The sequence below is a fragment of the Suricata suricatta genome, chromosome 17 (genome assembly GCF_006229205.1).
Source record: "Suricata suricatta isolate VVHF042 chromosome 17, meerkat_22Aug2017_6uvM2_HiC, whole genome shotgun sequence".
NCBI lineage: Eukaryota > Metazoa > Chordata > Mammalia > Carnivora > Herpestidae > Suricata > Suricata suricatta.
Window position 1 is genome coordinate 53,552,646 of NC_043716.1, and position 61,234 is coordinate 53,613,879.

The following is a 61,234-nucleotide window of genomic DNA, read 5'->3' on the forward strand; positions in this document are numbered from 1 at the left end:
TTCTTTGGTTGAGACATCTCAACTTTGAGTGATTTGAGTTGCAGAATGACTTGGCTCCTGGTAAGAAGGAGGCTTGTTAAATGTAGAGGCAGCATTTGGAATGATTAAAGCAAAAATTTTTTTAACGGTTATTTATTTTTGACAGAGAGAGAAAGAGAGTGTGAGCAGGGTGGGGCAGAGAGAGAGGGAGACACAGAATCTGAAGCAGGCTCCAGGCTCTGAGCTGTTAGCACAGAGCCCAACACGGGGCTCGAACTCACGGACCATGAGATCATGACTTGAGCTGAAGTCAGATGCTTAACCGCCTAAGCCACCCAGGCGCCCCTGTTTAATCTCTTTTAACTGGAGTAATTTATTTGTCTTCTATGACGGACACGTTTGAAGTATATAATCCATTTGCTCTGCAGAATGACCCTCCATTCGGAAGTCTGATACTTTTTCATGATTAGACTCAGGTTGTGTACTTTTTGTAGAAATAGCACAGAACAACATGTCTGTCTGAGTGCCTCAGATCCAGGCGGTCCACAAATGTCGTACTTGCTAAGTTCCTTTACTGTGAAGTAGATCACTTTTCTCTTTGTAATTAATAGGTAATCTTTGGGCAGATCTGTTGACACCAGGTAAATATCCTGTTCCTCATCAGACTTTTACTCAGTACATGTAACATCCATTGATGATTCTTCTCTGAATACATTTTTACTCTGGTGATCGCAGAACTTTTAAAGACATAGTACACAATCCTTTTATTTTGGCTTTTGTAAAATTCACTTTGTGGAGGTTGCCTTTAAAATTTGTAATAATCCCCATGTGATAGGATCTTTTGAGGCCATAGTACAAATAACATGGTGCAATTTGAGTTTTAATGTTGAAGACTCACTGTGTAATATAAGCTAACAAAGAATTGCAACTTTACGGGCGCCTGGGTGGCTCAGTTGCTTAGGTGTCCCACTTCAGCTCAGGTCATGATCTCACAGTTTGTGAGTTCGAGCCCCTCGTCGGACTCTGTGCTAACAGCTTGGAGCCTGGAGCCTGCTTCAGATTCTGTCTCCATCTCTCTGCCCCTCCCCTTCTCGCACCCTGTCTCTGTCTCTCTCAAATATCAGAAATAAAACATATAAAATTTTTTTTTAAGAATCATAACTTTAAAAATATGTATGCATCACTTCGGGGTTGGTAAACAAGCCCAGGCACCAGGACAGTGGGGCGCCTGAGACAGCATAGGAGCGCCCCACCCCTTCCCACATACCTTGTTCCGAAGATCTCTCCCATCTGGCTGTTCCTGACTCTTATCTTTCCATAAACCAGTTACCCCTTCCAAGTGTAGAGTAGTAAATATATACAATCAAGATTCTTATCTCCTACAGAGAAATCCAAAGTCGATAAAGGCTGTAATGATCTTGGTTACATGTGTTACTTCTCTGACCTTCAGTCCTACTGCAGAAATCTTAGCAACTGCTTCAGAAAAAATGAAAGAAGCAGTCACACTGAGTTACCATCCTTCCTGTATGGTTTTTTCTAAGTTGTCCGTTATTTAAAAAAATAAATAAAAAAGGGGTGCCTGGGTGGCTCAGTTGGTTAAGCCTCCGACTTGGGCTCAGGTCATGATCTCACGTTTGTGAGTTGGAAGACAGCTCAGAGCCTGGAGCCTGCTTCTGATTCTGTGTGTCTCCCTCTCTCTTCCCCTCCCCGCTCATGCTCTGTCTCTGTCTGTCTCAAAAATAAATAAAACATTAAAAAATTTTTTTAATTAAAAAAAAAGAAGAGGTAGAATATTTTTCATGTTCATAGCATGGATTTTTCTCCCGGAAGTAGATATTTTGTCTTGGGCAATGGAAAGGGCAAGGTTCGAAGTACAGGTTATCCCAGTACTCAGACTTCTAAAAACATTATCTGAAATCCAGCTGAGCCATAAGAAAAGCCAGTCCTGACATACCTACTCTGAAACTCTCTTAAATGTCTGACGATAACACAGATAATGATTTGGTGAAACCGCTAAGCTTTGTAAATGAACAGATATGTCTTTTTTTTAATTTTTTAAAATGTTTATTTATTTTTGAGACAGAGGGAGACAGTGCGAACAAGGGAGGGGCAGAGAGAGGAGACACAGAATCTGAAACAGGCTCCAGGCTCTGAGCTGTCAGCACAGAACCCGATGCGGAGCTCAAACCCACGAAATGTGAGATCATGACCTGAGCCGAAGTCAGAAGCTTAACCGACTGAGCCACCCAGGCGCCCCCAGACATGTCTTAATAAACACATAGCAACTTTTGTTTGAAAAAAAAAAATCAGTGAGGTTAAAATTTGCAAAAGCCTCTGCCCCTTTCCCGTCAATTCCACTGTATGAAAATTTCAAAAATAGTAAATTTAATGATGTAGTTACTTATAGCTTAGTTTATAGTAGATGTGGTGTCTGAGAGCAGAAAAATTACTTTTTACAAAAGATTCTAAGTTTTCACCTTCTTGCTAGATTGGACAGAATTGTCCCCATTATTCCAAAAGAGAAACCACCACATTTTAGGGGTTTTTGGTTTGTTTTTTTGGTTCTTTCTCGTGCCAACGATGATTAGGGGGCTCTCTCATTTCTGGGGACAGGAGCGGCTCTGCTCCCCGGTCATAGTGATGATAGAGAACGTCTTCATTTAGGGCAAAATAGAACGCGGCCTTGGCCAGTTGCCCTCGTGCTGCCCTTGTGCACACATGGTCTCGAAATGACCTTTGAACACTGACTCACAACACTCCGATGATCCTGAAACCAATTGTGCAAGTTTCTTGGTAACATTAAACTTATGCCCTAAAGCTGTGTCCTCCTGTTCTTGCAGCAATCTAACTTGGCATGGTTTCCGTGTTTCTATGTCCATTGGCGCAGCCTGTCAAATAGTTGAAGCCTGTCACTTTCAGGATTTCTTTGTCAGTGATCCGCATGATCCTCATGTCATTGAACTCTGGAGTGTTCTTTCATGCTCACATACACAAATGTACATACTAGACGTAAACGCTTGCTCCTTACTTTTTTTCCTGATGGTATATCCTGGAGATCTTGCAATGAGAATGCATATAATGCATCATCCTAAGAAAGCTGCTGAATGTCCACTGCGTCATTGTTACATCATTTATATAACTGGTCTTCTCTTTCTCTTTTTTAATTTGTTGTGTGTGTGTGTGTGTGTGTTGTGTGTGTTTATTTATTTTTGAGAGCCAGAGAACGGGTGGGAAGGGGGCAGAGAGAGAGGGAGACACAGAGAGAGCGAGGGAGTCACAGAATCTGAAGCAGACTCCAGGCTCCGAGCTGTCATCACAGAGCCTGACGCGGGGCTCGAATTCACAAACCGCGAGATCATGACCTGAGCTGAAATCAGACACTTAACTGACTGAGCCACCCAGGCGCCCTTCTCTTTCTCTTTTTAAAATTACTCACCAAAACTTGTAACCCTAATCTAACCGTGAAAGAAAGCATCAGACGAAACCCAAACTGAAGGTCATTATACAAAATACCTGACCAGTATACCTTAAAATTCTCAAGGTCAAAAGGCAAGGAAAGTCTGAGAGACGATCACAACCCGGAGGAGTCTCAAGAGACCTAACAACTGAATGTAACACCGCATTCCCCAGGGGCTGTGGAACAGAAAAGGGACATTAGGGGAAAAACTAAGGAAAACCAAATAAAGCGTGCTGTTGAGTTGTTAATAACATATTGATACAGGCTCATTAATGGTGGCGAATGTCATACTAATAGGAGATGTTAATTGTAGGGAAAATTGGGTATGCTGTGCCCAGGTTTTCTTTTCTTTCCTTTTTTTTTAGGTAGGCTCCACCACCAGCGCTAAGCCCAGTGCGGAGCTTGAACTCAAGACCCTGAGATCCAGAAGTGAGCTGATACCAAGAGTCAGACACCTAACCGACGGAGCCACCCAGGTGTCCCAACAGGTTTGTTTTAATATAAATCTAAAACTATTCTAAAATAAAAAGGTGATTTAAAAAAATGAAGGCTCCCTTTATGTACACCTATGGGAGAATGTCAAAATATATCAGGTAAAAAAAAAATCAAGATACAGAACAGAAGGTATACTATAGAGAGGAAATAAATCCACTTATATTTACTTTGATTTGCATAACAAAACACTGGCAGGACACATAAGAAATGAGTAGAAGTAGTTTGCTTTCAGGGCCCGGTGGCAGACTTCAGCACAGGCCAGATCCAACTCACTGCATGTTTTTATTTTTATTTTTATTTAAAAAAATTTTTTTAATGTTTTTATTTTTGAGAGAGAGAGAAACAGAGCATGAGTGGGGGAGGGGCAGAGAGAGAGGGAGACACAGAATCTGAAGCAGCTCCTGGCTCTGAGCTAGAGAGAGAGACAGAGACAAAGTGTGGGCAGGGGAGGGACAGAAAGAGAGAGAGAGAGAGGGAGGCACAGAATCTGAAGCAGGCTCCAGGCTCTGAGCTGTCAGCACAGAGCCCAACACAGGGCTCAAACCCACGAACTGTGTGATCATGACCTGCGCTGAAGTCAGCAGCTCAACCGACTGAGCCACTCAGGCGCCCCGAAATATTTTTTTTATGTATTAAACCGCCACCCACTGGGGCTAGCCTTTCCCCTGCTGCTGGTCTCAGGAATCTGCTAGTTTCAGTCTTGTGTTCTGCTTGGTTTGTCAGGAATCTTCAAAAATCCATCTCCGCCTTTTGAGATGCTGCCCAAACCTGGGACCTACTACTTCCCCTGGGAAGTCAGTGGCGGCCAAGTTCCCGACGGGGGCACCCTGAGAACATTCGGAAGGTGAGAACGGGTTTTGCACGGGGTGAGGGAATGTTTCAATTCCCCACCCCCCCTCCACAGACAGAAAAAAAAATAGTTTTATTATAATTTTGTCTAGTTATTTTTTGAAGTTTTTAGAAGTTTCATTTATTTAAGTAATCTCTACCCCTCATGTGTGCCTCAGACTCATGACTTCAATATCAAGGGTTTCATGCTCATCTGAGCCGGCCAGGCACCCCTGTGTTTAGTTATTTTGTTTTTTAAATCTTTTAACGTTTGTTTGTTTATTTATTTAGAGAGAGGGAGAGCCAGCAGGGAAGGGGCAGAGAGAAAGGGAGATGGAATCTGAAGCAGGCTCCAGGCTCTGAACAGTCAGCACGGAGCCTGATGCGGGGCTTGAACCCATAAGCCATGAGATCATGGCCCGAGCCAAAGTCAGACACTCAATGTACCAAACCACCCAGGCACCCCTAAATGCTAAAAATCTAATATATTTTCATCATAAAAAAATGTAGACAGCTCATAAAAGAAAGCAAGCAAAAACTGGTGTAATCTCACTGTCTGGACCGCCACTGCTAACGTTTTGGTGATTACTTTACACATATTCATGTCTCTGCACGTATGTGAATACGAGAATCCCAGGCAGGCTCCACACCGTCAGTGCAGAGCCTGATGCGGGGCTCAAGTTCATAGACCAGGAGCTCACGGCCTGAGCCACCCAGGCGCCCCAAGTTTCTAACTCTTGATTTCGGCTCACATCATGATCTCAAGGCTCATGAGTTTGAGCCCTGCATTGGGCCCAGCACTGCCTGTGGAGCCTGCTTGGGATTCTCTCCTCTCTCTCTTTTTCTCTCTACCCCTCCCTTTCTTTCTCGCGCTCTCTCAAAAATAAACTATAAAAAGTTTTAAAGAAGATCACTAAAACCAAATGTCGACGAGGGCGTGGAGCAGCTAGAGCGGCATACGCTCCTGGTAGGACTGTTTTGGAAAACAGTTTCGCGGTTTCTTTAAAAGCTAGACAGGGGCTCCTACGTGGTTCAGTTGGTTGAGCCTCTGACTGTTTGATTTCAGCTCAGGTCATGATCCCTGGTCATGGGATGGAGTGCCATGGTGGGCTTCACGCTGAGTGTGAAGCCTGCTGGAGATTCTCCCCCTTTGTTCCTCGCCCCTGCCCCCGTCTCTCTCTCCCCCTTCTCGCTCTTTCTTTAAAATAAAAAAAAAGATTTAAAAGGTAAACATACATCTAATGGGGTATCTGGCTGACTTAGTCCATAGAGCATGAAACTCTTATGATCTCAGGGTTATGAGTTCAAGACCTACATTGGGTATAAGAAATTACTTAAATTAGGGGCCCCCGGGTGGCTCAGTCGGTTGAGCGTCCGACTTCGGCTCATGTCATGATCTCACGGTTCGTGGGTTTGAGTCCCGTGTTTGGCTCTGCGCAGACAGATAGCTCAGAGCCTGGAGCCTGCTTCAAACTGTGTGTCTCTTTCTCTCTCTGCTCTTCCCTTGTTCATGCTCTGTCCCTCTCTGTCTCTCAAAAATAAATAAAATGTAAAACAAACCCTAGAAATTACTTAAATGAAAAAAATTATATATATGTATAAGTTGTGTATACACACACACACACACACACACACATACATTTGTGTGATCCTGCCATTCCATTCCTAGGCATGTACTCAAGAGAAATGAAAGCGTGTCTTCACCAAGACTTGTGCGCAATATTTTATTTAAAAATTTTTAATGATTTATTTATTTTTGAGAATGAGGGACAGAGCATGAGCAGGGGAGGGGCAGAGAGGGAGGGAGACACCGAATCCGAAGCAGGTTCCAGGCTCTGAGCTGTCAGCACAGAGCCCAACGCAGGGCTCGAACTCACAGACCATGAGATCATGACCTGAGCCAAAGTCGGAAGCTTAACCGACTGAGCCCCCCGGCGCCCCTTGTGCCCAGTTATTTATAGCAGCTTTCTTTGTAATAGCCAGAAACTAGAAGCATCCCAGATATCCATTTGAATGAATCAATCATGATGTGTCTACCCGATGGAATGTTACTCAGAAGTAAAATGGAATGAACTACTGTAACATGCACTGATGCAGATGCATCTCAAAATAAATATGCTGAAGTAAGGAAACCAGGCCCCCCCAAAAGTTCCATGTCGTATGGCTCCTTTTATCTAAAAGTCTAGAAAATGCAAAGTAATCTACAGTGGAAAGAAAGAGACCAGTCGGCTGCAAGAGTTGCAGGCCTGCCTGGGTGTGGCATGCAGGAGGGTTACCAAAGGGCAAGAGAGAACTTTCCAGCATGATGCAAATAACGTGCTCATGTCTCAGTTCTCCAGCGTATACGATGTCAGATGTCTGATTATGCCCCGTGCCTCTGTGTCATTAATTGTGCTTCAGTTATACAGAGTGTTCAGAGGGCAAAAGACTTGAAGAAACACTTCCTAAAAGAAGATAAACATAACAGCTAGCAGTTGTACAAGAAAGTAAAACAATTTTGCATGACAATTAAAAAATCTATTGATCTATCTATATACTCAAAAGGACAATAAGCACATGAAAGGATGGTCAACATCATTAATCACCAGGGAAATGCAAATTAAAACCACAAAGATATGGTATTTTCATGCCCAGTATGATGACTAAAATTAAAAAGACCATACACACCAAGGGGCACCCCGGTGGCTCAGTCGGTTAAGCGTCCAACTTTGGCTCAGGTCACGATCTCGCAGTTCGTGGGTTTGAGCCCCGCATTGAGCTCTGAGCTGATGCGGGGCTCGAACCCACAAACTGCAAGATTATGACTTGAGCCAAAGTAGGACACTTAAGCAACTGAGCCACCCAGGTCCCCCTACACTTTTTTTTTAAGAGAGAGCAAAAGCGCGTGTAAGTGGGAGAAGGGCAGAGGGTAAGGGGGAGAGAGGGTGTGTCTTAAACAGATTCCACGACCCTGTGACCATGAGCTGAGCTGATATCCAGGGTTGGACACCTAACCTAGCCACCCGGGCGCCGCAAACAAAAATTATTTTTTATTAATTTCAACGGAGTTCGACCGAGCAACAAAAGGAGTAAACCACTGATTTACCCAACAGCATAAATGAGTCTCAAAACCATCATGCTGACTGACAGAAGCTAGTCGCAAAAGAACACATTTTGTTGTGGTTCTGCTTATGTGAGGTGCCTGAGTGGAAAAGCTCGTCTGGAGAGACCAAAGGCAGATTAGTGGGTTCCCCGGGATGGGGATGTGGACACTGACTTCAGAGCGGCACAGGGGAACTTTTGGGGATGATAGACACGTGCCAAATCTCTTTTTTGTTAGAGGATTTTTTTAATGTTTATTTTTGAGACAGAGCGCACAAGCGGGTGAGGGGCAGAGAGAGAGGGAGACAGAATCTGAAGCAGGCTCCGTTGTCAGCCCAAAGCCTGATGAGGGGCCCGAACCCACAAACGGTGAGATCATGACCAGAGCCAAACTCGGACCTCAACTGACTGAGCCGCCCAGGCGCCCTGAAATGTGGCGAATCTTAACTGGGGGTGTGGTCACGTGAGTGCATACTTTTGTCAACGCTCATTAAACAGGTGCCTTTTTATGCACAGACTTGATAATCTTTTTTTTTAATTTTTTTAATGTTTTATTTATTTTTGATACAGAGAGAGACAGAGCATGAGAGGGGGAGGGGCAGAGAGAGAAGGAGACACAGAACCGGAAGCAGGCTCCAGGCTCTGAGCTAGCTGTCAGCACAGAGCCCGACGCGGGGCTCGAACCCACGAACGTGAGATCATGACCTGAGCTGAAGTCAGAGGCTTAACCGACTGAGCCACCCAGGCGCCCCCAGACTTGATATCTTAACAACGTAGACTGAAAACAGTTTTTCTGACTTGTTGCTGCCCTTTTTATTTCTCTGGCCGGAGTCCCCTGGACTCATTGGACTCCTGGAACCTTTTGAGCTTTCTGTTTGTTCTGTGTGTGGATGCAAACGATCACGGTTTTCCTGACCTGCAGATTGTGCCTGTATGATCCGGCCCAGTCCCGAGTCACCTTGAGGGCCCAGCACGGACCTGACGAGCACCAGGTCCTGGTCTGCACCAAGCTGGTGGAGCCGTTCCGAGCCCAGCTGGACTCCATGTACCTGGTCCTGGGGGAGCTCGAGCGTCAGGGTAAGCCTCACACGCCCCTTTCACTGTGGTTCCTGAGTGCGACTGTCGTCAGTTAGTCCGGCGCCTGGCTTCTGACCCCATCGGAGTCCCTCACTGGGGTTCACCTTCCTTCCCAACCCGCCCACAAGTTCAGGGACTTGTGGGAAACGGATGTGATCCGACCCAGTGGACCTGCTCTAGGGAAGTGAGCGAGGAGAGAGTCCATCAATCTCTGAAGGCTTACCACGTGCTAGGCCTGGTACTCGGCGGTTTGCTGAAATGTTTGTGAATCTGCCCACCGGGCCTTCCCCTGAGTCTTACGGCTGCTGGTTCACGGATGAGCAAACCAAGGCTCAGAGAGGATGGGGCAGGAGTCACGGCCAGGAAGTCGGCGTCAGAGGAATAGAAGGGAAGGAATATGAGCAACCGGGGAGAATCCCTCGGGCATCGAGAGTTGAAGGTTGCTCTTTTTTTTTTTTAATGTTTATTTTTGAAAGCAGGGGCGAGGGGGAGAGAGAGAGCGAGCGCGAGAGCGAGCCCTTACAAGAGCAGGGGAGGGGCAGAGAGAGGGAGACAGACACTTGGATGGGTTCTTTGCTTCGCGCTCTGGCCATCCCTGTGCTTTCTTCCGTTATGCAGTTGACATCATACTACGTAACGTCGTATTGGGTTATTTTGGCTGCATGTGCATTATAAACATTTCCCAGTGTTTTTGAAATCTGTGTAGACATAGTGTTTAAGAGCTATATAATATTTTATAGATTAGATGTGTATCTTGATTCACACGACCGCTCACATGAATATCGTTTCCATTTTTTCTCTTATACTGTATGTTGACTGGTTAAGAAATTATAGTATATTCAGTCAGTGGGATAATATGCAGCCATTAAAAAATGGTGTTGTAGGGGTGCCTGAGTGGCTCAGTCAGTTAAGCACCTGACCTCAACTCAGGCCATGATCTCAGTTTGTGAGTCTGAGCCCCATATCCTCCTGGAACCTGCTTCAGATTCTGTGTCTCCCTCTCTCTGCCTCTCCCCCAATCACACTCTTTCTCTCTCAAAAATGAATCAATGTTAAATTTTTTTAAATGGTGTTGTGAATCTTTATCAGTTGACCTGAAGAGAAGTTCATAATATCGCACTAAGAAAAAGCAGTTTACAAAACAGTATGTAAGATCCCATGTTTTAAGAAAGATTTTATTTTTAACCAATCTCTGTATCCAACATGAGGCTCGAACTTACAACCCCGAGATCAAGAGTCACCTGCTCTACCACTGAGCCCGCCAGGCACCCCTAATATACATTTTTTGTATACATAGAAGTTTGAAAGATTCTTCCCCAAAATGTTAACAGTAGTTATTTCTGCGTGGTGGGATTGTGGGATTCTTTGTATTTTTATTAGCATTTTACAATGAAAATGTATTGCTTCTTTTAAATCTTTCTTTAAAACTGTTTTCAATTGATTATTTTGAGAGAGAGAGAGAGAGAGAGAGAGAGAGCGAGCGAGAGAGAGCACAAGCATGAGCGTGAGTAGGGGAAAGGCAGAGAAAGGGAGGGAGAAAATCCCAAGCAGGTTCTGTGATATCAGAGCAGAGCCTGACACAGGGCTCAAACCCATGAAGTGCGAGATCAAGACCTGAGCTGAAATCAAGAGTTGGGGGCGCCTGGGTGGCTTAGTTTGTTAAACTTCCAACTTCAGCTCAGGTCATGCCCTCACAGTTTGTGAGTTCGAGCCCCTACGTTGGGCTCTGTGCTGACAGCTCAGAGCCTGGAGCCTGCTTCAGATTCTATGTCCCTCTCTTTGCCCCTCCCCTGCTCATACCATCTCTCTCTCTCTCTCAAAAATAAATAAATATTTTTTTTTAAGTAAAAAAAAAAAGGTCGAAGCTTAACTGACTGAGCCACCCAGGTACTCCAAAAAATGTATGTTTTTAGAGCCAGGGGGGTAAAAATGTTTTTTAACAAATATGTCGATGTTGAGGTATATTAAAAACTCTATAGTTAATATCCTTTGGCACTAATCTTTGTCCATTTTCTGATTATTTCTTCAGGATAATTTCCTGAAGATATAGAGTAGATAGAATAGAATTGCTCTATCAAAGGAGACAAACATAGATGTTTCTTGCTTTCCACCACCAACTTCCTTTCAAAAAGTCCTGGTGGATTTTAGCTCTGGCTGAAACGCACTAGAAGAAATGTTATTAAATGGCATTCGCTGTAATCATCTTTGATTTCATAATAGTTCATCTTTATCCAGGCTTAATCCTTTGAGCTCACAGAGCCCCTGCCCTGCTGTTAATTTGAGAGAGGCATCAGGAGGGGCTTGCGAACGGAAACAAAGGGCTCTTGCACAAATGATTTCCACACGGCGGCCCCAGGTCACCTGAGGTTTCTCCTGTACCCCGGCCCTGCAGTGAATCCTGGGAGCTCTCAGGAGCCCGCCGCCCAGGGTCTGGGGTGCTGAGGCCTGATCGCAAATACAGAGAGGGGTTGAAACTTAGGCCGGCCGGCCAGGATGAGGGCAGGACCTGGCGTGGATCTTTAGAATCACTTGTGGGAAGAACAATGGAAAAAAGCTTCTGTAAGTTCAACCTGTGTGATTTTTTTTTTAATTTTAATTTTTTTAAATTTTTTTTAATGTTTTATTTATTTTTGATACAGAGAGAGACAGAGCATGAGAGGGGGAGGGGCAGAGAGAGAAGGAGACACAGAACAGGAAGCAGGCTCCAGGCTCTGAGCAGGCTGTCAGCACGTGAGATCTGACCTGAGCCAAAGTCGGAGGCTTAACCGACTGAGCCACCCAGGCACCCCCCGTGTGATTTTTTAAATTTAACATTTTCAAATCAAATGTGCACAAGTGAAGTGGTGGCATGGACCTCCCTGTCTGTGCCCATCGCCCAGATTCCTCAGGGACCCGTAGCCTACTCTGCCTGAGTCTCTGCTGCCGGCATTTGTTTTGTTGGTGTCTTTAGAGCCAATCTGATATCATTTCGTTTACCCAGAAACACCTCGTGTGTCCCTAACATTATTATAATCACACTCAACAAAATAGCTGTTCCCTGATATAATTTAATACATTTGTCCATGTTCACTCTCCTCTTCTCCATGGCTTTTTTTTTTTAATGTTTATTTTTGAGAAAGAGAGACAGAGACAGATGATCAGAAGCCAGCTCCTCCGAGAGTGAAGAGCCCCGAGGAAGGGCTTGAACTCATGAACCGTGAGATCTTGACCTGAGCTGAAGTCAGACGTTTTAACTGACTGAGCCACCCAGGCACCCCTCCATGGCTTTTTAAAATTTGTTAGTGCAGCTCAAGATTCCAAGTCTGTATATTGCATTTGGGTTACACACCCCAAGTCTCTTGTAATTGGTTTTTGTTGTTTTTTTTTAATGCCATTTATTAGACAACTCAGGTCTGGAATTGGCCAATTGCTTCCTCCTGGTTGCATTAAACCTTCTCTTTCCAGCCTTTTCCTGAGTGTCGTTCAGGGACAGCAAAGGGTCAAAGAGAAGAAAAAGGTCTTTAGGGAAGAATCATAGTCACTAAACGCAGGAAACTTCCAGAGGCACTTCTCTGAAGCCCTGATGAAATAATGAATCCAGACAAGGATCGGCCTTATCACTGGCTGCTCCCACTAGTCAAGGAAGTAGGACAGGAACGTTGCAAAGCTGGAGTCAGCCAGCGACACCCAGACCTGCCCGGACCTGCCCTGTCAGCCCGACACCACGGAAGCAGATGGGTCAGTCTCGCACCTGCGCTGTGATGCACTTTGAAGGCATAGATGGTGCTGCTCTGTGTCCTTGCCCCCCCACCGCTCCCCAAAACCTGAATAATCAAACCTCAGATCGAGCAGCACTCTGTCGAGGGTCTGGCTACTTTATTGCTTCTCCTTATTTTCATCACAATCTGTTTTTGTTTTTGCTTTTTTTTTTTTTTTGGTCTTAAAAAATGTTTCAGTGGGTGCCTGGGTGGCTCAGTTGGTTAGCATCCGACTTTGGCTCAGGTCATGACCTCACAGTCCGTGGGTTGGACCCCCGAGTCGGGCTCTGTGCTGACAGCTCAGAGCCTGGAGCCTGCTTCCGATTCTGTGTCTCCCCCTCTCTCTGCCCCTCCCCTGCTTGCACTCTGTCTGTCTGTCTCTCAAATATTAATGAACATTAAAAAAATTTTTTTAGAGTTTTCCCTAAATTTCTAATTTCTGAACAAAACCTGCTCATCATTTGCAACTGACACACGGCAGGAAAGACGAGGATGAGGAGGGAGGGGCAGAGTGTGGCCGAGCCCGGAGGTGACCGCTGATCCGCAGAGACGGTGATGGTCCTGCCTGGTTACTTTCAACCTCGTCTGTCTGTCCTGCCCCGGCCAGATTCCAAGTCCCTGGGGGCACAAAGGTCTGCTGGACACAAGATAAGCTTAGCAGTTCTGAGGACAGACAAGGGGTCACCCATGGCCAGATTCTGAAAAATGCGCACACAGCTAGCCAAGGAGGACCAAAGAGGGAGGCCATGGCAGAAACCCACGGGCTGTGACATGTCCTTTGGGCACCAGCTAAGGGCCCCAGGGCTTCCTGCCCGAAGATTGAGGCCGGGGTGCAGGCTTTCCCCCAGCGCTGCTCCAGGGTCCCGAGAATTCCTAGGCTGCAGGTGACCTTGCCTTCAGCCAGCGGGCTGCCCTAGGGCCCTCGCCATAAATCCCAGAAACGCCACCTGCCTGGTTTTCTTCCCGATGACCTTTATTCCCTCCCAAGCCTTCCTGCTGTGTTCTCTAGAACCTTCGCTCCTCCCTGAAAGACTCCTTTTTATACTCTCGCCTTCGCTGGGACTTGCCTGAAACCCGGCTCTTCTGCGGGACAACAGCTCCCTCCTGTCCTCATGTGGGGCCCGGCCTGCCCTCCAGGTCACTCCCACCACCAGCCCTGGAAGGGGGGGGCCAGCAGCCTGCTGGTGAGTCTTTATGCCACTCTGCCAACGACCGGTTCTGCCTCCCACGGCCACACCTCTGCCACCCGAAACTGCGGCTGTGCGGCTGGTTGCCTGTCTGCTTCTCTGGCCCCTGCAGCGCCGCGGGACCTGTGGACTTGGGGCTCTGGCTTTTTCTCCCACCTCCTTGCCCCCCTCCAGCCCCGCCTCACGCTCAGGGCAGCCCCTTGCTTCCATCACAGCGGCCTGACGACCCCCAGCCCCCGCCCTCTCGGGCCCCACCCGCCCGCTGATGGGGAAGGTTCACGTGCTGCGTGGATGTCAGCCTGACGGGTTCGAGGTGCCTCGCCCGTGATCCCCAGCAGCTGCCTCCGCCTCTCACCTGTCACACATCTACTCCATCACCTCCACGCCCCTCCTGGCAGGTTCTGTACCGCCTGCGTCCCAGGTGCAACCTTAAATTACCTGCGTCCACACCTACCAGACGCTCCTTTCTTCATCTGCGAGCGAGGAGGGTCCTACCTCCCTGCGGCTCAGCCCCTGTGCCGTGACCCCCAGCCTGCCCTCCCGTGGGGACTTTGCTCTCCCGAGTCCCTGACCTTCCCACTGCTTCTTCCCGGTCAGCATATAAGTCACTCAGACTTCTTCTATATTAAAATAATAGTGTCGTCTTCTGCTCTGCATCCCGGCCTCGCTGTGACCCTCCTTCTCTGCTTGGGCACACTTCCTAAAAGCCGGTCTGTTCTCCGGGCGCCTGGGCAGCTCAGTTGGTTAAGTGTCTGACTCTTGGTTTCGGCTCAGGGGTCATGATTTCACTGCGCGTGGGTTCGAGCCCCACAGAGCGCAGAGCCTGCTTGGGATTCTGTCTCCCTCTCTCTCTGCCCTTCCTCTGCTCAGGCTCACTCTCTCAAAATAAATACACTTAAAGAAGGTCTGTTCTTCATATCACCCCTTCCTTCTACCCACGCCTCCACCCACTGCTTTCCAACTGTTCTTGGCCTCCAGTCTCTGTTGCTCTGGGTTCGTTACGCTTCCAAGCAGAACTTCCTAAAGGACTGTCTCCCTGGCCATCTTGTTTGGAAACGCTCTTCTCCCCTCCCTACGGCATTTCTTCAAACACTTTCATCCCAGTTCCAGAGACCTTCTGCGGACGGACTGACAGACTCGCCCGGTTTGTCCCTTGTGATAATACCTTTCAAAAGGTCACTTCCATGTTTAGTAACAATTTTCATTCGCAGGGAGAAACAACATGCTCCTTAATGTAAATAGAGAAGGGAGGGCTGCCCCAGGCTGACGGGAGGAAAGCGCTGATAGGCATCATGTAAGAAGAGTCCTACAAGGGCCGCCTGGGGGCGCAGTCGGTTAAGTGTCTGACTTCAGCTCAGGTCACGATCTCGTGGTGTGTGGGTTCGAGCCCCGCGTTGGGCTCTGTGCTGACCGCTCGGAGCCTGGAGCCTGTTTCAGATTCTGTGTCTCCCTCTCTCTCTGCTCCTCCCCTACTTGTGCTCTGTTTCTTTCTGTCTCAAAAATAAATAAACTATTAAAAAAAAAGTCCTGCGAAATCGTGTCAGATAGCTAAGAACATCTTTGTGCAGGTAGTTTTAATTGCAGACGAGAGCTGTGGTTTATGTTCTTGCTTGTCCCGTGTCACCCTGAACACGTGCAGCTGCTCTGTGACACCTGTATGGGGCTACACGTGTGACAAGAAAAGGTCTAGCCTTTCGGCAGATACGCTGTGTGATTGATCAGTATCCATCACCCAGCTATTCCTGAAGAGGCCCGAGTGAGGAGAGTCCACCATCTACAGGATGGAGATCCAGACAGGGCCACCCGCCCACTGCCCCCCGGGCTGTGCCCTGCCTGCCCCCCAGCACTGGGGCCAGTAGAAGCTGAGGACACACAGGCAGCCTCCTGTTCCAAACGAGTTCGTTTTCCAGTGCTGAAGGCTGGAATCCAGACAGTCCAACATCCTGAATTCTGCCCCCCAGGCCGTGTGAAATCAAGAGAGTTGTCCAGGGGTCACCTGGGAGGCTCAGTCGGTTAAGCATCAGATTTGCGCTCAGGTCATGATCTCATCGTTTGTGAGTTCGAGCCCCACGTGGGGCTCTGTGCGGACAGCTCAGAGCCTGGAGCCTGCTTCGGATTCTGTGTCTCCCTCTCTCTGCCCCTCTTCTGCTAGTGCTGCCTCTCTCTCTCTCTCTCAAAAATAAACATTAAAAAATTTTTTAAGTGGTCTAGGGGTGCCTGGCTGGCTCAGTGGGTAGAGTATGCAGTTCTTGATCTGAGAGTTATAAGTTCAAGCCCCATTGAGAGTAGGGCCTACTTAAAGAAGAAGGAAGGAGAAAAAAAAGATGTCTAGACGAGAAGGAAGGCTAGGCATGGACTTATCTAACCAGAGGGCCTCTAACTCAAAGCTGCATCAGAAGAAGACAGGATAATGTTCTAGAACATTGGATATATTCATGATGTGCCCAGAGAGCATAAAGAACATGGGGGAAACTAATAGGGGCGCCTGGGTGGCTCAATCAGTTAAGCCTCCGACTTCGGCTCAAGTCAGATTTCACGGTCATGGGTTCGAGCCCTGCATCAGGCTTCGTACTGACAGCTAGCTCAGAGCCTGGAGCCTGCTTCCGGTTCTCTGTCTCCTTCTCTCTCTGACTCTCCCCCTCTCATTCTCTGTCTCTCTCTGTATCAAAAATAAATAAAACATTAAAAAAAAAAAACTGTTGGGGCAAGGCCCAGGTCTCTTTCCGGCTGCTGTTACCTGCATGTCTGCATCTTTGCATGGGGTCAGTACAGCCAATGCTGGGAGCACCGCCCAGCCCCTTGTCCAGGGTGGGATAACCTGACCCCATAAGGCCAAGCGTTATCCCTCGGATCTACTAACTATGGGGTTCTCTTTGCCCCAATTTCCAAGCCAGTGGGCCCATTAGGCCAGAGGGGCCCTTCCTTAGTACAAATGGAGAACTAGGTTGGTGACTGAGACCCTCCTTAACCCACGCACCTGGGTCCTACAGAGAAGGCGGCAGGAATTAAGATGACAAAGGAGGGGCACCTGGGTGGCTCAGTCTGTTAAGCATCTGAATCTTGGGGCGCCTGGGTGGCTCAGTCGGTTAAGCCTCCGACTTCGGCTCAGGTCAGATCTCACATTCGTGGGTTCGAGCCCCGCATCAGGCTCTGTGCTGACAGCTAGCTCAGAGCCTGGAGCCTGCTTCCAGTTCTGTGTCTCCTTCTCTCTCTGCCCCTCCCCCTCTCATGCTCTGTCTCTCTCTGTATTAAAAATAAATAAAACATTTAAAAAAATTAAAAAAAAAAAAAGCATCTGAATCTGGATCTCAGCTCAGGTCTTGATCTCAGGGTCGTGAGTTCAAGCCCCTTACACTGAGCTTCATGCTGGCTGTGGGGCCCACTCACAAAAAGAAAAAAAGACCACAAAGGAAGGCAGTAGAGGGTGCCTCTCTCTGGCCCTTCCTCCGGGCAGAAGTGGGATTTTCAGGCTGTCCCCAAAGTTCCAGACACGCATTGATTGTGTGTGGCAGGGCCCTGGTAGGAAAATTACCGGAACTCCACATGCCATCCCTCAGACTCGTCCTATGAAAATTCAGGGCTGAGAGCAACGCCGGGGGAAGCAGCTGGAATGCAGCTGTGAGGTGTGTGGCCGGCACACGGGTCCGTCACTGCCGGTGCCTCGTGCTGTGTCTTTCAGACGGAGGCTCCGTGGTGAAGGCGCGGGTGCTGACTTGTGTGGAAGGGATGAATCTCCCCTTGCTCGAACAAGCCGTCCGGGAGCAGAGGAGGTACCAGCAGGAGAGGGACAGCAGCCAGCAGCGAGTGGCGGTTCCTGACAACTGTCCCCCCCAAACCTGCCGCTGAGATCAAGCCCCCTGGAGATGCTAGAGCCACTGCAGAGAAGATGCGGAGCCTTCCCCAGGAAATGACAGCCTTTGTCTGGAGCTGCAGAGCAGGGGTGGGAGTGGGGTGGGGTTGCTAATTTGCATTGTTCCAGACACCCTGTGGGATGCTGGGGCCTGAGCCTCGAGTGGGAATATGGAGGGTTCTGGAAATTTCTCATGAATAAAACCTCCAGTGGGGGGAGACCTTGTGTTGTGTGCACGTGGTGCAGCGCCGGCCGGGACCAGGAGGGGGAGCTGGGGAGCCGGCAGCCTGTCAGCAGCGAAGCTCCAGGAGCACAGGGTTTCTGGTGAATTCTGGGGTTGGGGTTACCAGGGGGGTGGTGCTAGGGGCCCAAGGATGCAGGGGGGCTGTCCCCACTGAGGTTCTGTCCTCACAGAAAGCTGGGCGTTCCCAGACAGTTGGGGCCCAACCCCTCACCCTGGCCTTGCGGCCTAGGGCAGGATGTGGCTTCAGAAACCCTTTCGGACCCCTGACCTCTGCCCCAAGCTGACCCCGGCCCCTCAGGCCACCCCACTGGGTAGCCTTCTCCCCCAGAGCCTGGAGCTGGCAGGGCAGAGGCGGGGGGGGGGGGGGGGGGGGGGCTGCTGAGAAGTTTGGACCCTCCGGCGCTCCGTAGCCAGACACCTTCCTGGCTGGGCTGAGGGGAGGCCTGGGCTGGGGGTGAGTTCCCTGGGCTGAGGAGGGTTGAGCAGGGCAGGGGCTGGCCTGGTGGGGGCGCTGAGGGTGCCAGTGAATGTCCCAGGCGCCCTTTGTTTCCTGGGCAGCTCTGTGGCCATGGACGTGTTCCAGAAGGTAGAGAAGATCGGAGAGGGCACCTATGGGGTGGTGTATAAGGCCAAGAACAAGGAGACGGGGCAGCTTGTGGCCCTCAAGAAGATCAGGCTGGATTTGTGAGTGCCCGGAGGGCCCCTGGGCCACATCTGCCCTGGGAGGTGCCCCCCCCGTCCATCCAACACACACCTCAGGGTTTTACATTCAATTGCACTTCTGAGTGTGTACAGTTAACAGCGGGGGTAAGGGGGGAGGGGGGGCGTGGCACAGGGGTGCAGCCTGCCTCATTCCCGCCACGCTTTGCCCAGGGGCCCCTGGTGGTGTTACTCTGTGCTGAGGACTGCAGTGCCCCATCGCTGGGGGCCAGGCTGATCCTTCTGGAATACGGAACGCACAGGGAACTCCCCGCCGGGGCAGAAGCACCCTTCTTGGCTCCCTGCCTCCACTGCCATGCCCTCTTTCCCCTGTAGGGAAACTGAGGGAGTCCCAAGCACTGCCATCAGGGAGATCTCCCTGCTCAAAGAGCTGAAGCACCCCAACATCGTCAGGTGAGGTGGGGAAGGAGGCGGGGCGGCCGGGCCCGTCCCGGTCCAGCCGGAGCCGCGTTCTGACTGGTGGACCCCGGCCAGGCTGCTGGACGTGGTGCACTGTGAGAAGAGGCTGTACCTGGTGTTCGAGTTCCTCAGCCAGGACCTGAAGAAGTACATGGACTCCACGCCGGCCTCCGGGCTCCCCCTGCACTTGGTCAAGGTAGAGGGTCGGGGGAGGCCAGGCACTGCCCTGCTCGCCCAGCCCTGCTTCCGCTCAGCCCGCCCCTTCCCTGCTTGCCATTACAGAGCTACCTCTTCCAGCTGCTGGAGGGGGTGAGCTTCTGCCACTCCCACCGGGTCATCCACCGAGACCTGAAGCCCCAGAATCTGCTCATCGACGAGTTGGGTGCCATCAAGCTGGCTGACTTTGGACTGGCGCGAGCCTTCGGGGTGCCCCTACGCACCTACACCCACGAGGTTCCGCAGGACAGAGGGGAGAGGACGGCTGAGGGGCCGTCACGTGAACACTCAGCCACCCTGCATGATGCCGCTTTCTCGCCCCCACAGGTGGTGACACTTTGGTATCGCGCGCCTGAGATCCTCTTGGGCAGCAAGTTCTATTCCACGGCCGTGGATGTCTGGAGCATTGGCTGTATCTTTGCCGAGATGGTAGAGAGAGGGACAGACATGGCGACAGGGAGGCCACAGGCAGGGTCCTGTGGGGTGGGGGGTGGGGTGCAATGGGCAGTGCAACTCTGATGCTCCCATTAGGGGCGGATTAAGGGTGTTTGGGACGGGTTGTGGGACTAAGGAAGCGGGGCCTCGTTCCAGAAAAGATCGGGATTCTGAGCACAGCCGTAGGAGGGATATCTTATCTGGTGTTGGATTCTGTAGGACAAGGGAGTGGACCCCACACCCCATCTCCCTCATTGCAGGTAACCCGTCGAGCCCTGTTTCCTGGCGACTCTGAGATTGACCAGCTCTTTCGAATCTTTCGAACCCTGGGGACGCCCGATGAAGCCATGTGGCCAGGAGTCACCCAGCTGCCTGACTATAAGGGCAGTTTCCCCAAGTGGACCCGGAAGGGGCTGGAGGAGATTGTACCTGGTCTGGAACCAGCGGGCAAGGACCTGCTCATGGTAGGTACAGGTCAGGGGCAGGGGAGGCCCAGAGAGGCTGCTGCTCCCACCGGAAGTATCCACTCTGTCAGCCAGTCCCTTGTGTCACCCTACCTCCTTCTGAGTCCCTTTTCTGACCCCTGACTGTCTCTGACCCTGTGCGTATTGATTGTTCAATCTGAGGTCTGGGAACCTCTGGCAGGAGGAAGACAGATGATCTCGGCCTCTAGTCTGCAGGAGGTCGGGGAGGTTGCCCGGGCTGGACTAGAACTCATTCTTGGTCCGATTCCAAGCGCATCCAGAACTGGCTTCAGTGCTGGGAAGCGGTGGCGGCCTGCAGGCAGCGGCCCCGGGGCTCAGGGCCCCGCCTCCTAGGGCCTGAGGATCAATTTCTTTCCTCCTCCTTCCTCCCCAGCAACTCCTGCAGTACGACCCCAGCCAGCGGATCTCCGCCAAGGCCGCCCTCGCACACCCGTACTTCTTGGCCGCTGAGGCCCCCCAGGCCCCCCACCAGCGCGTGCTGGAGCGTTTCTGCCGCTAAGAGGGTGTGAGGCCCTCGGAGCCTCTCTCCACTGCTGCCCCGGCTGCCTCCCACCCTCTTCTTGAGAAAGAGGACCTCTCTGGGAGGGAGCAAAGCTGAGGAATTTGGCATCAGCGGCCAGAGGGCTGAGTTTGGGTCAGTCCTGCCCGCAGGTTAAGGAGTTCTGTGTTGTTTGTTGGGTTTGACAGTGCGGTTCAAGAGGGGAGCCCCGTGCGCCAGGGGTGTGTTAGAGGCTGGGCCCCCTGGCGCTTGGAAAGACAGGGGCCGAGGAGAGGAGGAAGGCTGCCCCCATGTGGTGGCAAGGCAGAACCAGATTCCTGCCCCCCCCAAGGGAAAGGGTGCCCTCTGCTGGTCTTTTTGGCTTTAAAATGTTTGGGGGAAAAGTTGCATTCCAGTTAAGAGTCCAAGTTAAACAGGAAGTGGGGCCAGGGAGAGAGAGGACATTTTCCTGATCTCAGGGGAGATCAGGGTGTGTGTCTGGCTGTTCTAAGTAGCTGTCTTGTACTTGGGATATGCTTACGTTGTTTGCCTCTGGCTTTAAGAACAGGAAATAAAAGTGCTATATTCTTGAGTTTTCCAGTGTTTTTTTCCCCTCCGGGGCTTACCAGGGACTTGCTGACAAGGGGGAGGTTGACTGGGGCTGGAGACTGTTCCTGGCCGAAGTCAGCGACCCAGAGCGGAGGCAGTGGGGAGGGGCTGTTCAGGGTCTCTCGGGACCTGCCAGAGTACCCCTCCCTGAGTCCAGGGAGCCGAAACCCCTGGAAGCATCCATTCCCTTGGCCAGGTTGGTTGGATGCGTCTGCTTCCCAGGCGGGAAGGACCCCAGCAAGGGTCCCCTGTGCTTACGGCTCAGACAAATCCATCGTGCGTTCCCAACCGTGATCTAGACACTGGAAGAATTCGTTTATTGGAAGCACTGGGTCGGGGAGGAGGGAGGAAAGACAGGCATGCCGATCGCTGGGTCTGGGGATGGACTAGGTGCCAAAGTTAGGGGAGGGGGGGCCCACACCGCAAACTGCTGAGTAATATAGCACAGGGATCAGAGGGAAGACCCAACCCCTCGGGTGAGGCCCTTCCAGGGGTGCAGGGTGCATGCGTCCCCCTCCCCCCCGTCGCTGCCCGGACCGCCTGGCCCTCTCAGCGCAGGGAGCGCAGGACCGTGGGGGAGGCGGTGCGGCCGCAGCGGTACCCCTCCAGGGCAGCCGGGAGCAGCAGCAGGCCGCTCAGGGGGTCCCTGCGGCAGCGCCCCATGGCCTCCTTATAGCTCATCCGCTCCTTGGAGATGGGGTCTGTCAGATCCTTCTCATAGCCGGCCTCATCCAGCAGGAGCCGGGCCAGCTCCTCGCTGATCATTCCGGAGAGCACGGCCTGCGGGACCGGGATGCGGCCGGTCCTCTTGGGGTCGATGAGCCCCCCAGTCAGGTGCTGCGCCTGCAGGTGGGGGAGCACGCCCTCCCAGGGCATCCAGCCCTTCTGGACGGCCTCGCCCACCGACAGCCTCTTCTTGGTGACGGGATCCTCGATGCCTGTGAAGGCCTTCTGGGCGTTGAGCAGCCTCTGCGTGGAGGTGTTCTCGATCAGCCCCCTCTCCATAGCCTTGTGCACGGAGTACCGCTCCCGGCAGAGGAGGTCTACGATGCCCCCCGTGGCCGCCTGGGCCTCCAGCAGCTTCTGCCCGGTGATGGGGTCCAGCATGTTCTTGGCCACTGCCGTCTTGATGGTGCATTTGTTGTCTGTGGTTGTGTCGTAGACGCCGGCGATGGGGAAGCTGTCATCAACAAGCCCGAGGGAGAGGCCGGGAGAGAAGAAACCGGCAGCCTGGGGGGCCGGGGAGGCGAGCGGGGACTTGGAGATGATGGAGCCAATGGAGAGCGAGGCGCAGGGCTTGGTCTCCCCTGCCACGAGCAGAGCGAACTCGGAGATGGGGAGGCGGCCGTCGCGGTAGAGATGGTACTCTTCCTTGGAGATGCGCCGGCAGCGCAGGGCGGCCTCGATGGAGTACTGCTTCCCGCTCTTGCGGTCCAGGAGCACAGACTCCTCCCCACAGGGGCCCGAGGTGGTGACCTCCTCCCAGTCGCACTCCAGCTCCTGTAGCTGGAGGTACTGGTCTCGATCGATGATGCCCCTCTTGTAGGCCTCGTACGGGGACATGTCCTTCCCCGTCTCCGGCTCCAAGATAGAGATCTTGGTGGAAAGGTTGGTCTCGCGGGTCTGGGTCTCCTGGCTGAGCTCCTCCCTGCTCACCTTGGCGTGGAGGTCCCGCAGGGTCCTCTCCTTCTCGTGGATCTGGTCCTTCTCGCGGAGGATGGCCGCCTCGAGCTGCGCCAGCTCCTGGCCCCGCTGGGCCGCCTTCTGGCGCTCGCTCTCCGTCCTCTGGCTGAGCAGCTGCGCCTCCTCCTGCAGATGCTGCACCGTCTGCTGCTTCCGCCTCTCCAGCTCCCGCAGCTCCTGCTGCAGCTGTCGGCGCTCCTGGGCCGCCTGCTCGCGGCCCTTCTGCAGCTCCGCCTCCTCCCGGGCCCACGTCTTGCCCAGCGCCTCCGCCTTGTCGATGCGCTCCCGCAGGCGCCGCACCTCACCCTCCCGGCCCTGCCGCGCCGAGCGCTCCCTGCTGAGCGCCTCCCACGCGCGGGACCGCTCGCCCTCCAGCACCCGGTCCTTCTCCACCCGGATCACCTCCTTGTAGATGGTCTTCTCCTGCGACTTGGCCGTCTGGAGGACGTCGATCTGGACCTGCAGGTTCTTGCACTCCCGATGCAGTCCTGTCACCTGGGCCTTCTCCCTGTCCAGCTCCTGCCGCAGGGCCTCGGTGGACTTCTCCAGGTCCGGGTCCTTCTCCAGCTTGACCACCTCCTCCGTGATGATCTTCTCTTGTACCACGGGAGGCCGCTTCTCGAGCTCCCGGATCCTCAGGGTCAGCTGCCGCAGCTCCCTCTCGGCGGCCAGCTTCCTGCCGCGGTCCTCCCCGAAGCTGAGCAGGCCCTCCTTCTCCTGCACGCCGGCCCGGAGCTGCTGCACCTCCCGCTCCAGCTGCCGCCGCCGGGCCGCCTCCTCATCCAGGCTCCGGCTCAGCCGGCTGTGCTCGTCGCGGAGCTTTGGGTCCTTCCGGGTGACCACCACCTCCTGCACCACCACCTTCTCCTCGGGCCGCCTCCTCTCCAGCAGCAGGTACTTACTCTGCAGTTCGGACACCGCGTCCTCGGCCGCCCGCCTCTTCTGCGCGGCCTCTCGCACCTCCTGGCGCAGCCGCTTGGCCTCCTTCTCCAGCACGGGGTCCTTCTCGCGGCGCACCACCTCCTTGTTCACTGTCTTGGTCTCCACCTTGGCGCGCTCCCGTCTCCACGCGTCGCGCTCCCCCTGCAGCCGGATGAGCTGCTCCTGGGCCCGCCCACTGCTGTTGACCAGCTCGTTGAGCTGCGCCTTCAGGCGGTCGATCTCCCGCAGCACCTCGGGGCTCTGCTCGTGCTTCACCACCTCCTGCATCACCTGCTTGTACTCCACGGCAGGCTTCTGGGCGCGCAGGGCGGCCAGGTCAGGCAGCAGCGCCTCCACCGCTTTCTCCACGCAGCTCCTCTGGCTGACCGTCTCCTGCAGCTGGGCCCTGAGCCGCGTCATCTCCTGCTGCGTCTCCGGAGCCACGTGGAAGGTCTCGTGGACGTGCTCCTGGAGCTCGACTCGGGGCTTCTGCTTCTCTACCACGCTTCGCTTGGCCCGCAGTTCCTCCAGCTCATGTGCCAGGGCCACGTTCTCGCTCCGGGTCTCCTCGAGGAGGCTCCTCAGCCTCACCGCCTCTTCGAGGAGGCCCGGGTCCTGCTCCACCTTCTTCACCTCCTTCACGATCACCTTGGGCTCCACGGCGCCGATCGCCCGCTCCAGCTCATCGATGCGAGCCTGCAGCTTGGCCGCGGCCTCCTGCGCCCCCTTCCTCTGCGCCGTGTCCTCCTCCAGCTGCAGCCTCAGGGCCTGGGCTGCCTTGAGCATCTCCAGGTCCTTCTTCACCTTGACCACCTCTTTCACCACGACCGTCTCCTTCACGTTCGGCTCCTTCTTCTCCAGGGCCAGCAATTCCCTCTTGAGCTCCTCCAGCCGGGCCGAGACGGTGGCGTTCTGTCCCTGCAGCTGCTGGATCTCGCTGCTGAGCTGGGCCGCCTGGCTGTCCAGGCCAGGGTCCCTCTCGATCTGGGTGACCTCCTTGGTCAGCAGGTGAGGCTGCGTGGCCCTCCGCTTGCTCTCCAGCTGGACCACCCGCTGGGCCGTGGCCTCCAGGTCTGCCTGCAGGCCGGCCCGCTTCCTGCCCTCGTCCTCTACCTGGGACTGCACCCTGGACAGGTCGCTCTCCAGCTGGGGGTCCCGGTAGAACTCCACCACTTCCTTCTCTTCCAGCCTCTCCAGAGGCCGCTGGGTCCTCAGCTGCAGCAGCTGGTTCCTCTGCTCCTCCAGCTCGTGCTGCACCTCGGCCACCCGCTTCCTCTCCTCCTCCAGCTGGGACTTCAGGGCCTCGGACCCCTTCCCGGCTCGGGCTGGGCCCTCAGACCCCTGCGCTGCATCCTGCGTCACCTGGCTATCCTCACTGAGCTCCTTCTGCAGAGAGAGAGGGGGAGGAGGGGACGAGTCCTGGAGGGGAGGCGAGGTGGGGGGAAGGGATGAGCCCCATTTCCATCACCTCCCCATACACCCTGAGATCAGAGACTCCTTCCCTGCTTCCTTAGGCTTCTGGTAGGTTCCGGGAGCAGGAGCTGCAGACCTGAGGTGCTAGGATGCAGGATTTTGAGAGGACCCCTCAGCCCCACGATGCAAGGCAGCGTTCAGGCGGAATTTGCACTTGAGCGTGCAAACAGGACAGGGTCTCCTTTGTAAAGCTTTGCCCCTCCCCTCCCCTCCAGGCTCCTGGGTATGGGCCCATGCTCCTCTCAGGATGTTGCCGGGGGGGGGGGGGGGGGGGGCCGCTCCGCTAGGTAGGAGACAGCTGGCAGGTCCCTCAGCCAGACACCAGGAGCCATAGAAGGCTTCTGTGTCCCAGGGATGGAGCCCCAGGTGGCCTCTTGCCCCTCACGGCTGGTCCTAAGCTGAAGACTTTGTGGGGATTTTCTCCTGTCCCCACAGGCAGACTGCCCAGCGGCTAAGCTGTGACTGCACTGACATCTCCAGGGCCTGACTCTGAGCTGGTTACCAGCCTGGAGGAGCTGCTGGGGAGAGAACCGGGAAGGTAGGGAGCGGTACCCCTCAGGCTGCCTAGCTGCTCCATCAGTGACCAGCCCTGGCTGCCTAGCACAGGGACAGAGTGGCCGCAGTCCCCATACCTTCTCGAGCATCCTTCTGGCAAACTCCAGCTGGCATAGCTGCTGCTGGCATGTGGCTGCCACCTCTGTGTAGGCCTTTGTCAGGTCCCTCTCCTGGGGGGGAGGAGGGAGAGGGAGGTCAGGGTCAGCTCAGCTGTAGAGCTGGCAGAGCTGGTGCGCTGGGTCCCCTCTCACCTGGGCCTGGATGCTCTCCTGCAGGGGAGCCACTCGGGGTCTGTTCGGGGCCGCCCCTGCCTGGCTGGTCTCCAGGGAGCAGCGGTAGGTGTCTGCCTGCAACTCATAGTCCTGAGCAGGGAGGGAAGGACAACAGGCCAGGTCGGTGGGGGAGGCAGGGGATGGGAGAGCAGAGGACTGGCAGGGGGAGGGAGGGAGGGAGGGGAGAGGAGTAAAGTGCTTACCTGGAGGGCTGCCTGCAGGTCCTGGGAGAGGCGGGATGCCATGGCCCGGTCCTGCTCTCGGCCCTGGATCTCCTGCTGAAGCCTCTGCCAGGGAAAGAGCGAGAGTCAAGGGAGGTGGGCAAACGCCGGTGCCGTCCTCCGGGCACTCAGGCAGCCAGCACGCTCCCGGGGCCGCAGGGGCAGGAGCTCGCCTGGGAAACTGCCCCTTCCAGGGCCGCTCTCTCCAGGACTTCTTCCTTCCTCTCTTTTTTTTTATCTTTTTAATGTTTATTTTTGAGAGAGTGAGAGAGAACGAACGAACAAACACGAGTCGGAAGGGGCAGAGAGAGAGGGAGACACAGTATCTGAAGCAGGCTTCAGGTTCCACGCCATCAGCACAGAGCCTGATGTGGCGCTCGAACCCACTAACCGTGAGACCATGACCTGAGCCAAAGTCAGACACTTAACCAACTGAGCCACAATTCTTTCCTCTCTTTGGGAGAATCCCTTCCTTCTGCCGATGCCCGTGCCCCTCAGAGTCATGTTCTAGCACAGAGGCCTTCACCCTGTGAATCACCTAGGGAGCCTTTTAAAACAGAGATTGAAGGGGCCCCTGGGTGGCTCAGTCGGTAAGGTGTCCGGCTTCGGCTCAGGGCATGATCTCATGGTTTGTGGGTTCAAGCCCCGTGTCGGGCTCTGAGCAGACAGCTAGCTCAGAGCCTGGAACCTGTCTTTGGATTCTATGTCTTTCTCTCTCTCTGACCCTCCCCTGCTGGTGCTGTCTCCCTCTCTCTCTCTCTTTTGCTCTCAAAAAATAAATAAAACATTAAAAAACAACAACAGAGATTGAAGGCCCCACCTCCAGAGCTCCGGACTGAGCAGGCCTGGGTTGGGGCCTGAGAATCTGCACGTCTAAGTATCTCCAGGAGCTTAGGGTCCAGAGGCCTGAGATCCACCGCTCGGTCCCTGACCTGCCCTTTTATTTACCTGGGGAACTTCTTAAAAAGTACCGATATGGGGCACCCGGGTGGCTCAGCCAATTAAGTGTCTGACTCTTTATTTTGGCTCAGGTTATGCATGATCTCACGGTTCTTGAGATCAAGCCCCGAGTCTGGCTCCGTGCTGTCCGTGGAGCCTGCTTGGGATTCTCGCTCTCTGTTCCTCTCTGTGCGCAAGCACATGCTCTCTCCCTCAAAATAAATAAACAAACTTAAAAAAAAAAAAAGTACCGATGTTCTGGTCCCAGCCATTCCAATTTAATCAGTCCAGAGTGGGGGTCTGGTACAGGGATTTTTTAAAATGTTTTTTTTTTAATTTTTGAGAGACAGGGAGAGAGAGCACGTGCAGGGGAGGGTCAGAGAGGGAAAAAGACACAGAACCCAAAGACAGGCTCCAGGCTCTGAGCTAGCTGTCAGCACAGAGCCTGATGCAGGGCTCGAACCCATGAACCGTGAGATCATGACCTGAGCCCGTCTGACGCCCAACCAACTGAGCCACCCAGGTGCCCCATGGTACAGGGATATTTTAAAAGTCCCCCTGAGGGGCACTTGGGAGGCTCAGTCTGTTAAGCCTCTGACTTTGGCTCAGGTCATGATCTCACATACGTGGGTTCGAGCCCCACATCGGGCTCTGTGCTGATAAGCTCAGAGCCTGGAGCCTGCTTCCGATTCTGTGTCCCTCTCTCTGCCCCTCCCCCGCTCATGCTCTGTCTCTCTCTGTGTCAAAAATAAATAAAACCTTAAAAAAAATTAAAAGGCCCCCTGGGTGATTCTAATCTGCAGCCAGGTCTAAGACTCTCTGTCCCAGGCCACCTGTCTGACATTACCCCGCTCCTCTCTCCCTACACACTGCCATCCCTCCTGCTGCCCCAGGCCCGTGTCTTTCAGACCACTTGCCCTGACCCCCCCCCCCCGTGTCCTGCCAGGGGCTCCCCCAGGGCCCTTTCCAGCCTGGTGGTCTGAGATGCACCAGCCTCCCCCGCTAGACTGGCTGTACCGTGGCCCCTGGTTCACTGCCAGCCCACAGTAGGGGGTTGGCAGGTAGGAGGAAGAGGGACCCCCTGGAGCACAAAGCTCGCTGCCCACCTCATACCAGCTGGAGATGGGCTCGCCCTGTCGGTGGGCAGAGTGGATTGAGTGTTTAGGGTGGGGGTGACCCCAGAAAGGGGTTGTGCTTTGAGGTCCCTTAGAACGCTGGCCACTAGGGGGCCACCTGCGCACAGGCGGCTCTACCTGTGGGGAGGCCCAGGGAGGCCCAAGTGGCCTGCAGCTCCTCACCTTCTGCACCTGCAGCTTGTAGGCGACCTGGCTGGGCCCGTCGCTGGGCCGCACCTGGCTGTGCGGCAGGTGCTCCAGCCAGAAGCTCAGGTCGTCCCTGCAGTTCTTGAACTGCTGGTAGGTGAGGCTGGCGTCCTGCAACATCTTCTCCCTGCGGGAGGAAGAGGCCCGGAGCGGAGGTGACAGCTACCCTCTGGGGACAGGCGAGGGGTGCCCAGAGGAGACTGGTGGGTGCCTCCCTCCCTAGGATGGGTCAGGAGGCCTGATGGACCCAACGTGGTGATGCCCTAACTCTGGGCCCTGTGCTAGAGCTGGGCACTCAGGGATGGACCAGACAGTCTGTGCCAGGGAGGGAGGGAGGCTCACCCTGGGAGATGGGTGCTGTTATTGTCCCATTTTAGAGCCGAGGAAACCTAGCCTCAGAGAGGTGAAGTCACCAGCCCAAGGTCACACAGCGTGGGGGCAGCAGCCACTGCTGTGCACCGTGGGGACGTGTCTCAAGCCCTAATGGCCCAGCCACTCACCGCAGGTCCAGCTGGTCGCCCACAGCGTGGTAGCGGTCGGTGAGGGCCCTCGCCTGGCGCTGCTGGCGGGGCAGATCTTGGCAAAACTCATGCAAGTTGTTCTGCAGGGTGCCGCACGCATGCTCGGTGGCCTTCAGCTCGCGGTGCAGCCCCAGCATGCAGGCCTGCTGTTCCAGCAGCTCCCTCCGCAGGCGCTGGGGGAGGAGGGGACATGGCACCTTGCACCCTCGTGGCTCCATCAGTCGCCATATGTACCCCTTGTACCTCCCGCCCTCAAATCCTTGGCAAGGCCACCCGGCCCCTCACCTGCAGCTCGCAGACCCTGTCCTGCAGCGCGCCTGGGCTGGCAGGGAGAGGGGCCTCCTGCGCCACAGAGGACTCAAAGCCTCCAATGATCCTTTCTGCATCCTGGATCTGCTGCTCCAGACCCAGGGCCGCTCTGGCTCTGTCTCAAGGCAGGGGGCGGCGGGGGCTCAAGGTCAGGAGCTCCCGAGGCCACACGCACCCCAATGGCGCCGCCCAGCTGTCCCCTGCCCGGTCCCCAGAGCACTCACTTCTCCCCGTAGAGGTTGTAGAGAACCTGAACATCACTGTGCTTGTTCTTGACACTGTTGAGGGCCACGGGCAGGTGCAGGGCCACAGGGCCCACGGGCCGGCCAGACAGAAACACCTCACACTCCTTCTGAGCCGCCTCCTTCTCTGCTCCCAGGCTCTGCAGCCGCTGGGCTGTGTCCTGGGGCAGGGAGGGACAGGATCAGAGGTCTCCTTCCAGAAGGGTCCACCCAACCCTGCTCACAAGGCCTCAGAGCCTGCTGGGTATGAGCCCGGGCAGAGGCCATAGATCCAGGATCAGTCCTGGCCCCCAGAATCCCCATGTGGATGACCTTGGGCCAGTCAACCTCACTGAGCACCCCCCACTGCCCCCGTGTCCTCATGTGCAGAATGACTGATGGGAGGCCGCAGTGCAGTCCTGGGGGGTGTCGCTATGCCGTTCACAAAACTTCAATTCCCTGCCCCGTCGCCCCAGGCCAGGCGGCAAAACCCTGGCTCTGTCAACGTGGGTTACTTGGTTCCTTCTCAGCTGCTCACTGCCTACCTTCAGGCCTAACCATGCTTCCCGGGGCCCAGCACCCCTAATGTGGGAGATGCGGTAGCTTCAGGACTCGAGGACCCAGTTGGGGGCTGCCGTGTCCCCCATGCAGTCATGACCGGTGACTCGCTGGCTCAGGTGTAAAGGCCCAGCCCCGCGTCAGCCCCAGAGCCTCGGCTGGTGGCGGGATGTGGTGGAGGCCGCACTGTGCCCCCTGCCTGCTCCCTCCCAACCCTGTCTCCTCCTGATGTCCCTCAGAGACTCAGTGTGCAACACCTCCCGCTCATCCTGTCCCAGCCCAGGAGCCCTCCCGTCCCCACCAGACCTCTGAGCTCCTCACACGTCGGTACAGGATAGAGTGGAAAGAGCCAGCTGCATGGGGACAGGGACCATAGGGCTGCTTTCACTGTTAGCGCTCAGAGGACACGGCCTTTTGTGGCGGAGTTTACACACTGCAACCCTTCCAGGGGGGCTCCCCTGCCTGCCTCCAGGAACAATCACCCCTCAGAGGCCGGGCCTTCCTTGCTGCTCTCGGGACCCTCTCTGGACACCTTCCAAGTGCGGGGTCCAGGGCCTGTACCCTGGGCCCTGCCCCTCTAGAACCTTCCTCGGACCTTAAGTCATCCTTGGGACAACCAGATGCGCGGGTACTACTGTGTATGTTTTCTGCAGTGAGGAAATCGAGGCCCAGAGAGGTTAAGTGATTTGCCAAGATCACAGAGCTGGTCAGCCGAGGAGCCGGGACGGGAACCAGCTTGTGTTGGGCCCTGGACTGTCTGCCCCCTGCCCTCGGGTCCCTGCGGCTGCTCCCACGCTCGGCTCACCTTTCCTTCACGCACCCCCAGGGGCAGGGCTGTTCTCATCGCTGCCATCCTTGCTCAACTACCCACCTTGTGGCTCTGGATGCGGCCCTCCAGGTCCTCCAGGGGTGCCGTGCGGCTCAAGGGGGCCCGGACCCAGGCCAGCACCTGCCTCTCTATCTGCCCTAGGTCTCCATCCAGCCGGGTCATCCGTGTCAAGAGCTTCTGGGCCTGTGGGTCTTCTGGGGCTGAGGCAGGGGGAGCTGGAGGCATAGGTGCCTGTAAGGGTCCAGGGCCTACGTCCCATCTGCCCATCTGCCTGAGGACCTCTTCCCTGGTACCCCCGGAGCATCCTGTGCGGGGGAGGGGGTGGGTAGGGCCTAACTGGGTGAGGGACCATGCCAGCCCAAGAAATGGAATCCCCCGGCAGAAGTCCCTAATCAAGGGCCACCCTGTGTCCATCACAACCTCCGACAGCAGCCAAAGTAGGATCTACGCCTTCTCTTCCAACCGCCTCCCCCCAGTCCAGCCCTCCGTACCCTGCTGGCCAGCCTGTAAGGGCTGCGTAGTGCCGGCCGTCAGGTGGCTCTGGACTGTGGCCAATTTCTGCTTCAGGGCCTGCAGCTCTGAGGCCAGCCTAGAACAAGGAGGAGGTCAGAGAAGGACCTCTCTCTTCTCTCTCTGAACTACGCACCTGCCCCCCCCCCCCCCCCCCCCCCCCCCCCCCCCCCGCCAGCCCTAGGAGTCACTGGTCCAGGTGAAGGGCAAACACCACAGGACCTGGTCTGGGCCCACAGCCTGCCTCCTGCCCCCAGGTCTCCCCAGCAGACCCACTTGGAGGCTGTGGCCACGGCTTCAGGGTCCGGAGCTGGGATGCAGAAGCAGGCAGCTGGGGCACGTTTGGTCTCTCCACCTGGGCCTCGCACGACCCAGGTGTGCTGGTCGGTGTTGTCCACCAGCGTGTACTGCTCACCCCGTAACAGCTGCACCTGCAAGACAGGGCGGCGGGGCTCGGGCTGGCTCAGGGGCAGGAGAGGCCAAGATGGGGTCGGGGCTGGGCACAGGAGCTGGGGTGAGGGCAAGGACAGGCTAGAGGCAGAGCAGGGCTTGGAGGGCAGAGGGCTGGGTACAGGAGCTGGGGAAGGGGTGGGAGCAGGGACAAGATACAGGCAGAGCAGGGCTTGAGGCCTGGGCAAGGTGGGGGCAATGGCGGGATGGAGGGGCAGGGCTGGGGCTGGCGGGGCAGAGCCTGTACTTCTCCTGAGTCCCAGTCGCAGATGCTGTCCACGTGCAGAGGCTGCTGGGGCGGGTTCCTGCGCTGCTGCAGAGGGGCCACCTGCTGGCTCCGCTGCTGCAGGTCACCAACGGTCTTCTCAGCGACAGCCAGCTGCTGCTTCTCTGCCTGTGGGGTCCCGGGCTGCACTTGAGGCCTGTCCCACACTGCCCCCCGCATGAGAGCCAAGGGGACTTCATGAGGACAGACAGGATCTCCAAGTCAGGGAAGTAAAAGAAGGCCCTCCGAGGGGCCCAGGATCCTGGGGTCTGCTGATTGGGGAGGGGAGGGGCGGGGCGAGGGGGTAGCTCAGTATCACCCAGGCCTCTAGAGTAGGGGCTGGCGGGAATTGCTCAGCACTCTCCTCGGTGGGTCCCTGTCACGTTGCAGGTAAGGAAACTGAGGCCCAGAGGTGGGAGGGGCTTGCTGGTAACAGACCAGTCCCTTCCTACTAGAGCTGACCCTCCTCCTCCAGATCCAGGGTGGACTCTGGATGGGACGAAAGCCCTAGGGAAGGGTGAGGCCCAGACGCAAGGGCCAGCCCCATCCCTGGAGCGGGGTGCAGGTAGCCCGGCGGGGCTCGCTCACCTCCAGCTGGTGCAGCAGCTCTGTGGCGGCGCCTGGGGGTCCCCCAGGGGCAGGGCTGCACTGGGTGTCCAGGCTGGAGCGCAGCTTTGCCAGGGTCTGGCTGACAGAGTCGGCCTCTTCCTGGAACTGAGGTCGTGGGTCATCAGGGGCAGAGCCCAGAGCAGCCTGCCGCCCATCGGCCCTGCAAGCCACTGGCCGCTGCACCGTTGGCCTTTCTACCCAAGTCGGGCAGCCTTTTTAACTGGAGGGTTCTGCAAACTGGGCATTTCCGGCTCCCTGGGCTTGTTTCAGTGTTCCAAAATGCTGTGGTTTTGGGGGCTCTCCTGCTTACTCCTGTACCTGCAGTGGTCCTGGCTGGAACCTGGGGGTGTGTGTGCCCCGAGGGGCTGGAACCTGGGGGGGTGCCCCCAAGGGGAAGCTGGGCATGTGCTTTACAAAGAAACTCCCAGGGCACCTCAGGGCTCGGTCGCTTAAGCATCTGACTCTTGACTCTGGCTCAGGTCATGATCTCATTGTTCATGGGATCAAGTCTCATGTCAGGCTCTGCACTCACAGCACAGAGCCTGCATGGGATTGGGATTCTCTTCCTCTCTCTCTCTCTCTCTCTCTCTCTCTCTCTCTCTCTCTCTCTCTCTCCCTTCCTCCCTCTCTCCCTCCCTCTCTCTGCCCCTCTTCCACTCATGCATGCTCTCTCTCTCAAAATAAATAAATAAACTTAGGGGCACCCGAGTGGCTCAGTAGGTTGAGTGCCCTACTTGGGCTCAGGTCATAAACTCACGGTTCGTGAGTTCAAGCCCCACATGGGGCTCTGTGCTGACAGCTCAGAGCCTACAGCCTGCTTTGGATTCAGTCTCTCCCTTTCTCCCTGTCGTGCCCTGGCTCACACTCTGTCTCTCTCTCAAAAATAAAGAAAGAATAAAAAAAATAAAATAAATAAATAAATAAACTTAAAAAAATTAAAAAAATATCCTGCAGTTGGGCGATGTTATGGAATTCTTGTCCATATGATAATGGTGTGGCGGTTATGTAGGAACATATTAAAAAAAAAGAAAAAGGGGGGGTGCCTGGGTGGCTCAGTCGGTTGAGCGTCTGACTTTGGCTCAGGTCATTATCTCATGGTTCGTGGGTTCGAGCCCCGCATCGGGCTCTGCAGACAGCTAGCTCAGAGCCTGGAGCTTGCTTCAGATTCTGTGTCTCCCTCTCTCTCTGACCCTCCCTTGCTAGCACTGTCTCTCAAAAATAAATAAAAAACATTAAAAAATTTAAAAAAAAATAAAAAATAAAATAAAATTAAAAAAGAAAACGGAAGAAAAAACCTTTTGGCTTTTGTCCCTCTCAAAGTATATGAAACATTCTGCGTGCGAATTACTGAAAAAACTCCCTGTTGTGTATTATGTCAAAAGTTTCTGAGACCTTTTATCATTATTGCCCCTTCCTAAGGAGACTTTTTAGACATCTTTCCCTTAATTCCCCACCATCTCTATAAAACTGTAACACTGCAGATATGCTGTCTGACCTTTATGTATGTTTGTGATTTATGCAGAAGAGTAAGATTTTTATTTATTTATTTATTTTGCTCTTGAGAACCTCCCCCTGCCGCCGGAAACCACATCACCCTGTTGTTAATTTTTTTTTTAATGTTTTAAATTTACTTTTGAGAGATTGAGAGAGACAGCGCAAGCAGGGGAGGGTCAGAGACAGAGGGAGACACAGAATCCGAAGCAGGCTCCAGGCTCTGAGCTGTCAGCACAGAGCCCAACGCGGGGCTCGAACCCACGAACTGTGAGATCATGACCTGAGCCGAAGCCGGACGCTTAACTGACTGAGCCCCCCAGGCGTCCCCACATCACCCCACATCACCCTGTTGTGAACGTTTGCATGACACAGCTCTGCTGTTTTTACGCGCCTTGTCGCCCTCTGTGTGAGCCGTCCAGTGACAGTCTCCGGTCACCTCTGCGCCCAGGGCCCCGCCCCGTCTCCCCCGGCCCCGCCCCGTCTCCCCGGATCCCGCCCCGTCTCCCCCGGCCCCGCCCCGCCCCGCCCACAGGCTCACCCGGCGGTAGGCCTCCACGTGCTGCAGCTGGCTCTCCTGGCAGATACACAGGTTCAGAAAGTTCTGCCACGCCATCTTCAGGGCCTCCTGGTGGGTCTGAGGACAGCGACACCGAGCTCTGCTCTGTGCGCCCGTCACACCGCCCCCTCAGCTCAGCCCCCACCTGGACTGTGTCTCCCTCCCCCACGCCTCCCCGGGGAGCCCCCGGATTGGGGGAGCGGGCGTCCTGAGGCCGCGGGCAGCCTGTCCCTCGCACCTGGATGGGCCCCGCAGCCGGGTGTCCCAGCTCCACCATGCGCTCCCCGTCGTCCTCCAGCTGGTTCACGCTCTGCTCCTGGCTCAGCAGCTCATGCTGCTTGAAGTGCTGCGGGAGAGTCCGGAGCGTCAGTGAGGGGCGGGGGCGGGGGAGACAGGCCAGGACGTCCTTGTGCCTCCCCCCTCCCGGAGCCCCCCTCTCCCCCACCCACCTCGTACTGCCGCCGCACGCCCTCAGGGTCCGCCATCAGGTCACTCCAGTCCTGTTGCAGGATGTCCTGCTGCTGCTGGCCCAGGACGGTCAGCTGGCGCGTGCACCCCTGCAGGTGCGTGTACAGACTGCCCAGGCTCTGCCCACGCCACGAGGCCGCCTTCTGTGCTCCGAGACACGTGGAGGGGGGTGGCAAGGGGTGGGGGTCAGGCTAGACCCAGAAACGCCGGCCCCACCCAGCCCAGCCCTTCCTCAGCTCACCAGGAGGTCCCGGTATTGGCTCCGGATAGTATTTGCGTCCTGGCTCCACCAAGGTGGGGGAAGGGGGAGACAGAGCGGGCTCAGTGAGGGGCGGCATGCAGGGGAGACTGCACCCCACGTCCTGGGCCCACTGGGCCCCCCAACCTCCATCCCTTGCCCCAGAGAGCCAGCTGGGCCACTCAGACTCTGATGGGAGAAAGCGGGGGGGCCAGGCAGGGCTGTGCGTCCCCTCACCTGCCCGATGAGGCTGCGCAGCTGCTGCCCGTAGGCCTCGATCTCCTTCTGCAGGATGTTGTGCTCGGCGATCTGCTGCTCCAGCTCGGCCATGCCCGGCCCGTACTGGCCCTCGCAGACCTGCTTCTGCAGAAGGAGCTGGCGGCTCAGCTCAGCCGCAGTCCGGCAGCCCCCTGACGCCCTCCCCGCGTCCCGTGCAGAGGGGCGGAGGTGATCGTTTGGGCAGAGGGTGGGCGGGCCGGCCGGGTGGCCCAGGTGAACAGCAGGCAGCTCACCCCCAGCTGCCCCAGCTGAGGGCTCAGTGTCATCATGATTGCAGCCCCCGACTCCTGCCGGTCCCCAGAGCGCTGGGCTCCAGCCGCTAAAAGGTCTTCCGGCCCAACGGGTCCCTGTACCCGCCCTGGCCTCGGTGCCTCCCACCTGCACACAGCGCGCTAGGCTCTGAGACCCTGTGACGCCTGCTCTGCCCATGCCCTCCCCGCTGACCCTTCATCGTCATCATGGCACCCCTCACCCGATGTTCAGGGTGACATGCCCGTGACCTGGCTCTGGCTGCCTGCCCAGAAAGCCCCACTTCCCACCACACCCCGGGCCGGAGCCTGTGTTTCTTCTTTCTGGAATGTCCTCTCCTCCCCATTTCACCCCAGCCTCACTGAACCCTGCCACCTCTTCACACGCCCCCTCCTGCAGGAAGCCTTCCCTGGCTGCAGGTCTCCTGGGCTCTCCCGGACCCTCCCAGGTGCAAGCACTCAGCAGGCCCTGAGGACGCACAGCTGTGATATCGGATTGGGTCAGGTGTGAGTTTTTGAGCTCCCTGAGGGGCCTCTGACGCTGGGGACGCCCCGGACCTGTTTCTGCTCCAGCACCCGCGCCCAGTCCACTCTGGGCCCCACGTCCGGCGGCAGCACGATCTTCTCGTACAGGGCGCGGTACTCGGCACACTCCTGGGTCACCCGCTCGTGCAGCTGCTTGATGCTGCCAGGGAGGTGGCCGGCAGGTCAGGGCTGGGCCTGGGGCTCCCCTGGAACCCCAAGGCTTCCGCCCTCAAGCCCCGGCCCCGGCTGCCACCCCCGCTCACTCCTTCTCGATCTCCTCGGCCTGCGGGTGCTTGAGCCGCCGGGCCTTGTCCACATCCAGGAAGAGGTCCTTGAGCAGCACCTCGGCCTCCTTCAGGCTGCGCCCCACCTCCTGCCGGTGCTTCAGGGCCTGGTTCTGCCCGCTGTGCGCTCGGTCCTGCGGGTGTGGGACCGCATCCTTGCCGCCCGTCATCAGCCCCCCAGCCCCAGCCTAGTGTTCCCATGTGTGCCGACCTCAGGGCCCACACCGGCGGAGGGCCAGGCCCGGGGCATCCTGGGGCAGGTGCAAGGGCATGCGGGAGCCCCTTTGTCCCGCTCCCCCAAGCTGGGGTCCAACAGAGAGGCCGAGCTGGGCCCTCCTTCCCGCTGTGCTGGGGACCAACCAGAGGGAGCCGAGGGCTGTCTGTCCCACTTTCACCATCTGCAACGGGCGCTCCGGGGCTTCAGGGAGCCTCCCTTGCCCCCGCCCGCCCCTGGGGCCTCACCTGCTGCAGCTTCTTCTGGGTCTCCAGGATGTCCCTCTCCACCTGGTCAGCACTGGCCTGCATGCGGGAGATGAGAAGGGCCAGCTCCTGGGTGGCAGCCCTGGGGTAGGGGTGGGGACAGAGGGCAGCTTGGTTGGAAGAGGCCCACCTGCACCTGTGTGGGGTCCCCTGTGCCCCTCGGCCCCGTCCTGCCCTGCAGCCAGGCCCACTGCCCAGGAGGGAGGCATCCAAGACATGGGGAGCTCTGGTCTCTCTCTGCAGGAGATTCTGGCAGATTCCTGAAGGTCGGGGAGCACTGTCCCCACACGAGGGTTCAGAGAGTGGGGGGTCTGGCAGGAGGGAGCCGGCCAACATCACTGTCCTGCCAATGAGTTCCCGACCCCACCCAGCTCCCCGCCTCTTACTTGGGAGTGAATCACGTCTCAGCGGCCAATGCCCGAGACCCAGGGCTGGGCTTTGGGAGGGGCAGCTGGGTTGGCCGGGGGCAGGGGGGCAGCAGCATGTCCCCCACCCCAAGCTCCCCCCACCCCACCCTGTCTCCCCCTCGCCACCCTGGGCTCTGCCTATGCCCAGGCTAACAACCATCTGGAGGAACCCCACGACACCGCGGTAGGGAGGCCTGGAGATTGTGGGGACGCTCCAGCATTGCCCAGATTTGGGGATTAAGCTCAGATTAGGACATGACTTGCTTTAGGTCACACAGCAAGGAGCAGAGTATAAGCCTGATCTGGCTCCCTGGGCCCTTTGTACGGGGTGCCTGCTGTGTGCTTGACCTCACTCTCTGGGGCCCAGGGGGTCAAGCAAACCTAATAAAAGGTGGAGTGGCCCAGGCCTCATGGGCAACAGCCCCCTGTGAGGTCACAGCCCTGGGGAGGGGGAAGGCTTTGCCAAAGGCTTCACTGAGCTGGGCCTTGATTAGGGATCAAAGGATAAACCCCCACCCCCTGTTGGCCCAACAGAGGGGCAGTGCCAGTGAAAACCCAGTGGGAAAGAACTCTGGGCAGGGGCGTCTGGGTGGCTCATCTGGTTAAGTGTCCAACTCTTTTTTTTCTCTTTTTTTAATGTTTATTTTTGAGAGCAAGAGAGTGAGCGAGCAAGCATGAGCTGGGGAGGGTCAGAGAGAGAGGGAGACACAGAGTCTGAAGCAGGCTCCAGGCTCCGAGCTGTCAGCCCAGAGGGTGACGCAGCGCTCAAACCCACAAACTGTGAGGTCATGACCTGCCGAAGTCGGACGCTCAGCCGACTGAGCCACCAGGTGCCCCAAGCACCCAACTCTTGATTTCGGCTCAGGTCATGATTTCAAGGTTCAGTTCCTGAAATCGAGTCCTGAGTTGGGCTCTGCACTGACATCAAAGAGCCTGCTTGGAATTCTCTCTGCCTCTCCCCTACTCACAAGTGCTCGCTCTCTCGCTCTCTCTCTCGCTCTCTCTCTCTCTCTCTCTCTCTCTCTCTCTCAAAATAAATACTTTAAAAAAAATGAAAGAACTCTGGACCAAATACCCTGGGTTTGACCATTTTCCAGCACTACTGCTGTGTGGCTTTGAACAAGTTACTTAAACTCTCTGTGCCCGAAATTCCTCATGTGTAATGCGGGGCTTCGATACTATGTACATCACAGTGCTTCTGTGTTAGGAGAATGAATCCCTCTGAAGCACCCAGTGCAAGGCCGTGCAGGGTCGGCCTCCAGCGAGTGTTTATTTCACTAGAATAAAAGTACCATGTAGCTAAGGACCTGCTGGCTCTGTGTAAGGTGGTGTCCTCAGTCCCTAGAACAGGCCTGGCACACAGCAGGTGCTCAATAAATGTGTCAAAGGAATAGATTGCACATGAGAGGAACATTGAGCCCTGTTTGGGGAACTGCAGTCAGAGCCGCTAGCTGCCCCAGGCCAGGAAAGCGCTGCCCGGAGGCTGCCTGGGCACAGGGAGCTGTGGGTCCTAGACCATCTATCTGCAGGCCTGGCCTCCTGGGAGGGCTGCTCCCATCGGGAGGAGCACACTCCACCCTGGGCAGGGCCCAGGAGCCCCAGAGGACAGGTCACGAAGTGAGAGTCCTACCTGCTGCCTTTCCTGTCTGCCCAGAAGCCCAGCCTTGGTGTCATAGCCCTGATTCCTATCGGGGTAATGAGCCTTTCATCTCCGCTCCCATCTGCCACCTCCACCCTGCACGGGGGGGGCTGACCGCCAGTGAGAGGGAGGGGCAAGAAGGGAGCCGCCAAGTCTGTCTGCGGACGCTGGGTCGGGCAGGGGCTCAGGGAGCAGAGGGAGGCTCTGAGGGTGTCCTGGGCCGGCTGGCCCTCCCCTTTCCCTGAAGCCCCGTCTCCTTACACCCCAGCTCTGCAACAACACTCAAGGCCCCAGGTGAGAGGCTGGAGACGAAAGCTACAGCTTGGAGCCCGCAGCACAACAGCCCCACCTCCCTGCACCAGGCACCCGGCCTCCCTTCTCCGCCTCCGTCCCTCTGCCCACCCAGCACCCAGGTTCCAAGGGTCAGCCCAGCCCCAGCAGAGCCGTGAGGGCAGAGCCATGGACAGGGAACCAGGCACTCCAGTCTCCCAGCACCCCCCACCCCCACCCTGGGGCCCCTGCTCATCCGGTATGTCTCCTACAGAGCACCCCCACCCATGGCCCTCTGGCCCCCTGGCCCCCTGGCGAATGTGGGAGCCCCAGGCTATCCCTGGCCTCCCGCTAGGACTGGAGCTCCATCTGGGCAAGGGAGAGAGTCCACCCCGGGGCCCTTTGGCTTCGGGACACTAAATGCCAGCACTGGGCTGGTCCGGAGCTCCGGGCTGCCATTTCCAGGTGGAAACGGAGCCCCTGGGCCAGTCGCCGCCCCTGCTCCAGCCCGCTGCCCCGGGCCCCGCTTACCGGCTGTGCTTGCTGGGGGAGCCCTTGGGAGAGCCCTTGGCTGGGGAGCCCTTAGGGGACCCCTTGCCCTGGGAGCCTTTGCTCAGACCCTTGAACATGGTTGTAAAGGCAGGTGCCGGCTCAGGCTGGGCTTGGCCGGTGCAGGTGGGTGGCGGGCAGCAGGCGTGTGTCCTCGCTGGCTGCTCAGCTGGGCTCTGGCGAGGTGGGGTGGCCAGGCACCGAGAAGGCAGGGGGAGGCCCCTCCCCGCAGGTGAGGCAGCGAGCGGGCACCGGCCGGGGCTGCCACGCATGCACCCACACTGCCCACACTCAGCGGCTCCTGCACAACCAGTTTGGGAGGAAAAGGCACGGCCCAGAGGGCGGGGCGCCCCCCGCCTGCCTGACTCCCAGAGAAGGTTTGGACTTGTTACACCCACACACCCAGAGGGAAGAGGCAGAGATCACATCCAGCCAGGGAAATCCTGGGGCCCAGGAGGGACCGGGCTGGAGGCAGAGCTTGCGCATGCTCAAGGACAGAGGCTCTGTCTCGGAGCTCGGCCTGGGGGTTAATACAGTGCACCTGGCTCTCTGGCTATCGGGCTGTGGGGTGTGCCCCCACCCACAGGGTGAGGTGGGGCGGCTCCGTGCTCTCCATCACCATGATGGGGCGGCCAGAGGGCATTCACCCCAGACAACTGGCACCAGGTACCTTTTTAAAAGTGGACACCACCCAGTTGCCTTCCCAGAGGACACCCCCACAGTCCCCGCTGCCCAGTCTTCCTGGCTGGCTCCGTGTCATCCTATCTGTCCATGGCTCTGGGGCCAGAGGCAACAGGACGTGCGTCACTGGGATCCTCTGAAGAGTCTGAGACCAGCTCCAGAGCGGCCGGGACGCCCCTCCCCGAAGGACCCCCAGCATTAGCCTTCAGGTGCTGCTGAGCCTAGGGTCTGGCTGAGCCCCTTGGGAACCTACTGGACTTGGGTTTCCTGCCTCTCTCTCCTCACCTGGTCCCACAGAAATGGTCCTTGGTGGCTTTTCTTGAATCACATGAGTGCGGGGCAGGCCATCTCGACAGCCGCCTTCTCCCACGGTGCCCCCTCTGTTTCCAGCACTCATTTCACTTGCCCACCGCGAAGACCCCTTCTCCGGCCCCTTGGAACAATACAGTTTCGGTGGAGGGAGGCCTGGGCGGCAGCGAAGGGGAGGGAGGCGGCTGTGCTGGATTTGGAGCCCTGGGACCTCTGGGCAGGCCCAGCTGAAGGCAGGAAACACCCAGAGAAGAAAGAAGCATCCCTCCGACTAGAGCGGGCAGGGACAGAACTGAGACTGGACGCGTGTGCTGGTAGGACAGATGCATGTGCATCTCATGGACGAGCCACTGAACCTAGTCCTGGAGGGGGGACACAGCAGTCTCCATCCTGGAGGGCTGGGGGCTCGGGGGGGGGGGCGGCAGCGGTGGGGAGCGCCCCAGGGAGGCTTGACAGTCAAGTAGCAATGGGGGAGCAGAGTGGTCTCCAAAGTCCTGTTCCCCACTGACCGTGATTGTGAGCTGGAGCCAGAGAGGAAGCCAGGCCCCGAGGCCGTGCGGCTCCCGCACCAGCCTCCCTCGCCTTATTGCGGGGTGACAATTCTCTTCTAACCATTGCTAGCTATGGACTGTTCTCAGAAAAGGGTCATTGTTTAAATGCCTGCAGGGGCGCCTGGGTGGCTCAGTCGGTTGAGCATCTGACTTCGGCTCAGGTCATGATCTCACAGTTTGTGGGTTCAAGCCCCACGTCAGGCTCTGTACTGACAGCTCAGAGCCTAAAGCCTGCTTCTGATTCTGTGTGTCCTTCTTTCTCTGCCTCTCCCCTGCTCATGATCTGTCTCTCTCTTGTCTCTCAAAAATAAATAAATGTTAAAAAATTTTTTAAAAATAATAATAAATGCAAGGTCCAGCAGCCAGGCCCAAATGGCAACCTCGCATCTCCGACCAGAGAGCTCACTTCCTTATCTTTGAGGTTGGACAGGTGGCAGCTGCACCTGGGAGAGCCAGACAGAAGGCTGCCCCCCAGAGAGCTCCAAGCCTCTTTCCAGGAGGCAGTGGTCAATGGAGGGAGGGGGCCGGGAGGAAAGAGGTCTAGACTGGACCCCTGGGAGCAGGAACCCCCCCTCCCGCTCAGGCTGGACAGGGGAGAGGAAAGCAGACCCTGGTTGGGATGGCAGGAGGCGCAAGATCTGGAACATTTGAGCTTTGTCTCCTATCTGCAGGTCTCCTGGAAAGAAATGAGCGCCACAGGAGGCCTGCACACGCCCCAGCGATTAAGGCTAACTGATTCACTGCAAGAAAAACAAGAGCTGAATTCTTGGCGTGACTGTCTAATGCCGAGTCAAATCAGCACCCAGCTCCCCAGACAGGGGCTGACATGCAGGCGGCTGGAACAGCCTGGTCTCAGAAATGTTCGCAGACACCAACTGTCAGATGGCCGTGACCTTGGCTCCCAAGACTAAAAGCACAGGAGAAAGGGTAGGGACCAAGAAAGAACGATGTAGGATTTTGAATACGTGAGAAAGCCAAGTGTCATTTAAGAGGCTGGGGATGGGACAGGGCCTCCGTGGAGACGTGCCGTCGCTCAGGCGGCCACTTGATTTCAAAGACTCAGTATGCTCAGTATACAGAAACGATGTCACATATCTCATATTTTTTATATTGATTAAAGCCAAAATATTTTGGATAGACTTAAATGAAATGCAATTTAAAAAATTAGTTTCATCTGTTGCTTTTCACGTTGTCTTTAACGTGGCTACTACCAGAATAGGGTGCCTGGGGGCTCAGTGGGTTAAGCGTCTAACCTCAGCTCAGGTCATGATCTCGCGGTTCGTGGGTTCAGGCCCCGCGTCGGGCTCTGTGCTGACAGCTCAGAGCCTGAAGCCTGTCTTCGGATTCTGTGTCTCCCCTCCTCTCTCTGACCCTTCCTTGCTCGCACTGTCTCTCAAAAATAAAAAACAAAAAGAAAAAAAAAATGTGGCTACCAGAAAACTTAAAACTACAGACTTGCATTTGTGGCTCACAGTAAGCTGACCCTTGAACAATGTGGGGGTGAAGGGTGCCGACCCCCTCGTGCCGTCGAACATCTCTGTGTAACTTTTCACTCCCCCCAAACATAACTACTGACAGCCTGAAGTCTTACCAGTAACATAAATGATTGATTAACACACATTTCATATGTGATATGTATTATATATTATATTCTCACAATGAATAAAGCTGGAGAAAAAATGTTAAGAAAATCTTAAAACAATTTTTTTTACATTATTTATTTTTGAGAGACAGAGCGTGAACAGGGGAGGGGCAGAGAGAGAGGGAGACACAGAATCGGAAGCAGGCTCCAGGCTCTGCGCTGTCAGTTCTACCAAACCGGGTGGCGGGACAGGGTACCCCACCTTTCAGCCTTGCCAGGGCTCGCCCCTGCCACATCTCCTTTGGAAACAGGCCGTGCTCCGCCTGCCCCCTTGCCCTGCCCCCAGGGCCTCCCCTCTCCTGGAGCTTGCCTCCTCTGCAGAGTGAGCGGCCGAGGTCGTGGGGTCCAGGGCCTCCCCCCAGCACTGTGCCAGCCACGGCCTCAAGCCGCAGCTCTCGAACCCCCCAGCCTGGAGCTCGAAGGCCGGGTAACGTGGGTCGCTCACAGCTCACAGGGCCAGAGGCCGTAGCAGGGCTGATCAGAACTGAAAGCCGCCCAGCTCCATGGCAGCCTGTACCCATGCAGCTAGGCAACAGGGTGGCAGCTTGGACAGCGTGCCAGGGCTTGCGTGCCCCCCACCCGGCTCTCCGGGCTCCTGCAGAGAGGGGCATTCTTCTCCCTGCTGAAGCAGATGGTGGCGATGGCAGACTTTGCCCTGGGAGCCATAACCTGCCAAGCTCCCGCGGGCACCTCGATCAGGCCAAGCCTCCGTCTCAGGAAATTGCCCTGTTTGCACAGAGGCTCTGCCACCAGACCCGGGGAGCTGGGCTGGCTGTTACGCTCTCCCGACACACTTCCTCGGCCGGCTGGGGGGCGAAGGTGCCTCCACCAGCTGGGCCTGGAGAGGGCGAGGGGAGGGGCCGGGGCCTGCAGGCGCCAGGGGAGGTGGCGCTGCCGGCCCAGGAGCCCGAAGGATGGTCTGCAGCAGGTTCTCCTGGCTGTGAGTCTGCCCAACAAGCCGGGAAGTCAGCCTGGAGACAAGCAGAAGGTGACCGTGGCCTAACAAGAGCAGAACCGGAGGAAAAGGAGCTGGTGCTTCCTTTTGGGCCTTTTATAGATGAGTCTAGCGGTTCAAACCAACCAACAAACCAACCCCACCTATCGGGAGATGGGGGTCTCCCATGCTGGATGGTGAGACAGAATACAGGGTGACCTCAGGAGTCCTCAAGTCTCAGGTCAGCCTGGGAGGACAAGGTCAAGGCTGCCTTCTGCTGCCTTCTGGTGTCCGTGCCCCTCTAGGAATGACTTCCTTTCCCCCCAGCCTTGGGCCGCAGAGGCCGGCCCAGTCCAGGTGTGGGACCAGCGCCGGGGCCGCCTGCGTCCCAGAAGCCTGCAGCTGCCCGCTGTCACTCAGAAACTGCTGGGCCTCGGGTCTCCCCAGGTACCCAAGGGCTCCGGGCTCTCTGCCACCCTGAAGCCCTGCAGCCGTCCTGGGACTTTCAGGGCTGATGGTGGCTCAGCTCAGCGGCTGGAGGGAGTTACAGGCCGGACTGACACGGCGGCCGCTGATGTGCACGGAGCCCCGGTCTCTGGCCCAGGAAGGAAATGGTTTCTAGAACAAACCCTCAAGAACTCCCATCCATGTTCGCAGGAGCAGGCCTTCCTACTAGTCTTCCCTGCCAGGAAACGAGGCACTTGGCAGCTCCGTGGACTCGCCTGTTGTCCCGGGGACACTGTTTAGACCCTGCAGGGCCTGGCTCAGGGCAGCAGCAGAGAAAGGCCGTGGGGTGCGCTGAGGGAAGGGACAGGGCTGGGTGCCGAGGGAGGGGCCCTCTCGTGGTCCCACCAACTCCCTGCACGGCAGCCCCGCTTCCGGGACCCCGGGCTCACACTGTCCCAGGGGAGAAGCGCTTGCTGTAGGGCTACAGAGAGGAGACTTTTCTGGGATTTGGTCCTGGCTGGGCAGGGGCTCCTCCTGAGAGCCCCCCCCGCCCCCGTTAGAGCCCCGACGCTGCTCAGGTTCCCATGGGCTACAGGCCGCCCTGGAGGGGAGAGGCACGTTCTCATGCTCGCTCCGTTCACAGAGGAGCGGAGGGAAGGGCATTCCTCTTGGTCAAGTGCCTCGTAGGTCCTAAGCCCTGTGCCCCCTTCCTTTCTCAGTGAGAGGCAGATGCCCCTCTTTTCCAGGGGAGGGGACCTGCACGCACCCTCCACTCCACAGATGAGCCAACTACCACCGCCAGCTTCCGGGGACCCGCCTGTCTCCCGCCAGAAAACCCGGAGGATCGGGGGGATGTGGTTCTTCTCCAAGCGGGAGGAGTCATCCCACCAGACTGAGCGTGAGGACACAGTTACAGTTAATGGAGGTGGAAAAAAGGGGACCCCAGAGACGCCAGGCTCCCCCTCCAGCACAAGGCAGTGGGTGCTGCCAGGAGGAAAGCAGGTGCTCGGTGTCTGCCGCGGGGCCTGGCCCCAGCCCAGAGCAGCTCGTCAGACGGACAGATGGACGGACGGGCTCTGGGAGGGCGGTGGAGGCTGTCACAGTCCTGCCTTAAAGCCAAAAATAAAAACCAAACCTCAGATCCTCAGACCACAACTGAAAAGGGCAGACCAGAGGCCCTCACGAGTTCTCCATCAGTCTTCGTCACCGGAGAGTCGATTTCCTCTAACTCATACCAACTAGTGACACCGCTCACACCGCGGAGCGCTCACCGTGCCAGGCGGCGCTTGCCCCTCGGGCCCGGCCCGCCCGTGCCCTGCGCGGCCTCTTTGACACCAGGCCGACCCACAGGCTAGATTCCTCCAGCTGGGCTGTCGGGATGCAGGCAGCTTCCGATTTATCTCTTGGCTTTGGAACATCGATAAATTTTACAGCTAAACCTGGTTTCCGTCTCTTCTGTAGCAACAAGTGTCTTAAAAATAAAATGAAGACCAACACACGTTTTTCCCATCTTTGGACATTTTCCCAGACCCCTGATGGTTCCAAGCTCATGAAGGCTGTGGACGGCAATGTGCTGTTTATAATTCTGCGATCAACTAGCTTTTGGTAGGAATGAGGCCAGAAGTGCAAAATCAGCATCGCCAGACAGGACGGTGGGCAGGCAGAGCGCAGCCGCTCCTGGGTAGTCCCCAGAGTTGATCGTCCTCTCCTAGAGGGGGGTGAGGCCACCGCGGGGGGCAGGGTGCACTGCCCCCACAGGCGGTCACCTCACGGCCACGGCCAAAGGCTCAGGTTGCCACCAGGAGATGGGACCAAGGCTGGCAGTGTTTTATTTCAAACAGGGAATCCAGGAATTCTCAGCTTTATGTGAAGCCAGAGAGGAGACCCAGCACCCCAGAACGATGCACATGGAAGGAGGGAAAACCTAGGAATGAGCAATGCAGGGCTTATCCGATCCCAGGGGTTTCAATGTTCCTTTTTTTCCAAACAGGACCAGATGTACAGGCAATGAACTTGACCAAAGTATGTCTTTCGGGGACGCCTGGGTGGCTCAGTCAGTTAAGCATCCGACTTCGGCTCTGTTCATGATCTCACAGTTCGTGGGTTCGAACCTGCGTAGAGCTCTGCTTACAGCTCAGGGCCTGGAGCCTGCTTCACATTCTGTGTCTCCCTCTCTCTCTGCCCCTTCCCTGCTCATGTTCTGTCTCTCAAAAATAAATTAAAAAAAAACAAACAAACCATAAAAAAAGTGTGTCTTTCAATCAGATGTTCAGCGTTGTCCCCTGGTAACTGAAGTTACTTTTCACCACTAGTTTCTGCAGATCAACACCATGTCCACTCAACAGGTAAGAAACCAGAAACCATTAGCGCAGCAGGTCTAGGCCATCTTCTAAAAGTGCAGCGACCATGGGCGCCTGGGAAGCGGGGGGAGTTCAGTCAGTTGAGCGTCTGACCAGCTCAGGTCATGATCTCACGGTTCGTGGGTTCCAGCCCTGCATCAGGCTCTGTGCCTGGATCCTGCTTCTGATTCTGTGTCTCCCTCTCTCTGCCCCTCCCCCGCGCCTGCACTGTCTCTCTCATTCTCAAAAATAAACATTAAAAAAAAAAATTAAAGTGCAGAGACCCAATTAAGCTTCTCCTACTCTCTGCAACTCGGGAGACGGGAAGTTCTGGCATGATCCAAACCCGCCGACCAAGCGCAGCCATCCCGCGGAGGGACAGGAGCGAGGCGGGGCCCCGCACCCACTCCTGACGCCCCGACCTCGTTGCTTCCCGTTCTCTGTGCAGGACGGACTGCGTGGCCGCTGGCGTTTCATTCGGCCAATCTACCCAGCAAAGCACGCTGGCCTGCAGCGCAGCCCCGGCTCAAGTCTGAACCCGTTCCCTTGGAGAGGGGAGAGCCGCGTCCGGGGGTCCTGCCCTTGGCGCTCCGTCTCCGTGGCAGCCTGTTTCATGTCCGGGGAGCCTGTGTAAAGGGATGTGCAAACTGACCGGGGCCCTTGGCCTCGCCAGGTCTGTCTTCTTGTGTAAACATGTGCTCTTAATACTAAACATGTCTCGGGACAGGCTCACTGGCTGTCCGCAGCCGCCACCACGGAGCGGCTGCCAGGGACACCGGGAGGAAGGGAATTTCCGGGGTCGCCACAAGAAAGGAAAAGCTTAGAGGTCAATCAGCGTGACTGACTCCGGACCCTGACTCTCAAGGACGGGAGGGGCAGGGAGGGCCACCTTCCCAGGTGAGGGCAGGGAACTCAGGCTGGAGGGGCGCCTGCGGGGGTGGGGGGGTGCTCGGTCCAGCCGCGGCTGCAGGCGGTCAGCGGAGAATGCGGCAAGGGAAGGAGCGAACCTGGACCCCAGCCTGCTGCGGCCGGGCCGGGGAGCCGAGAAGAGGGCGAGGGGCAGGATAAAGGCCCCCGGGGCTCCTTTGGACCATCTGACACCGCTCCAGGCCTCAGGATCTCTGACCCAGAGCAGATCCTGAGGGGGGGAGAGCTCACAATCTGAGCACCTGGGGTCCTTGACAACATTCCCCCGCAACAAGGAAGGCTCGTTTGTCTCCTGACTTCCGGCGATACCCACCCGCCGCGGCTCCCCTGGGGAAACACGGGGCACTGTGGCTTCCATCTTGAATTCTGGGCTCAGGCCGTCCCCCCCGCCAGCCTTCCCTGCAGGCCGCTCTAGCTGGCCCCGGGCTGCGCCGCAGGAAGCCAACCTTCCCCACAGCGGCTTCGCTTTCCTCTGGGGCAAGTGAGGGTCGGGCCCCACAGGGATTCAGTGGTTTCAGACACAGCTTGTGTCTAAGTCACTTTTATTCTTTGCTTTCTTACACCGCTTCCGGGACTTACTGATGCTATGACACAAATAGAAAAGGGCCACTGGGGAAAAGATAAGACGCATGGAGATGGATTCAAATATAATTTATGGCACCTAAAGATTTTGAGGGGAGCACTTTAGAAGGTGCCTCTAACAATCCCTTATCTGGCCGCGGACACAGCCGAGTGGCCAGAAGCTGGGGTACACCTGGATGTACAGGATGGGCTGGGTGAGGGCATGTAAAAAATGGGCACAGTCTCCAGCATCTTTGCCTTTTAATATAAGATTTGTTTTCATCATTTCTGAGTGTAACACATTTCTTCTAAAAATAGAGCTCTTTGCTTGTTCTGAAACTTAACTTCCACTTGGAGGCGACGGGGGAATAAGGCTGACCGTAACTCTGGGGTGACGCTGCCCGTGTTTCCTGGTCCCAGGTCCCTCGCGGGACTCTGGATGCTCGCGGCAAGGAGGGGTCCGTTTCAAATCCACGGTACTGAAGAAACACGACAGAAAGTTCTGGGCTCCCATCCATGCCGGGCATGGACCCAGCCGAGTGCGGCTGACACGTGGCCAGACGGCAACGGCCCTTCCTCCGGGAGGCGTGGACGGAGGGACCCGGCATGCATCCACCGGAAGACAGCAGGGTCCCCCTCTAGCACACCGGTAAGAACGTACGTGCACACACACACAGGACATGGGACGCAGCGCTGAGGATGTTACACTCCGGCCCTGGGCCGACGCACACCTGGACTTACTATCATGGAACGTGCTGGGGTTTTCTCGCAATACAGATGAAGAGTGAGGCGCTCCCCCAGCCCCCAGGAGGAGCCTGGTTAGCTCCTGAATCCAAAGATGCCCTTGATGTATCCAGTGAGGCCACTCTTGGTCTTCTGCTCCAACTTGTCCTCAAGGGGTGGGAAAGCCACATGGTTGAGGGCCAGGTCGAAGAACAAAGGCTTGCACGGAATGGGCTGGAATCCCGGCGGGAAGTGCACAAGGCTGGCTTGCTTGGTGACCAGGGAAGGGTCGAGGCAGAAGGTCTCAAACCGTTCGACCAGAGGCTGGAAGGCAAACGGGGGGGAGGAAGCCAGGCGTTAATCACAGGCCACCAGGGAACACCATTCACCACGTGCTCAACATCTAGTTCGGAGCCCACACGGGCTCCCTCACTTGATCCCCACGAGTCTCCTATGAGGGTGCCGCTGTGTTCCGACTTCAGGGCGGAGAGTCACTGAGGCCCACAGAGGCGGAGAGCGGAACGGCCCGGGACTGGGGCGCGGGCGCGCCAGACGTCCGGCCAGAGCTCCCGCCAGCGGGGCTGTCCTGCACGGCACATGTTCCTACGCTGCTTATCTGGGACCACCTGGCTGGCGCTACCCTCACACAAGCAGCTCTGGGGGCTCGGAGTGAAAGAGCAGGGACAGGGTCGGTGCTTACTTAGAAGCTAAGGGTCCCCTGTTCTGTACCTGAGCGCACATTTCTAGTGCGTTACGAATCCTACTCTTCATTCCTCAAAAGCCCCAGACGTACCTTGTTGTCCTTTACTTGGGAGGAAGTCTCCGTTTGGTGGGAGTCGCTTGCATCTGAAAGTCGCACACGGATCCAGTAAGAACAGACACGTGACGCGCTGCGGTCACGACCGACACCTGTCCCGCGTATGGGCTCTAAACCCCAAGAGCAAAGGTGGCCAACGTGTGGGAAGTTTCCCCTCTCCCTCCTGGGCCAAACTGCAGACAAGCAGATGCTAAGCCCGGAAGTGACATCAGCCCGGGGGAGCGCCCATGGCTGCACGAAAACTAGTCAGGGAGAAGAGACAGCCTAGCGGAGTTTCTCTGAGTTCTTCTACGCGGTTTGAAGCCTTAATGTGGCAGATATAATAGCAGAGAAAAATAAAACTCTTACTCATTAACCAAAACGGTAGTGTAGGGGTGAGAGAGAGGAGGGACGGACGCGAAGGGGACTGGGGAACATGGTCAGCAACGAGCAGGCGAGTGGCTCACCCAGGATCGCGGCCGCCTGCAGAGAACACTTTTCTGACCGCACTTGCGTGATGAGCTCCTGAACGTCAGGCAGGTCCTGTTAACAAGTCAGAAAACAGGTTCTCACGCGCCAGAGCCGGGTCAGAGGAGTGCACCAAACGAACCCGGCCGAGCGAAGGAGCCACTGGTCTCTTCAGAGGGTTTGAGACTTTATAAACGGTTTGTCCTGCTAAAAAACAAAACCCTGGCTAGAGGTGCTTGGCTGACTCAGTCTCAGCGTCGTGAGTTCAAGCCCCACATCAGGCCTGGCGCCGACTTAAAAAACAAAACAACTAGCTTGTTTCAAACGGGAAACGCCATGTTGTGGCTTAAGTAACAATGCCGACGGAGAGTTGGGACGATGACGCTAGTGAACGCAGATCAGACGCCAGACACACGCCGGGCCGGGTGTGCTGAGCAGTCACGCAGCCGCAGTCCGCCTCTGTGACTATGGCCCCTGGAAGAGCCCGCGCTCCGCGCTCCGCAGCAGGAGGCCGAAGCACAAGGGGCCCCGCACGAGCCGCGTCTCACCCCTGCCAACACCGGCTCCGCTCCCACACTTCGGACGGGCATCTGTAACCGGCCCTCCTCCCGGGATGGCCGTCCGCGCGGTCTGCGCCCACCTCCCCAGGACACCCCGGTGCCACGCCGCCGCCACGCCGGTCACGCACCGCCACCTACTCCTTCCCACCGCTCCACCCTCTCCGGAGGGCCTGCTCCTTCCCGGGCGCCAGTCTGTGACCGCGACACCACCAGCTGCTCCCTGAAGGCAGGAGCCAGGTGTGCACGTTACCCTGGGGCCCAGCGTCGTTCCGCGGGGACGGGCGGGCGCTCGGGGAGCAGCAGGGCCCACCGTGGCCTGACCACGGTGATCCCGGCTCGCCTTTCCACGGGGCCCCCACAAGGAGAAGTGCTGGATCCGTCGGCCCAGCCTGAGCCTGGCGTCCACGCACGCCAGCGGCCCGCAGCTCAAGAAGCTGGCTGTTGGGGCGCCTGGGGGGCTCAGCCGGTTGAGCGTCCGGCTTCGGCTCAGGTCATGATCTCACGGTTTGTGAGTGCGAGCCCCACGTTGGGCTCTGTACTGACAGCTCGGAGCCTAGAGCCTGCTTCAGATCCTGTGTCTCCCTCTCCCTCTAATCCTCCCCTGCTCGCACTGTGTCTGTCTCTCAAAAATAAATTAAAGAACATAAAAAAAAAAAAAAAGGAGCCGGCTGTCACGCATCAAGCTGGAACACGAACCGCACCACCAGGTACCTGCCTCGGGCAGGCAAGCTTCCAGAAGGTCAACCCAGGTCGCCTGGGGAACTTGCTAAAATGCAGATTTTAGGCTCGGGGTGGGGCCTGGGGGTCTGCACTTCCGGCAAGTTCCCAAATGCTGCCGCTAACACAGGCACGCTGTGTGTGGGAAGCCTTTGTGAGGGGTGCTCAACTTAGCTGCACATCACAACCACGGAGGGGCTTTAAAAAAAACGCCAGCGCCCACCCCAAACACCATGCTGATGGGAGCCGGAGTCCCCTGGGGTGGGGCTCAGCCGTCCTCTAACAACCCTCCCTGGTGACCGCGGCACGCAGCGGCGTCTGAGGACAGTTCTTCAGGTCTATTTGGGGAATGGCTTTCCCTGTTGGCACTGGGTCCCCGCCAGGCCTGGAACGCTGCCAGGAGTCACAGCCTGCGGCTCCCGGGCACCCAGGGAGGCACCCGTCCCCCGGCGGGCGGGGCAGGGCCAGCCTGCGGAGGGGCCTCGCTGCACAGCATCTCCGGGCTGGGGAACAGGGACTGGCAACTCGCCTTTAAGCTGCTCTTGAAGGCGCCGCCGTCCGAGGCCACTTCGCTCGCGTATTTCAGGACGCGGTCATACAGGACGAGGGCCTCGCTCCACTTCTTCACCAGCACGTAGGACTGAGCGATGAAAAAGCACCTGCGGGGCAGAGGGATGGAGCCAGAGTGTTCTAGAGCAACAGTGACCTGGGATCACGGCTTTCCGCGACGTTTAGGCCAAATCTTAAGCTTAGAAAACAGGTTTCTTAACCTCAGGATCACGTCACACGGACCCCGCCACCCTCCAGGCCCCGGCTCGCCAGGCTGGCCTACCCTCTTCCCTGCCACCGTGGGGGACAGTGCAGGCCCACACTGCCGAAGACCCACTGTCGTTCATCTACGGTGGCTCTCCCGCTCCAAAGGCGCGTGGCAGAAGCGGGGGGCAGGCACGAGGGAGGGGCACTGCCAGGCTCGGGTCCGGACCCGCCCACCACGCACACGGCCGGCCGGCTCATCCCTGCTCATCTTTTTCAAACCAAACCCAAGAATCCTCTTCCTAACGGAAACTACTCCACTGGGGTCCACAGGGCCTGGGGGCTGCAGCTCCCTAACAGAAGGGTCCACGTGGAACAGGCGGAGGAGTGACAAGAGTGACAGCAGGGCATGCTGGAGAGCCAGCACCAGGGCGGGGCCAGAAGGTGTGGCGCCATCCCCCAGCCGCCTCTACCCTGCCATTCTGTCCGCGCGTCTTGTCCACACGACCCGCCTCCAAGTTACAGAGAACGTGATTCACCAAAATAAAACAAAGGCTTAGCTTTCTCCCGATTCAATTCAGGTTCCACTCTGGCTCTGTTCGTGCCTTTTCCTGCACTCGTCCCTTTTCCACCGGGAGGAAGAACGGGAGAGGAGAGAGGCCCTTGCCAGATGCTCCCCGTCGCCCTCACCCTATCTAAAGAGCGAACGGGTACACGGGAAACTCCCAGCTGCCGCCTTCAGCTAAGACGTCCCCCGAACACGCTGGCTAACCGTTCTGAGCGCGGGCCAGGTAACCACACGGCCAATGACCCTGCCTTCTCGAGTCTGGTCCACACTCCTGGGCTTCCAGAGACAGAGGCAGCACGGGGGAGCCCAACGCCTCATGGGACCTTACCTGTAAGCCTTGAACACCAGCGTCCTCAGGCCTATCTCCTTCTGGAAGGCTCTGTCCTCCTCTAAGCCAGGAAGCTGAAGCAATTCCACCAGATTCTGCACAAGAGATGCAACAAAACAAACTCATGAAGAGCGGGCCTGGGACTGGGTTTCTGACGGGAAACCCTGTAAACACAGGGACAGAGAGAGCCCAGGCCAGAAATAACGGGCAGGTCCATGAGGACAGACCTGGCAGCCGCCATGAGCTTACAACTCTGCTCACATTTCCCTCCTTCTGAGGCCTCTTGGCCCAAGTCAGCGAGAGGGGGTCTCCTGGCTCTGACCTTTCACTTCGGAGCAGCCCTCTGCCATCTGGCATCCCCCACGGTGGCCTGGCTTGTGTGCACCTGTCTCTCAATCTTCCTCCCCGGCCCACTCCCAAGGCCAAGACGGTGTGGCCTCAGGGGCCCACGGCACGTGGGGGAGGACCTCGCACTGGTAACACCCAAGCGTTTACTGGCCTCCGCATGTGGACACGTGGCCCGACGGGGCCCAGACTGCTATGGCTGCGGCCCGCCACAGCCCCTGCACCGCGCAAAGCCGGGCCGTCCTGTGTCCAACACACACAAGGGCCCACGGATCACCTGCAGGATGATGTCATAGAGCCGGATCAGGTCCTGGGGCCGCGGACAGCGCTTGCCGTCGTCGTCTGGCTGCGGCTGCAGCAGCGCCTTCTGCAGGCCCTTCGCCATGTTCTCGTTCCGCCTGATGGCCGTCGACAGCTTGATGTACGTCAGGTAGCTGGAATGTACCACACGTCAGCTCAGGTTATGCTCAGGGAAGAAGAGCTCTGGGCCACCAGTCGGGCCTGCCCTAGGGGAAGGGTGTGCACCAGCAGGGCCTTCCGGCCTGGGCCTCCAGCTCCGCGGGCCCTCCCCTCGATTTGGGGGCTATTCTGTGGCAAATCTGCGGGGGCTGGTGTGAGGCCTTGTGACAAAATCTGATTTTAGCTTGAATTATATCCCCTCTTCCTTCCGTAAAGAGCCACAAAGCCACTACCTTGAGAGGTCACTGTCAGCACTGGAGGTGATCCACGACGGCGGGCGCGTCCCCAGAACGAGGGTGACTGAGTGCTGGCCCTCACCGCGGGGACGCGGGCTTGCCCGGCAGCTGCCCCTCCACACCCGACAACCTTCTCTTCTCAGAAAATGCCATGGGCCAACTTCCCTGCGTGGCTATGAGCCCTGAACACGCGCACACACCGGAGACTCTGCCTGCTTGTTGCAACTGTACAGCCTGGAAAATCTCTTTTAATACTTGGGACTTTAAATGTGGTGACAACTGAAGACTCTGTTCACAAAGTATTTAGGGGGAGCAGAAGCATTTGGACCTCTAGATACCATCCTACCCGGCAGAAGACCGGGGGCGGCCCTGGGAGAGGACACGGCCTGGGGACGGGCACAAAGGCGCAGCTGTGGCCAGGGCTCCATAGACCGTCAAGTCCTAGGTGCCGCCCGCCAGCCTTCTCCTACTTGTCTAGGACAAGAGCTGCTGGCACAGGCTGGGGATGTGACCCACCCAAGAACACGGCCTCCGAGATTTTGGAGCCGGGTCCTGGGAGAAAGGGCAGAACCAGAACGCCGACAGTGAAGGCCACGCTGCTGAGCCCCACGCACAGGCGGAGAGCTGCCACCAGACAAGGCACGTTCTCCAACAGATGTCAAACACCACGCAGTTAGAGAAAACATCTAATAAGGCAGAAGAGGCCAGAACCAAGGGGAAAAACAGCAACTTGGAAGAAATCAACATTATAGGAAGAAGAGGGAGGGAAAACTTTCTGGTCAAAAGCTTAGCAAGAGACACTCTGGGGGCCCCCGGGTGGCTCAGTTGGCGAAGCATCCGACCTGATTTCGGCTCAGGTCATGATCTCATGGGTTGCAGGATGAACCCCACATTGGGCTCTGTGCTGCCAGCACGGAGCCTGCTTGGGATTCTCTCTGCCCCTCCCCTACTCGTGCTCTATCTCTTTCTCTCTAAATAAACAAACATTAAAAAAGAAAGTGAGACACTACTTAAAAAATTCAATATTCCAACAACACACACACGCTCTTAGAAAGCAAAATGGCATGAGAAGCGAGGAAGCCCGTAAGGAAGCCAGCTGGCGGGTCAGGAAGAGTCAGGGTGGGGGGTGGGCGCAGAGGAGGAGCGAGGGCCGTCACAGGAGCGGATAGGAAATACCGAAATCCAATGTACTCCTGTCATGTAGAGATGTAGAGATAAATACCAAGAGACTTGAAAGAATGAGAAAGGGCAATCCCAATCAAAATAGCACCAGCATTCTTCACAGAGCTAGAACAATTTAAAATTTGTATGGAACCAGAAAAGACCCCAAATAGCCAAAGCAAGCTTGAAAAAGAAAACCGAAGCCGGAGGCCTCCAATCCTGGACTTCAGACTCTATTACGAAGCTGTAATCCTCAAGATGGCATGGCACTGACACAAAAACAGACACTCAGACCAATGGAACAGAGAACCCAGGAATGGACCCACCAACATATGGCCAACTAATGTTTGACAGAGCAGGAAAGACTGCCCAATGGAATAAAGACAGTCACTTCGGCAAATGGTGCTGGGAAAACTGGACGGCAACATGCAGAAAGATGAACCTGGACCACTTTCTTACACCATCCACAAAAATAAACTCAAAATGGATGAAAGACCTAAATGTAAGACAGGAAACCATCAAAATTCTAGAGGAGAAAGCAGGCAAAAATCTCTTTGACCTTGGCCACAGCAACTTTTTACTCAACATGCTCTGGAGGCAAGGGAAACAAAAACATAAATGAACTCTTGGGACCTCATCTAAATAAAAAGCTTCTGCACAGTGAAGGAAACAATCAGCAAAACTAACCGGCAACCAACGGAATGGGAGAAGATATTTGCAAACAACAGATCAGATAAAGGAGGTTAGTATCCAACATCTATAAAGACTTTATCAAACTCAACACCCAAATAATCCCGGGAAGAAATGGACAAAAGAAATGAACAGACACTTCTCCAAAGACATCCAGATGGCCAACTGACACATGAAACAATGCTCAACATCACGCATCACCAGGAAAATACCAATCAAAATCACACTGAGATACCACCGCACACCTGTCGGAATGGTTAACATGAACAACTCAGGCAACGACAGATGTTGGCGAGGATGCAGAGAGAGAGGACCCCTTTTGCACGGCTGGCGGGAGTGCAAACTGGAAGACAGTGTGGAGGTTCCTCAAAAAACTACCCTACCACCCAGCAACTGCACTACTAGGCATTTATCCAAGGGATACAGGTATGCTGTTTTGTAGGGGGCGCATGCACCCCAACGTTTATTTTTATGGCAGCACTACCAATAATAGCCAAAGTATGGAAAGAGCCCAAATATCCATCGATGGATGAATGGATAAAGAAAATGTGGTGTATATATATATATATACCCACATACATACATACACACACAGACACTGGAGAAATAGGAGAGAAAGATCAATAGATGGATTTTCCTAAAGCTTTTCATAAAAATGAGATTCGCAAAACAAAGTATGATTCAGAGTAGTAGAGAAATTTAGATACATCTCTATAAAGTTTTTAGGAAAATACAAGAGCTAGCTGATTCCTGCTGTCAATTTACCCCAAAGCTGGCTTCCCTATAGAGCCTAACAAAGCCAGTTGGTTAAGCATCCGGCTTCAGCTCAGGTCATGATCTTACGGTTCATGGGTTCGAGACCCGCGTCGGGCTCTGCGTTGACAGCTAGCTCAGAGCCTGGAGCCTGCTTCTGATTCTGTGTCTCCCACTCTCTCTGACCCTCTCCTGCTCACACACACTTTCTCTCTCAAAAATAAATTTAAAAAATTAAAAAAAATTTTTTTAATGTGTATGAAAAGAGCAGAGGGGCAGAAAGAGTCCAGCTATGTCTGAGGGAAAACCTGGCGGGGACCCGCTCCACCAGACACCAAGACTTCCCACGGAGCCAGAGGAAGTCACTGTGCTGGTGCGAGCACAGAAGGTAAATCAGCGGAGAAGAGCGTCCAGAAAAGAGCACGTGAGGGGAACACGGGCTGCGCGCCTCCCTGCGCCGGCCCCACGGGCTAGTGGGGCAGGGACGGTGTAGTCAGTAAGTTGTCCTAGAACAATCTATCCTCCTAATGGAGAAGGTGAAGCACATCCGTACCCTGCACTCTAACTCCAGATGGAGTTAAACTTGAAGTGAAACTGAACTTCAGTGTAAAAGGGATGAGGGAAGACGTTCAGAGCATAGAGAATAACTCGGGCACGAGGAGGAGAGCGTCTGCCTCCAGGAGAGCCGGAGGGGTCACCCGGCTGGGGCCACGGGCGGCTCCGGGGTTCTAGCTGTATCTTGTTCGTAACGTATGAAACTTAAAATTATAAGGTCATAGAATCACATACAAATGCAATCTATACTCCTTTCCTTTTTCTTTTTTTGCTAAGTAGGCTTTACACTCAGCGCAGAGCCCAGTGCGAGGCTTGAACTCACAACCCTGAGATCAAGTCCTGAGCTGAGATCAGGTTTGGACACTTAATCAAATGAACCACCCAGGCATCTCAGTATATACACTCTTATGACAACACACACATACGTTGGTATCATTTGCTTTACAGTAAGTTAAATACTAAAACACACATAAACCTCACATGTACTCTTTCACTCCGACAACGTATCTTACGAGCATGTGAGAAAGTAAGAAACGGCAGCCCTTACCTGTGCAGGTACTGAAGGTTAGACACCTTCCCTGACTCCCCGTCAAGGGTGTAATCCCTCTGTTTCTGCAGAAAGCAGAGAAGGTAAAGGTAAAAGAGCTGATCTGTGTTTGGCTCTGACCCCTCACTCCATGGTGTGATCCCCAAAGTGCCCTGGAGCACAGGCCCAAGCTCGAGTAAATTAGGTATTTAAATCTCTTTAAATATCAGAGACCGCCTGGGCATGATCTAGAACAACAGGGCCACTCAGCCGTCACCAGCACCTAAAAACTGGACTTAGAAAATTCAGAGTTACGGCCAGTCAGGCCTCCTGTCCACTGCTCCCAGGGTCCAGACCCAGAGCATGAACAACAGACAGTCCACAGCCCGTGGCTCCGTTTTAGGGTTTGCGCCCTCGATGTTCGTTCTGAGATCCAAACCCTGGGCCGTCAGCTCAGCCTTGTGTGGCTGGCTCAACAATGGCTCCTACAGATGTGCCTGCCTTAAGGCGTTCCCTCACGCGGTAAGAGGAGTGATGAAGTTAAGGATCTCTCACTCAGCCTGGGTTATCACGGCGAGCCCAGTGTGAGCCCAGTGCCAGCCGGTAATTCAGGCTCCTTCTAAGAGGGAGCCCCGAGGGCTGGTGGCAGAGAGAAAGTGCTGGGACTGAAGCAGAGGTCAGAGAGGAGGGAAGGGGCTAAGCTGCTGGCTCCGAACACGGAGGAAGGGGCCACAAGGCCAGAAGTGTAGGTGGTCTCCAGAAGTTGGAAAACACACCCTCTGGCATCCTGGGAAGGGATTCCTCCCCTAGAACTTCCAAAGGAACACAGCCCTACAGACCCGTCTTAGACGGACAGCCATCCGAAGGTGGGAGAGAAGTGGAGGTGTGCTCTTCGAAGTCACTAGGCTTATGGCCATGTTACAGCAGCCACAGCAAACCGTGACACCTCGGTGCTACCATGTTCACCACACGCTGCGAGGGGTCCCCGCAACGGCCGTGAATTCCAGGTGAGTGATGGAGGGCGGGGCTCTGAAGGGAAGTATAAAATACAAAGGTGGACTGATGACAAAGGAAACAGGACCACAGCCTAACAAATAGTTATTAACGTTTTATACTCAAGGGGCCACGACAGATGCTAAAAATATACACTTGCTTTTAATATGCTTATAATCTTGGGAAAAGATGTACTTAACAAAGTAAATACAAAACAATACACAGGATGTTAAAAGGTTAATTCTTGATTAGCTATTGAACACAAATTAGAGCCAAAAGTACCAGATACTTAGAACACAGGGAGACCTTTCTGGGCTAAGACGGTGTAGGCAGGCTTCCCGGAGATGGTGAGCTTCGAGCTGGACACCGAACACCGGGGCAGGGTGTGGACAGGGGAGGGGGACGAGGAGGGACAGGCAGTTGTGAGCAGGGAAAGGAAGACGGGCTAGGAGTGCACGGAGGCAGGAAAGGTGTATTAACAAGACCGTGAACACGGTGGCTGGAGGCAGAGGACCCTGCGGGGAGCAGCAAAGTACAATCTGCAAACAGAAAGGCGCAGACACCAGCTCGCGGACTCGGAACTACACCTGCTAGACTGGCGGGCTCACAAGCAGGGTGCGCACAGCCCAACGAGTGTGGTGCAAGAAAATGAGAACTTCTCTTACACTGACCTCATTTCTATCAGATAATAAACTTCATATTTACAAATACGCGTATCAGAGGTATGCAGTCAGTTTTACGTACAGGGCGCACTGTTATGAAAGCCTGGAGGCGCTGCTCTAGAGCAGGGAGTATCACTGGGTTTTCCAGTGAGACCATGAGACGGGATCTAGAAAGAGCCTATTTTTTGCTGCCAGCAGGAAAGCCCTGGAGAACTGAACCCAGACCAAGCTGGCGAAGGGCAGTCAGACGGCTGTGGCAGTCTCGGCATGAAGACTAAAGGCTAATCGGACACGGGGCCAGGGTGGGGGGGTAGACAAGTGGAGACAGAAGTTACAAAGAGAATTAGCAGGGTTTCTGGTGATAGGAAAGGACAAACATGGCTCCAAGGTTTTCAGCCTAGATGCCTGAAAGAATCAGTGACGTTAGAAAAAGGGAGCACTGGAGAACTACCTGATGCTATCAATTTGAGACCAAAGGCTTAACGGGGAATATACGAACCCATTAAGAGTGAGAGGATGGAGTTCACACGCTTCTGTCTGTTGGCAGCCCACCACAGCTAAAAATGCCGCAGCTAGGAGTCCCTGCACTCAGACCACTGGACCCCGACCCCCCAACATGCACCATGAACGAGACACAGACTGAGAAGGCCCTGAGCCCCGGGCAAGGGCCTGGGGCCCAGCTGGCAGTCCTACCTGATCCGGCTTGAGCTCCTCGCGGACGGCCTGGATGGCATCCCGACACTCACTGAGCATGGATTCAAACAGACGCTCCTTGGTTTCCTCACTTTCAGCCTAAACAAAGGCAGAAGGAAGTGAAGGACTCTCTGCTGAGCAAGCCCCAGGATTCTAACGGGAGAGGGCAGAGCAGTGCCTCGACTCCCCCCACCGCACACGCACACACACCCAGCCCCAAACACCCCAAGCCGCAGACCATTTCAATGTCACTCGTCCCCATCATATACGATTTTTCTTGGGGCGCCTGGGTGGCTCAGTCAGTGAATCATTCGACTTCAACTCAGGTCATGATCTTACGGTTCGTGGGTTCAGGCTCCACATTGGGCTCTGTGCTGACAGCTCGGAGCCTGGAGCCTGTCTTCGGATCTGTGTTTCCCTCTCTCTCTGACCCTCCCCTGCTCACGTTCTCTCTCAAAAATAAAGAAAACAAAAAAAAATTTTTT

The 61,234-nt window shown here is 56.1% G+C and overlaps 4 protein-coding genes across 6 annotated transcripts in view; 2 read left to right on the forward strand and 2 right to left on the reverse strand.

Annotated features, from left to right (window-relative positions):
- The first annotated feature begins 3,888 nt into the window (after window positions 1–3,888).
- TEN1 (TEN1 subunit of CST complex) lies at window positions 3,889–17,916 on the forward strand. Its single transcript, XM_029927946.1, has 4 exons — window positions 3,889–3,924; window positions 4,655–4,775; window positions 8,763–8,917; window positions 17,521–17,916. The coding sequence occupies exons 2-4, from the start codon at window positions 4,687–4,689 to the stop codon at window positions 17,685–17,687; spliced, it is 411 nt and encodes a 136-aa protein (XP_029783806.1). The 5' UTR covers window positions 3,889–3,924; window positions 4,655–4,686; the 3' UTR covers window positions 17,688–17,916.
- A 549-nt stretch (window positions 17,917–18,465) lies between these two features.
- Window positions 18,466–21,243, forward strand: CDK3 (cyclin dependent kinase 3). Of its 3 annotated transcripts, none has more exons than XM_029928965.1 (7): window positions 18,466–18,619; window positions 18,971–19,048; window positions 19,130–19,250; window positions 19,337–19,507; window positions 19,598–19,760; window positions 19,862–20,169; window positions 20,564–21,243. In XM_029928965.1, the coding sequence occupies exons 1-7, from the start codon at window positions 18,504–18,506 to the stop codon at window positions 20,687–20,689; spliced, it is 1,083 nt and encodes a 360-aa protein (XP_029784825.1). In that variant the 5' UTR covers window positions 18,466–18,503; the 3' UTR covers window positions 20,690–21,243. The 3 variants fall into 3 exon arrangements, with proteins under 3 accessions (XP_029784825.1, XP_029784824.1, XP_029784823.1); XM_029928964.1 differs by having other exon boundaries at window positions 19,598–19,699; window positions 19,966–20,169; XM_029928963.1 differs by having other exon boundaries at window positions 19,337–19,699; window positions 19,966–20,169.
- A 328-nt stretch (window positions 21,244–21,571) lies between these two features.
- EVPL (envoplakin) lies at window positions 21,572–40,533 on the reverse strand. Its single transcript, XM_029928966.1, has 22 exons — window positions 40,355–40,533; window positions 37,490–37,589; window positions 37,007–37,161; window positions 36,777–36,903; window positions 35,929–36,054; window positions 35,695–35,733; window positions 35,435–35,596; window positions 35,224–35,331; window positions 34,968–35,063; window positions 32,915–33,040; window positions 32,309–32,455; window positions 31,888–32,042; window positions 31,593–31,690; window positions 31,144–31,316; window positions 29,718–29,896; window positions 29,470–29,608; window positions 29,164–29,357; window positions 28,640–28,790; window positions 26,385–26,468; window positions 26,161–26,271; window positions 25,987–26,079; window positions 21,572–25,267 (listed from the first exon to the last, which is right to left on the reverse strand). Exons 1-22 carry the CDS (start codon window positions 40,450–40,452, stop codon window positions 21,827–21,829), a joined length of 6,102 nt encoding a protein of 2,033 aa, XP_029784826.1. The 5' UTR covers window positions 40,453–40,533; the 3' UTR covers window positions 21,572–21,826.
- An 8,474-nt stretch (window positions 40,534–49,007) lies between these two features.
- SRP68 (signal recognition particle 68) overlaps window positions 49,008–61,234 on the reverse strand; it is a 32,686-nt gene continuing 20,459 nt past the window's right edge. The window contains exons 9-16 of the mRNA XM_029927491.1: window positions 60,750–60,848; window positions 58,423–58,487; window positions 54,299–54,455; window positions 53,677–53,771; window positions 52,557–52,686; window positions 50,750–50,825; window positions 50,280–50,332; window positions 49,008–49,810 (exon numbers count right to left, since the gene is read on the reverse strand). Of these exons, the coding sequence (XP_029783351.1) occupies window positions 49,583–49,810; window positions 50,280–50,332; window positions 50,750–50,825; window positions 52,557–52,686; window positions 53,677–53,771; window positions 54,299–54,455; window positions 58,423–58,487; window positions 60,750–60,848 (903 nt within the window). The 3' untranslated portion in view covers window positions 49,008–49,582. The remainder of the gene's footprint in view (window positions 49,811–50,279; window positions 50,333–50,749; window positions 50,826–52,556; window positions 52,687–53,676; window positions 53,772–54,298; window positions 54,456–58,422; window positions 58,488–60,749; window positions 60,849–61,234) is intronic.

Coding starts and splice junctions, on each gene's coding strand:
- TEN1 (XM_029927946.1), top strand. CDS start 4,687: ATGCTGCCCAAACCTGGGACCTACTACTTCCCCTGGGAAGTCAGTGGC. Junction 4,776..8,762: donor ACCCTGAGAACATTCGGAAG/GTGAGAACGGGT, acceptor CCTGACCTGCAG/ATTGTGCCTGTATGATCCGG. Junction 8,918..17,520: donor GGGGGAGCTCGAGCGTCAGG/GTAAGCCTCACA, acceptor TGTGTCTTTCAG/ACGGAGGCTCCGTGGTGAAG.
- CDK3 (XM_029928965.1), top strand. CDS start 18,504: ATGGACGTGTTCCAGAAGGTAGAGAAGATCGGAGAGGGCACCTATGGG. Junction 18,620..18,970: donor AAGAAGATCAGGCTGGATTT/GTGAGTGCCCGG, acceptor TTTCCCCTGTAG/GGAAACTGAGGGAGTCCCAA. Junction 19,761..19,861: donor AGGGTCCTGTGGGGTGGGGG/GTGGGGTGCAAT, acceptor GCCTCGTTCCAG/AAAAGATCGGGATTCTGAGC.
- EVPL (XM_029928966.1), bottom strand. CDS start 40,452: ATGTTCAAGGGTCTGAGCAAAGGCTCCCAGGGCAAGGGGTCCCCTAAG. Junction 35,064..35,223: donor CGGCTGCGGGGCCCATCCAG/GTGCGAGGGACA, acceptor CGCTGTCCTCAG/ACCCACCAGGAGGCCCTGAA. Junction 26,272..26,384: donor ACCTGCAGGCAGCCCTCCAG/GTAAGCACTTTA, acceptor CTCCCTGCTCAG/GACTATGAGTTGCAGGCAGA.